General features: G+C 45.3%; 2 protein-coding genes across 3 annotated transcripts in view; one reads left to right on the top strand and one right to left on the bottom strand.

Moving 5' to 3' along the window:
- Nucleotides 1-4,928, top strand: part of SAXO4 (stabilizer of axonemal microtubules 4) — a 12,613-nt gene extending 7,685 nt beyond the window's left edge. The window contains 6 exon segments of the mRNA XM_073657998.1: nucleotides 151-219; nucleotides 3,770-3,856; nucleotides 4,208-4,282; nucleotides 4,358-4,446; nucleotides 4,612-4,743; nucleotides 4,840-4,928. Coding sequence (XP_073514099.1) covers nucleotides 151-219; nucleotides 3,770-3,856; nucleotides 4,208-4,282; nucleotides 4,358-4,446; nucleotides 4,612-4,729 — 438 coding nt within the window. The 3' untranslated portion in view covers nucleotides 4,730-4,743; nucleotides 4,840-4,928.
- Nucleotides 4,929-20,124: 15,196 nt separating this feature from the next.
- INCENP (inner centromere protein) lies at nucleotides 20,125-46,380 on the bottom strand. Of its 2 annotated transcripts, none has more exons than XM_073657996.1 (18): nucleotides 46,219-46,380; nucleotides 42,212-42,356; nucleotides 41,615-41,725; nucleotides 40,729-41,498; nucleotides 40,599-40,647; nucleotides 38,447-38,471; nucleotides 36,627-36,747; nucleotides 36,193-36,226; nucleotides 35,501-35,618; nucleotides 34,775-34,921; nucleotides 33,653-33,762; nucleotides 33,424-33,544; nucleotides 33,134-33,256; nucleotides 32,848-33,023; nucleotides 32,631-32,760; nucleotides 32,384-32,551; nucleotides 20,617-20,773; nucleotides 20,125-20,516 (listed from the first exon to the last, which is right to left on the bottom strand). In XM_073657996.1, exons 2-18 carry the CDS (start codon nucleotides 42,346-42,348, stop codon nucleotides 20,302-20,304), a joined length of 2,712 nt encoding a protein of 903 aa, XP_073514097.1. In that variant the 5' UTR covers nucleotides 42,349-42,356; nucleotides 46,219-46,380; the 3' UTR covers nucleotides 20,125-20,301. The 2 variants fall into 2 exon arrangements, with proteins under 2 accessions (XP_073514097.1, XP_073514098.1); XM_073657997.1 differs by having other exon boundaries at nucleotides 32,631-32,742; nucleotides 46,219-46,377.
- Nucleotides 46,381-72,089: the final 25,709 nt, after the last annotated feature.

Raw genomic sequence — 72,089 nt, 5'->3', positions numbered from 1 at the left:
AGAGAAATTAGACCAGTGCGAGAGTTTACTGACGGAACCTCTTCCCTTTTGTCCAATTGACTACCTTTGATATGAGAAAACTAATCACCCTGTTCTCTGCTAAAAATATTATTTTACTGATTGACGTTCCAATCTGCTTATATGTCATAGAAAGGATACCACCGTCTGATGGGACACAGTATTACCAAGACAGACTTTCTGCCATCTTCTACCTTGCAGGTAACCACTCAACTGCGCTCATAGAAAAAAGGGAGTCCCGCAAAGATCAGAATGGGCGTCCTGTTACACTGCAATGTTTTAGTACCCAGAATAGAGCAGCATGGTATTTGTTTTCCCCTCTCCTCATATGACTCTTAGGCCATTTCCTAATACTAATAATAGGGGGAAGAGCTGCACAAGTGGCAAACCAGACTATAATCCATAGCTCTCAGAAGCCACATGGCTTTCCAGCCTCTATACAATGCATGGTATTTCAATTGTTGTACTGTGATGCCATACTATATTCACTGCTCAAAAAATAAAGGGAACACTTAAATAACACATTCTAGATCTGAATGAATGAAATATTCTCATTGAATACTTTGTTCTGTACAAAGTTGAATGTGCTGACAACAAAATCACACAAAAATCATCAATGGAAATCAAATTTATTAACCAATGGAGGCCTGGATTTAGAGTCATCCCCAAAATTAAAGTGGAAAAACACACTACAGGCTGATCCAACTTTGATGTAATGTCCTTAAAACAAGTCAAAATGAGGCTCAGTATTGTGTGTGGCCTCCACGTGCCTGTATGACCTCCCTGCAACGCCTGGGCATGCTCCTGATGAGGTTGCGGATGGTCTCCTGTGGGATCTCCTCCCAGACCTGGACTAAAGCATCCGCCAACTCCTGGACAGTCTGTGGTGCAACGTGACGTTGGTGGATGGAGCGAGACATGATGTCCCAGATGTGCTCAATCGGATTCAGGTCTGGGGAACGGGCGGGCCAGTCCATAGCTTCAATGCCTTCATCTTGCAGGAACTGCTGACACACTCCAGCCACATGAGGTCTGACATTGTCCTGCATTAGGAGGAACCCATGGCCAACTGCACCAGCATACGGTCTCACAAGGGGTCTGAGGATCTCATCTCGGTACCTAATGGCAGTCAGGCTACCTCTGGTGAGCACATGGAGGGCTGTGTGGCCCTCCAAATAAATGCCACCCCACACCATTACTGACCCACTGCCAAACCGGTCATGCTGAAGGATGTTGCAGGCAGCAGATCGCTCTCCACGGCGTCTCCAGACTCTGTCACGTCTGTCACATGTGCTCAGTGTGAACCCGCTTTCATCTGTGAAGAGCACAGGTTGCCAGTGGCGACTTTGCCAATCCTGGTGTTCTGTGGCAAACGCCAAGCATCCTGCACGGTGTTGGACTGTGAGTACAACCCCCATCTGTGGATGTCGGGTCCTCATGCCACCCTCATGGACTCAGTTTCTAACCGTTTGTGCAGACACATGCACATTTGTGGCCTGCTGGATGTCATTTTGCAGGGCTCTGGCAGTGCTCTTCCTTGCACAAAGGCGGAGGTAGCGGTCCTGCTGCTGGGTTGTTGCCCTCCTACGGCCCCCTCCACATCTCCTGGTAGCATCTCCAGCCTCTAGACACTACGCTGACAGACACAGCAAACCTTCTTGCCACAGCTCGCATTGATGTGCCATCCTGGATGAGCTGCACTACCTGAATAACTTCTGTGGGTTGTAGAGTCTGTCTCATGCTACCACGAGTGTGAAAGCACAACCAACATTCAAAAGTGACCAAAACATCAGCCAGAAAGCATTGGTACTGAGATGTGGTCTGTGGTCCCCACCTGCAGAACCACTCCTTTATTGAGGGTGTCTTGATAATTGCCAATAATTTCCATCTATTGTCTATTCCATTTGCACAACAGCATGTGAAATTGATTGTCAATCAGTGTTGCTTCCTAAGTGGACAGTTTGATTTCACAGAAGTTTGATTTACTTGGAGTTATATTCTGTTGTTTACAGTGGTAGCCAAAAGTATTGGCACCCCTGCAATTCTGTCAGATAATACTCAGTTTCTTCCTGAAAATGATTGCAATCACAAATTCTTTGGTATTATTATCTTCATTTAATTTGCTTGCAAGGAAAAAACACAAAGAGAATGAAGCAAAAATCAAATCATTGATCATTTCACACAAAACTCCAAAAATGGGCCAGACAAAAGTATTGGCACCCTCAGCCTAATACTTGGTTGCACAACCTTTAGCCAAAATAACTGCGAACAACCGCTTCCGGTAACCATCAATGAGTTTCTTACAATGCTCTGCTGGAATTGTAGACCATTCTTCTTTGGCAAACTGCTCCAGGTCCCTGATATTTGAAGGATGCCTTCTCCAAACTGCCATTTTGAGATCTCTCCACAGGTGTTCTATGGGATTCAGGTCTGGACTCATTGCTGGCCACCTTAGAAGTCTCCAGTGCTTTCTCTCAAACCATTTTATAGTGCTTTTGGAAATGTGTTTTGGGTCATTGTCCTGCTGGAAGACCCATGACCTCTGAGGGAGACCAAGCTTTCTCACACTGGGCCCTACATTATGCTGCAAAATTTGTTGGTAGTCTTCAGACTTCATAATGCCATGCACACGGTCAAGCAGTCCAGTGCCAGAGGCAGCAAAGCAACCCCAAAACATCAGGGAACCTCCGCCATGTTTGACTGTAGGGACCGTGTTCTTTTCTTTGAATGCCTCTTTTTTTTCCCTGTACACTCTATGTTGATGCTTTTTCCCAAAAAGCTCTATTCTTGTCTCATCTGACCAGAGAACATTCTTCCAAAACGTTTTAGGCTTTCTCAGGTAAGTTTTGGCAAACTCCAGCCTGGCTTTTTTATGTCTCGGGGTAAGAAGTGGGGTCTTCCTGGGTATCCTACTATACAGTCCCTTTTCATTCACACGCCAACGGATAGTTGACACTGTTGTACCCTCGAACTGCAGGGAAGCTTGAACTTGTTTGGATGTCAGTCGAGGTTCTATATCCACCATCCGCACAATCTTGCGTTGAAATCTCTCGTCAATTTTTCTTTTCCGCCCTCATCTAGGGAGGTTAGCCACAGTGCCATGGGCTTTAAACTTCTTGATGACACTGCGCACGGAAGACACAGGATCATTCAGGTCTTTGGAGATGGACTTGTAGCCTTGAGATTGCTCATGCTTCCTCACAATTTGGTTTCTCAAGTCCTCAGACAGTTCTTTGGTCTTCTTTCTTTTCTCCATGCTCAATGTGGTACACACAAGGACACAGGACAGAGGTTGAGTCAACTTTAATCCATGTTAACTGGCTGCAAATGTAATTTAGTTATTGCCAACACCTGTTAGGTGCCACAGGTAAGTTACAGGTGCTGTTAATTACACGAATTAGAGAAGCAACACATGATTTTTCAAACAGTCCCAATACTTTTGTCCACCCCCTTTTTTAGGTTTGGTGTGGAATTATATCCAATTTGGCTTTAGGACAAATCTTTTTGTGTTTTTTCATTGAAGACAAATTAAATGAAGATAATAATACCAAAGAATTTGTGATTGCAATCATTTTCAGGAAGAAACTGAGTATTATCTGACAGAATTGCAGGGGTGCCAATACTTTTGGCCACCACTGTAAGTGTTTTTTGAGCAGTGTACAATACTAATGGCTATTTCTGCTTATTGCTGCTTATGAGTGCTACATCAGTGCAACAGAGGGGAACAAATCTAATTAACGATTCATTACAGGGCAGAGAGCCATTACCAGCTCTGGCCGGGAACTCTGATCGAGACAGTGGTTTCTCCAGGGAATCAGATCACATTCTTTGTACGAACGTAAGTCTCATTAATTGCATTCTGTTGCTTCTTTTCATTCTCTGTCATAATTTAAGATCCCATATACATTAGATTAATGCCGACCGAACCTGCTGATATTGACAGGTTTGGCCAAAGTTCTGATGTATATGGGAACACCGACCAACTGATTGACATCTTCCTGACCATCGTACGTATCCAATTTCTGTTCTGTTGGACATAAGCAGGAGTGAGCACTCTTGTGTACGGGATTGTTAGCTGAAATGGCTGTCAGCCAAACGAGCACTTGTTGCAGCACTCAGTCAAAAGCTATCTAATGTATATGGCCAGCTTAAGATTTTCTCATTAATTCTGTTGACAATTAACCCACAGGCTCCATTCAACGATTTCCAACCCAAAGATAAGAACAAAGATGAACTTTTGGGAAGGATGTCCATTGGTAAGAAGGTGAGTAGTCGGCCATTTGGTAGATAGGTAAATAGCATCTTTTGGATTTTAGGTTACAATATTTTTTTCTTTTAGGAGACATCTGGATTTAGTAAGAATAATCTCATCTACATGCAATCAGGGAAGGAGCCCCCACAACAGTATCTCACCAACTACAACCTAAGGTGATGGATCTAGACCAGCTTCACTATTAATCACATTTGTATTAGTTAAAAACACCCTTTAAAGTAGTGGACAACCCCATTAATCTTGGAAACCAAGTAATAAACAAAGAAAGATTCCTGTTACTCAACAGGTGTCTGTTATACTCTATGTGTAACCAATTCCAGGTACTACAATCCCGTGCTCCGCGGTGGAGATAGAGAAGGTTGGACACGTGGTGGGATCCAGAAACAACTGCACACTGGCTTCTCTGTGAATAATGAACGGCATATAACTGGCATCTAAAATGATCTTAGCAGGTAAGAAGGTGAAATGGACGTCAGTGACAGGAAAGTCAATGCTCTCGAATTACCATATTCAACATATTTATAGTCAAATATATCTCTAATTTGCAGGGTGTGAAAAAGATTCCAACAATTCAACAACTTTAAGAACTGAAGATGTCTGCACACAACACTAATGACCAATAAATATCCCAGCACCATTCTTTTTATATTTCTTTAGAATGTACATAACCTCAGATAAAAACAAAATGAGCAAATATGCTGCTGTAAGTAAATAGTGATAGTACATGTAAGTAACAGAAGACACTTGATTAAAAAATAAAAGCCATCCCACCGTGATAAGCTGCACCCAATCAGGATAATTTGCTCCGCCCACCGTAGCCATTGAACCTCTTAAAAGACTGATCCTTCCTGTTCTGTAGATTGACTACTGAAAAGTTAAGTGCAGGATTACAATTACTGGCACCATCTATAAAGGCCTTTTTCACGTGTCTGGATATTTTCGGTACTGGAAATATCAGTACCAGAGATGTCAGTGCGTAGCTGTGTGGCATATGTGTGAAGCATCAGTATCACATTTACCAGCAACTGGGAATCAGCGGTACAGTTAGCCCTGTCCTCAAGTGCCAGGTGCTGAAGGAATCACTCACTCATTGTCCCCTGCTTGTGCTGCAATCAGTGCTAGCAATGTACAATGTTGAGAGTAGTATTCTGCTCCCGATGTCTCAAACCTGTAAAAAAAAAAAAAAGAGTCATAAACTACTTACCGGTAAAGGGATTTTTCAGAGACCATGACAGCACCACGAGAGAGGGGATCCGCCCACCAAGGACAGGAAACCTACAAGCTTAAAAAGGGCGGCCCACTCTCTCGCCTCAGTTTGGATTACAGAGCATTGAGAGGACCACCAGGTTATAGTAGACATAATACACAACCATAAAAATAATATTTTATACACCAACTAAGTGTGAAATCTTTAATTAATAAATAAGGAGTGCTCCCATAATGTGAAGGGAGGGAATATAAGGGTGCTGTCATGGTCTCCGAAAAATCCCGTTACCGGTAAGTAACTTATGACTTTATCGGTCGACCATGACAGCACCACGAGAGAATTGCAGAGATGAGGAAGTCTAGGGAGGGACCACAGCCTGGAGCACCCTTCTCCCAAAAGTGAGGTCAGATGAAACACCCAAATCCAGTCTATAGTGCCTATAGAAGGTAGATGGAGAAGACCAGGTAGCAGCCTTACATATGTCTTCCATCGAGACACCCGTCTTCTCCGCCCATGAGGTCGCCACTGTCTGGGTAGAGTGAGCTTTGAAACCCTTGTGGCGCTTCCTCACCGCTGGAAGCATAAGCTAGAGTAATAGCCTCCCTGATCCACCTAGCTATGGTGGACTTAGCAACCTTAAACCCTTTTCTAACCCCTTGGTATGAGATAAAGAACTATCTTTCCTGAAAGCCTGGGTGACCGAAAGGTACCTGAACACACATCTTCTTACATCTAAGCTATGGAATTCTGCCTCTTTTTGGTTACTTGGATTAGGACAGAACGAGGATAGGATTATTTCTTGGAGCCTATGGAAACGGGAAGCTACACTGGCTCAGTTCTAACAATTATTCTATCGTCCAAGATCTGAGTGAAAGGTGAAGTTGAAGACAGAGCCTGGATGTCGCTGATCCTCCTAGCTGATGTTAGAGCTATTAGAAGCGCTGTTTTAAGGAAGATGGACTTAAGGGTTGCTGAATCTATTGGTTCAAAGGGTGAACTAGTTAGTGCTTTTAGAACTAAATTTAGATCCCAGGGTACTAAATTGCTTTTGATAACAGGCCTGGATCTAAACACGGCTTTGATAAAGCGAGAAATCCAATAATTTCCTGCCCAGTCACAGTTATATAGGGCACCCAAGGCAGAGACTTGGACTTTAAGGGTACTTGTTGCCAACCCCAACTCGAGGCCCTTCTGTAAAAACTCTAAAATTTAAGCAATTGGCGCCCCCTCACCAACTGTAGAACCAGAAAAAGATAAAAATGTCTTCCAAGTTCTAGCGTAAATTCTAGTAGTGATAGGTTTTCTACTACGCATTAGTGTGGCCACTATGTCCCGAGAGAATCCTTTGCATTCTAACAGAGACCTCTCAAGTTCCACACCGTCAAGTGGAGGCCAGGAGCTTGAGGATGGACTATTGGACCCTGGCCGAGGAGATCCAGATTCTTGGGCAGGATCCAAGGATCGGAGATGGACATGTTCCTCAGGCATGAGAACCAGGGCCTCCTGGGCCAAAAGGGCGCGACCAGAAGAACCCTTGCCTTGTCCTCTCTGATTTTAGGACCATGGGAAGAAGATTCAATGGGGGGAAGGCATAGGTCAGGCTGAAATCCCAAGTTACTTGGAGGGCGTCCACTGCTAGGGGGTTTTCTCTGGGATTTAGGGAACAAAAGAGTTCTGTCTTTCGATTTAGTCTCGTGGCAAAGATATCTACCACCGGAAGCCCCCATCTTTGGACTATTTGGGAAAAAATGTCCTGCTTTAGTTCCCATTTGCCTTGCCTCAGAGAATGGCGGCTTAAGTAGTCTGCTTTTATGTTTTATTTTCCTTTGATGTGGAGGTCTGTTAAGGAAAGGAGATGGCATTCTGAAATCTGAAAAAGATGATCCGTCACTCTCATCAGTGATCTTGAACGTGTACCCCCCCTTGATGGTTCACGTAAGCTACCGCTATCCTATTATCTGAAAGGACCTTAACGTTTTTATCATGAAGGAGAGGAAAGAAATGATTAATCGCTTTATCCACTGCTAGCAGTTCTTTAGTGTTGGAGGAAAGACCCTTTTCATTGTCTGACCAAGACCCCTGGACTACCATATCCCCCAGATGGGTTCACCACCCACGGAAGCTTGCATCGGTGGTACAGTGCTGTGCAAATTAATTGGGACAAAGCAAAAAAAACCACATATTTTTGAATATTTAATAATAAAATGTTATAATGCACTGTTACATACTCATTTTAGTAAGAAATATGTCCTCCTTTAGCAGATATGAAATTTTCAATGCGTTTTGGCATTGATTCTACCAAGTTTTTGCATAAATTCTTCAATTCTTCATCATGGAACCACACTTGTATGGCACTGTTTATCATGCGTTCTTTGGTTGTACAGTCCATTTTGCCAAGACTTCTCTTCACAATGCTCCACAAATTTTCTATAGGATTTAAGTCTGGTCAATTGCCAGGCCAGTCCAGCACTTTTGCTTTATTTTCTTCCAGGAATTTCTTCACACACTTGGAATTGTGGCATGGAGCCAAATCTTGTTGGAATGTCCCTTCAAGTTTACGCATGAATGACACAATAAAACGTTTTAAAAGACTATGTATTTGGATGAATTCATCATACCATCAACAGGAAATAAGCTCCCTGTACCATCAGCTGTAAAAAAGCCCCAAAACATCTGTTTTTGAGGGTGTTTTACAGTTTGTTGAATATGATCAACTCACAATGGTTCATTTTTGCTTCTTCTAACAACACTTTCTCTGTACCCTTGAACAAAAAGATGGGTTTCATCACTGAAAATTACCTTTTTCCACTGGTTAGTTGTCCAAGATTTATATTTTTTTGCCCATGCAAGTCGTTTTGCCTTCATTGGAGATGTTTTTTCACTGGCTTTGTTGCCCTCCGACCAACTTCCAGAAGCCTGCGCCGTACAGTCGAATCGCTAATATCAATACCTGCAGAGAACAAGTCTCTTTGGAGGTCTTTACTTGTTTTTCTTACATTAATTTTACTATTTCTGATAAGTGTTTTATCAGTTCTTGGTGTCGTTTTCCTTTTTGTTCCACAATTCCCTTTTCGTTTTGGAGAAAACGATCCAGTTTCATTGTGTCTGCGAATTATTCTTGAAACAGTAGATTTTCCAATACCAACGGTGGAAACGATTTCTATTTACAGTCACACTTGTATGTTCATTAAGAGTAATAATTCTAGACCTCTTCCGTGGAGTAACATACATTTTTACAGGCACGAATCACACTGAGAGAAAAAGTACACTAAACCACTCCTCACAGAAACAAGCTCTCAACTGACGCTGAGGGGGCAGCTAGCTGTTATTTTCTGACTAAAACCAGTCAAACCACATTTTGTTACTCAAGGTTGTACACTCACACCTGTTCAAAGCAGTTAAAACTGGTTTGAATCACTGACTGGTAACCAACTTACAATATTGCTTAAAAAATGCTTTGTCCCAATTAATTTGCACAGCACTGTAATTATCTTAGTGACTCTAAACACCCAGGGAACCCCTCGAGATAGGTTCGCTTCGTTCACCCACCACTGTAAAGACTCAACTGAATATTCGTCCTTCTAAGTGCCCATTCAACAAAACTTCATTATGTAGAACGTCCCACTGTAGAACCCTGGTGTGGTATGGTGCCCACAGAACCCCAGGAAGGCAAGATGACAGGGTACCCAACAAGGACATCGCAGCTCTAAGGGACATGACCGGGATTGCTAATGCTTTCCCTACCAGAATTTTAACCTTTTGTTTTTTGGCTTTCGGGAGGTAACATGCTGTATTTTTGAAGGCACTACCCTAGATTTTTCTAGATTCAGGATCCAGCCCAGACTTTCTAAGATGGAGATTACTAATTTTAGATGATTATTACATTGGGAGACCGAGTCTCCAACTTTCAAGAAATCATCCAAGTAAGGGATAATTAAAAGACGGATTTTGGTAAGACCTTACCTGTAAAATCCTTTTCAGCGAAGGAAGGAAGGGAGACACAGATTCATTACTAGTGGGGTAGGCGGAGCCCCACAGGATAGTTCACCTCAGATTAGAAAAAGTGACGAACGGCCCCTCCAGCTTAGGCTCCTCCTACTCCATGTCCTTCAGTCCGTACACAAGCTAAGGAAGAGCAGACAACACCAGCGGACCAACACAACCCCTTCCGAAAATTCAGAAATGCGAGAGAACAGGTTATGCATATAACAGAAAAAACACACAGTCCCAGGCACTACTCACTGGACCTGACAACTGCGATGAGCTGGCAATGCTGGAACAGAGCCCTAGCGCGCCGACCCCCGCCCAGATGACCGCCATCAGAGAGGAGTTGCGCCGCATCTGGAAAACAATAATGCACTTCTGCCATGGGAGGGTGCTGTGTCTCCCTTCCTTCCTTCGCTGAAAAGGATTTTACAGGTAAGGTCTTACAAAAATCCGTCTTTCAGCAGCAGAAGGGAAGGAAGGGAGACACAGATTCATTACTTGGGACGTCCCAAAGCAGTCCAGAACTCAAGGGTGGGAAGCAGTGGCAGAATCGCCAACACCCCAACAACATAGTCAAGCGCGCAACCAGCGCCAAAACTAGATAAAGAGAAAACCTAAACCACCGCCGCCTGCAGGACCCTGCGTCCCAAGGCCGCATCGGCGGAAGCACTCACGTCCACTTTATAAAATTTTGTAAAAGTGTGAACGGAGTGCCAGGTAGCCGCCCGGCAGAGCTGCGCTGCCGAGGCCCCCTGATGAAAAGCCCACGACGAACCAAGAGCTCTCGTGGAATGAGCTCGAACCTTAACCGGACAAGGCTCGCCCTTGAGCCGGTACGCTTCCAGGATAGCCGAACGTATCCACCGAGCTATAGTGTCCTTGGAGGCCCGCTGACCACGCCGACGACCAGCAGGAATCACAAAAAGAGAGTCCGACTTCCGAAACCCTTGCGTGATTGAAAGATAGAACTTCAAAGCCCGCACCAAATCCAACGAGTGCAAGGCTCGCTCCTTTGGACTTTTCGGATTCGGACAGAGGGAGGGCAACACGATGTCCTGATTGACGTGGAAATGCGACACCACTTTAGGCAGAAAATCGCTACGGGTACGAAGCACTTCGCGGGGCAGTGCCGCCAACTCAGAAACCCTTCTCAAGGAGGTGACCGCCACCAGGAAGGCCACCTTCCAAGAAAGCAAGTAAAGCGTAGCTGAATCCATAGGCTCAAACGGCCCATGCTGAAGAGCCTCCAAGACTAGATTGAGCCGCCAAGGAGCCACAAACGCCCTCCGAGGCGGAAACTGACGTGCAACCCCGCGAAAAAACGAGCGCACATCTCTGCGCGAGGCAATAGCCTTCCGAAAAAGCACGGATAGTGCAGATACCTGACCCCGCAAGGTACCAACCGCCAGACCCTTGGCCACACCACATTGCAGAAAAGCCAAGAAGTTGGGAATGGAAAAAACCCTCGGGTTCCTTGACGATCCAGAACACCAAGAATAGAAGGCCTCCCAAGTTCTGTGATAAATCTTAGTCGTAGCTGGACCTCTGGCCGCCCGCAAGGTGGCAATGACCTCGGCCGAAAACCCACGACGGGTCAATATCTCGGTCTCAAGAGCCACGCCGTCAAACGAAGCGACTTCAGGTCCGGATGACGAATGGGCCCTTGGGTTAACAGGTCCGGGCGAAGAGGCAGTGGAAACGGAGGCGCCACCAGAAGAGACACCATCTTTGAATACCACGCCCTCCGCGGCCAATCCGGCGCCACCAAAATTGCCGGAATTCGTTCGAGTTTGATCCGCCGGACCACCAGAGGAAGTAAGGATACCGGCGGAAACACGTAGATCAGCTTGAACTGGTCCCACGGGGCCACTAGAGCATCTACCGCCACAGCCTCTGGGTCCCTGTACCTGGACATGAACGTCGGAATCCTGGCGTTCAGCCTGGATGCCATCAAGTCCACCTGGGGAGTCCCCCAACGGGAGCACAGCAGTGCAAAAACATCCGGATGAAGACTCCATTCTCCGGGATCCACCTGCTCGCGACTGAGGAAGTCCGCCGTGATATTCAGCACTCCTGGGATGTGAATCGCGGAGATGGCTGGAACCCTGGACTCGGCCCATACCAGGATCCGCGAGACCTCCATCATGAGTCTGGAACTCCTCGTCCCGCCCTGATGGTTGATATAGGCGACCGCTGTCGCATTGTCCGTCTGAATCCGGACCGGCGGACCGCTAAAGGGGACCGTCCAATGTCGGAGGCAGAGAAAAATCGCTCTCAACTCCAGGATGTTGATCGGCAGAGACGACTCCTCTGACGACCAGACCCCCTGAACCCAGAGATTGTTCCAAACCCCCCCCCCAGCCAGTCAGGCTGGCATCGGTGGTAATGACCGACCACCGTGGGAGGAGGAAGGATTTCCCCAGGGATAAAGCCTCCGGACGTAACCACCATCCAAGAGACTCTCGCACCCTGCGGGAGATACTGACACAGCGATCTAGCGAAGCCGGCGATTGATCCCAACAGGTCAGAATATGATTTTGGAGTCCCCGGGAATTAAATTGTGCAAACGGTACTGCTTCCATTGCCGTCACCATCAGACCCAGAAGGCGCATACACTTCCGAAGGGACATCGCCATCGCCGACCTCATATCCTGGACATGGTGACGAAGGTTCGCTTGTTTGTCCGGAGGCAGGGACACCACTGCCCGTACCGTGTCGAAATGCATCCCCAAGAACAGAATTGACTGCAACGGCTCCAATGACGACTTCTTCCAATTGACCAGCCACCCGAAGTCCTCCAGGTGCTGAAGGGAGAGATCGCGAGCTGTCACCGCCTCCTCCGCTGTGGGTGACACAATTAACAGGTCGTCCAGGTAGGGGAGAATCGTAACTCCTTGCCTTCAAAGGAGCGCCATGAGTGGCGCCAGAATTTTTGTAAAGACCCTGGGCGCCGAGGCCAACCCGAATGGTAGGGCCACAAACTGGTAATGGGCCTGACCTATGGCGAAACGCAGGAAGCGCTGGTGAGCCCTGCCGATAGGGACATGCAAATAGGCGTCGCGGATGTCGATCGACACCAAGAAATCGTACTGCGACAGGGCCGCCACAACAGAGCGAAGAGACTCCATTCGGAATTTCCGGGTCCGAACATGAACATTCATTCTTTGAGGTCCAGAATGGGGCGAAACTTGTCCTCCTTTTTGGGGACCACAAAAAGGTTGGAGTAAAACCCCCTTCCCCGGTCCTCCGGCGGAACCGGAACCACCACACCCTGCTGCAGAAGAGAGTCGACCTCCCGCAGCAGTGCAGCAGCCACCTTGGGCTCGGACGGGAAGCGAGACTGACGAAACCTGTCCCGGGGTCGAGAATGAAACTCTATGAAATAGCCTGCCGACATAACCCGCGTTACCCAGGCGTCCGATACGTGGGACGCCCAAATCGACCCGAACTGAAGCAGACGACCTCCCACCCGAGAGCCCTCGAGAGGGTTCCTGGCGTCAGTCTGCCTTAGCGGGCTTTTTGTCAACCTCCCGTTTGTCCTGACGGAAATGTTGTTTCCAGGGTGTACGGGATTTCTGGGTGGTCTTCTTTCCGGAAGACGAGGGACGATCTGATCTCCAAGAGGGCTGACCGAACCATCCCCTGGGCCGAAAGGGCTGACGACCACTACCGGCACTTGACTTGCCAGACGTAGAAGCCGCTGCTTTTCGCTGCGGCAAAGCCGAATCCTTGGCCTTGGCCTTAGCAATCAGCTCCGTGAGGTCCGAACCAAAAAGCTGACCGCCCTTGTATGCCAGACTCAACAAACCTTGTTTGGATACAGCGTCTCCAGTCCACTGTTTAAGCCACAGTGCTCTTCTGACTGTGACGGCCGAGGATTGAGCTCTGGACAGAACCGAAGTAGTATCCAGCACTGCATCCCTGCCATATCGGGCTGCCTCTTCCAACAGCTGGAAGAGCCTTTCCACCTAAGACAGCGGAGGCCCATCTTGCCACGCCATCCGCAGCTGATCCAACCACCGCAGAGAAGCCTCACCAGCCCACATGGCCCCCAAGGCCGCTCGGAATCCATGACCCGCGGCCTCGTAGATGGACTTCGCCGCTAACTCCGTCCTTCTGTCCAGCGGGTCCTGTAGACTCGCCTTCCCTTTAACAGGAAGCAAAGAGGATTTGCTCAGCTGAAACAATGGCACGTCCACTTCAGGAGAGGGGACCCAATTAGCGATCGTCTCCGAGGAGCAGGGGCACAGGGCATCAAAAAACCGCATCCCCTGGAAGCGTTTATCCGGACACAGGCGTTCTTTCTCCACCGCCTCGTTAAGTTCATCGTGCGCCGGCAGCGTCGAACGAGCCCGACGCGAGTCCTGATACAGCCGGGCCGACTTGCCAGGGCGCCTCGTCACCTCTTCAGACAGCTGTAACGCTTCCCGCATAGCCCCAATAAAAGCGTCCACGCGGCCCGAAAGCGAAGCGGAGCGACCCTGACGATCCTCTTCATCAGAATCGGAAATCTCACCATCAGAGTCTGTCGGTGATTCCGAAACCTCCGACGCACTGCTCAGAGGAGACGGCGCCACCACAGGCCGGTGGCGCTTCTTGCCTCGTGACGTCATTTGGGACTTAGCTGATACCCAATGACCCAGGAGGTCCGACAGACTGTCAATGGAGCGAGTGAGCGCTTCCACTTTAACATCACTGAGACCCCCGACCAGTGTCGAGCCTGATGCCGTCGAAGACCCCGGCGTATCAGATACACGTGACCGATCCTGAAGCGGACCGGGAGAGAGGTCCGCGCCCCCTGATCCGAAATGCCCCCACACAGTTGCGAGCGTTGTGGATAAGGCGGTAATAACCCCTTACAATCGGTACAGTAACCGAGGAAGTGTGATCCCGCTACCACAGCCTGTTCCTCGCAAAAAAATCACCAAGCACTAAAGGGTTAAAGCTCCTCCAGAGGGAGAGAGCTACCCCAGCTGCCTGCAGAGCAAAAGCTAACCTAACAGACTAGGGAGATGCGCGCTCTGATCCCAGAAGCGTGCACTCCAGAACAGGTTAACTGCCTTGATGAGCCCAGACCCCTCAGAAGGGGTTAATGCTGCTGACCACACAATACCCCTTTGCCTTAAAAGGACAGAGGTGTGCGGGTCCCAGGGCCTCCACAGCAGGGAGATAGCAGCGCCGGATATAGCACACCCTGTCTGCCTTAACAGGCCAGCAGTAAGGTGCTCTGCGCTGCAATAGTGAGCAAACGGAACCTTCTGCTTTAAAAGGCAGAAGTGACTCACCAGCTGGCCGCGATGACTGCTCTTCTCTGGGGAGGTGTAGAGAGCGGGGAGCAGGGAGCAGGAGGCGCTGCACGTGGAAATGGACGCCGGCCGAAGGACCCAGGAGAAGAAGACGGGGCTGGGTCAGCTCCAGCGCGCGCTTTCCGAGCGCTTCCTGTCTGAGGATAAGTGAAAGGGAGCAGAGAAGCACGAAGCCAAGCCCCCCCACCGTCACACACTAACGGAGCCCGCGCTTCCCCGTCCCTGCTCCCCTGCTAGCAGAGACATCTCCAAACGCCGAATGCAGCGGTGATATCCTGTAACGGACAAAACTGCAGTCACCACATGTACATAAAGAGCGGCTGCCGCAGCATCCGCTGAAGCACTCAGAACTGATGAGCACTTACCCAGCTGAGCGCCACAGGGACCCCCAGGGATGTGTGGCGCCGTGGCCCTTTGCTCCCCCTCACGGCAGAGCGCGCAGGGACCCCAAGAAGCGGTGTGCGTCTCCGCCAGGGAGCGCCCTGTATCCCCCGGGGCCGGCAGGCTTCTGCGGGGACCTCCTTAGGGGGTACGCAGATCCGCCAGGGGAGGGTCAGGGGTCCCAGCAGCGCCGAGACCCCCTGAGACCTCTAGACCACGGAGGGTCCAGGTCTCCGGGAATGTAAAATAAAATTTTTTTCTGAGGAGCTGCAAAGGCAGAGACTATCCTCTGTGACCTCAAATTTAAAACTGAAGGACATGGAGTAGGAGGAGCCTAAGCTGGAGGGGCCGGTCGTCACTTTTTCTAATCAGAGGTGAACTATCCTGTGGGGCTCCGCCTACCCCACTAGTAATGAATCTGTGTCTCCCTTCCTTCCCTTCTGCTGCTGAAATATCATGTTCCCTAACATGAGCCATGACCTCCGCTATAACCTTAGTAAATACACGGGGGGGCTATGGCCAGACCGAACGGCAGGGCTGTAAACTGTAAATGTTTCATTTCTCTATCTATGATCAAAGCTAACCTAAGGTATTTCTGGAAATCCATATGTACATGGTAATAGGCGTCTTTTAAATCTAACACTACCATGTAACAGCCTGAAGAAAGTAACTTTATTGTTGATTTTATGGATTCCATCTTAAAGGTGGGGACTATCAAAAACTTATTAAGGGCTTTCAAGTTAATGATACACCTAAATGAACCATCAGGCTTAGAAACCAGAAAGAGGGGCGAGTAGAATCCTAGCCCCTTTTCTGCTGCTGGGACTTCCACTAGGACCATTTTACGAACCAAGTCCAGCACTTCCCCTTGAAGGGCCATCTGTTCTAATACTGAGGAACAGATTGGGGTCAAGATGAATGTCGCACGAGGAATCTGCCGAAACTCGGACCCGAACCTACCAGATCAAGGATCCAGTTACAAGCAGAAATTTTTGTCCAGGCAGGTAAGAAGCCCAACAGCCTCCCCCCTACCTGGGCTGCGAGTCATTGACTCGGTTTCTGGGGCCCTCGGTTAGAAGAGCCGAATAGGAGCCCTCTACCTTTCGGTCTGCGGTCTTCCCATTTCTCCTGACCCTTCTGCAGTCTTTTTCGTAGAAATCTTCTTCTATGGAAAGGACGTTTATAAGCGGGAACAGGCAAGCTAGGGTACCCTTTCTTTTTGTCACTAGCTTTATCCAGAATCTCGTCCAGAACAGGCCCCAAAAGATGCTCCCCTTCACATGGTATAGTACAGAGTCTCGTTCTTGCCTGAATATCACCTGGCCAATATTTTATCCACAGGGCTCTACGGGCTGCGGTGGACATGGCGGCTGACCTTGTCGCCAATCTGACTGAATCCGCAGAGGCATCCGCCAGGAAGGCTGCTGCCCCCTGTAAGAGTGACATATCAGATAATATCTCCTTTCTGGGTGTGTTATTATTCAGATGGGATTCAAGCTGGTCCAGCCATATCATTAGGGACCTGGCTGTACAAGTAGCGGCAACCGCCTGCTTTAAAGCCCCTGCAGTCGTTTCCCAGGTCCCTTTGAGAAAGGTGTCAGCTTTCCTATCCAAAGGGTCCTTAAGAGCCCCCATATCGCCAAAGGGGAGACGGTCGTCTAGATGCCTTAGCTGTAGCCACATCTATTTTTGGGGCTTTCTCCCAGGAGGAAGAAGCTGATTGTTAAAAGGGGTATTTCCTCTTAAAGAACTGAGGGAGAACACCCTTTCTCTCTGGTCTTTTCCATTCTTTACGTATCAAATCCTAGTTTATCATCAAAAGGAAAACTTCTTTTCCTTTGCCCCAGCCCCCTGAACATTACATCCTGGACTGATTTCTCTGGTCTGGGATCTGTAATACCCATGGTTGAGCGAACCGCTTTAATCAAACCATCAACCCCATTAAGTGGGAAACCATGCTGACCGGCACCACTGTCTGAGTTGTCAGAGTCCAACTCATAAGTCGACGACAAGGAGTCATTAGGGGCTGAGGAGATCTCACAGTCTGTATCCACCTTTCCCTTAGCCTTTTTAGAGAGGATTTTACTAATTTCAGACTTGACTAAGGTTTTCAATCCCGAGGCCAAACTAGGGGTCTCATCTGCTAGCGTCTGATTAATACAGGTTTGACAAAAATTTTTGGCATACGAGTCTGGAAGGACGGTGTTACACAATGCACATTGAAAATGCTTGGTCTTGGAGGCACACTTCTTCCCCTATTAAAAAATAGAAGGGGAGGAGGGATACTCCATTACTGAGAGAACTTTCTCAAAGATGACTTACCCAGGCGGTTCAACGGTCTGGTACCGGTTTGGAGGAAAGACCTTTCTCAGCCGGGGGGGGGGGATCTTCCCTGGAGGCTGCAGATTCGTCCATCCTGCTGGAGCCGTGATGACTGGACCTGGACGCCGAACCTCACTTTCCTGAGGACCGGGCATTATCAGTAGCTCGAGGGCAATGCACCTTTTGAAGCTCCCCAAGCAGCCGCTGAGATGGTGAAGGAGGCTGCTGAACTTGCTGTTGCTACTCACTATCAGTCTCTATGATAAGAAAAAAGTGAAGCTGGGAAGCCCTGAACAGCGGTGCCTGGGCCAGTTAAATACTTGCACCTGTTCCACCCTCAATCACCTGCCTATATATATATATATATATATATATATATATATATATATATATATATATATTATACACTGCTCAAAAAAAATAAAGGGAACACTCAAATAACACATCCTAGATCTGAATGAATGAAATACTCATTTAATACTTTGTTCTGTAGGAAGTGGAATGCGCTGACAACAAAATCACACAAAAATCATCAATGGAAATCAAATTTATTGACCAATGGAGGTCTGGATTTGGAGTCACCCCCCAAAATTAAAGTGGAAAAAACACACTACAGGCTGATCCAACTTTGATGTAATGTCCTTAAAACAAGTCAAAATGAGGCTCAGTATTGTGTGTGGCCTCCACGTGCCTGTATGACCTCCCTACAACGCCTGGGCATGCTCCTGATGAGGTTGCGGATGGTCTCCTGTGGGATCTCCTCCCAGACCTGGACTAAAGCATCCGTCAACTCCTGGACAGTCTGTGGTGCAACGTGACGTTGGTGCATTCTCCTCAACGTGTATGGAGATTTTTTTTTTATTTTTTTTTTACAGGTTTTGTAGATATCAGGAGGTGAACACTAATACAGGAGGAGCGAGGACCCTGCCCGTGAGGGCTCACAATCTACAAGGGATGGGTGAGGATACATTAGGTGAGGGTAGAGCTGGTCATGCAGCGGTGGTTACTGCAGGTTGTAGGCTTGTCGGAAGAGGTGGGTCTTCAGGCTCCTTTTGAAGGTTTCCACAGTCGACGAGAGTCTGATGTATTGGGGTAGAGAGTTCCAGAGTAGGGGGGGGGGGGGGGGGGGGGGAGCACGGGAGAAATCTTGTATGCGATTGTGGGAGGAGGAGATAAGAGGGGAGTAGAGAAGGAGATCTTGTGAGGATCGAAGTGTGTTAGGTACGAGTGAAAACTGTCACCACTCGTACCAGAGATACTGATGTGTGAAAGAGGCTTAACACTGGGTCATACTATGCAGACATATAATTTTCATGTAAATGTCTTTTTTCTTCCATAGACTATAATGTGTACATATTCTATGGGGGCTTTTCATATGTCCATGTTTCTTGTTGACCGATTGGTCCGCAAAATATAAGACACGTCAATTTTTGATCCAAGTCCTGAATCAAAAGTTAACCCTACAATTTTATGGGTGTGTGAAAAGCAAGATTTAATCAATGCACTGTCTGTAATTAACATTGCAATGACTAGGAGAAGCTCTGCAATTTATTTATTTATTTCAATCTGTGAACATTACGGATGAAACACAGATCCAACATACTAACGAATAATGGTCTGTGATACTGCACAGCACAAAATTCACAGACACGAAAACACCTGAAGAGATGAACTGGAATAGAAATAAATAAACAGCAATATTGCATGAAAATATAGGGTGCTTAGTTAACATACCTTTTATAAAAAAATAAATAAATAAATGCCATCCCATCACCGTGACCATACTTGGGACAGTCCTATCCTCTAAATAATAAAACCTTACCATTTGTCAACTGACGAACATGTCGATAAGGGCCGAGAAGGACTGAGCCCAGATAATAGACACTTCTGGGTGCACTGGTTATAGAGTAGGTTTCCCATATAAACCTGTAGGCTGGAGAGGACTTGTTGACTTCTAGGGTTGTAGTTGCAATAAAGTATCTCTCTGAAAGCAGTTAACAGCAGCTGAGGATAAATGACAGCTGCTACAAAACATGTGCACAATGGGAAAATGTATACATATAGCCATAAAATAAAGATAAAAATGAATTAGTATCAGTCTTTTAGCTTAATATACATATATATTTTTAAACTAAAAAAAAAAAAAAAAAAAATTCAAACAGTTTGAACTTGGCTTGCGTCATTGCAGTCTATGGCTCCGTCTGAATCCAGCTTTTCAGGGACTCAGACGGGATCCGCATAAATCTACATGGCAATATGCAATGTAACAGAGGGTCGCACAGACCTGGCAGAAAGACTTGCAAGCAATCCATTTTTATACAGCTTGACTTTTATGGATTTATTTAAATAAAAGGAATACATACCACTGATTTAACTACTAAACCAAAGGCAAAGGTTTAAACATAATGAAAGTTGCATGACTGAAATTTTCAACAGTGCCAGAGCCACGTGACCAGCACCCAATACATGGAATATGTACAAGATTTAATACTTTTTCTTACAGATCTGCACAAAATTATTTTTTTCTTAATGCACAGTGAAGAGTAGGTCTGCCATACACTAGCAATCTGAACATTGCCCAAGATAAAAAAAAAAAAATAAATCAACCTATCATTCATTAAATGCAGAAATTGTACTAATCCTTAAAGAATCTTTATTTTTAAAACGAGACGTCTCTACCATACACATATAAGATAGCCAGTTACAAAAAATATATAAAACAGATAAAATTGACATTCGGCCAGACAAGTTCAAGAGCAGCGTGGAGTAGTTTGGGTTGTGGGCCTGTAAGCCTGCAGTTCCCTAGCTCAGTATTTCTTTAGTCCGTAGCCCACAGCTAGATGGTGCCTGTTGCTGCTTAATGGAGGAGAGTGCCATACTGCCGAACTAGTGCGCTTGTAATATCTCGGCTTGCTCTTATAAAACAGGTCTTCTAATTTTGGGCTGTCAATGATGCCATAGAATTTGTCCACATCTGTAGGATTGTAGTACTGCTGACACATTGCTTGAGCAAGTTGGGTTCCTGTGGGTGGTTAAAAAAAAAAAAAAAAAAAAGTGTAAGATTAAAACACAATAGGTACACTACACACGCTCTAGACCTACTGTGACCAAACCACACTCACCAGAAGCCCAGGATGGAATAGGCTTGCGAGGTTTACTTTCATCATCTGTGGAATCATCACTATTCAAGTCCATGCCATAGTCGTCAGTGCAGGCTTTAACAGAGGGAGGTTTGTAGCTCTTTGGAGTCATTTCATACGATTCACAGGCAGGAGAGTTCTGTGAGGATACAAATGTGTTACAGGAACTAATATTGCTATAGATTTACCTACTTTTGCTGCAGTGCTATTAAATGCTGATCAGCCATATGGACGATGTGCTTTGTCCAAAACAATTGTAACCCCTTAGTGACAGCTAAATTTTACAATTCTGACCACGGTCACTTTATGAGGTAATAACTCTGGAACGCTTCAACGGATCCCACCGATTCGGAGACTTTTCTCTAATCCCCTCCACGACAGCACCAAACAGGAGGTTGCCTCCCCATCCCAATTGGGGACAGGAAACACAAGAGGTTAAATAGTCCTCCCCTTCCCTCCATCCTCAGTGTTTTCCTGTCCCTAATGGGATGAAGAGGTTTCCTTCTTGGGGGCCGTGGCCGGCGAGCAGTTTCCCATACCTTAGCCGGGCAGCCGTGGAATGATCACCCTGTGTCTTCCTCCATGCTGCTCTCGCTTACCGGCGGGACCGCACCATCCTCCGGCGCCTTTGGCAACGCTGGATGGTGATTGTGACGCGAGACGGCAAATGTCTCTCTACTCAGCCCCCACCCACCCCTTATCTCCCTGCTACCGCGCTCCTCTAGAGCCTCTCCAGCAGCATAGAGCGCATACAGGAAGTGCCGCGCACTGGCATTGCAATGGGGTTGCGTTCCACGGTGGAACAAACCGCCATTTTAGCGGGAAATTTGAAAATTTACAAAAGAAAAAAAAAAAAAAAAGAATGGCTAGACCTGATGTCAGGAGAGCGGGGGCCTCATCCTATTGGATAAGAAAGGCACTGGATTTCGGTTTCCTGTACAAATAGGACCCAGATGGAAGGCTCCATAAGGTAGGACTGAGGTTCTAATGATGGATGTGTGTGCCCCTAAAGCTTCTGCAGAGCCCAGCGCAAACCCTAACCCAGTGAGTATGTCTGGTAAGGGTAGGTCCGTCTTGGTGCAGGATCCATCCTTATGTCTTCCCCTAGCTTTTTTTTAGGGTGACAAAGATCCTGCACCAAAATCAAAAGAAAAACCTGCAAGTTGTATATGTGCCATTTGCAATAAAAAAAACCTCCCACCCGCCCACAAAAAGGGCCCTATGTCAGCCGTGTACAGAGAAAATGATCCCTGAGGAACAACCCTCCTTAATGGATGAAGTCAGAGGAATGGTGCGTCAGGAGATCCAATCTTTTTTGGGGGTCCCTCAGTATCCAAAAAGAGGAAGTACACCCCAGAAGATTCCTCAGACTCAGAAAATTCAGCCCCGAAGGAATGGTTGGAGGAAGGCAAAGCCACTCCATCAATACTGATCAGGAAGATAGGAAATTCTTCTCTTCTGATGACATAGAAGAACTTTTACTTGCCGTCAGAAACGCAATGGGTGTTGAAGAGAAAATGCCATGTACAATCCAAGATGAGATGAGATGTTTGGGGGATTAAGATCAAAGAAAAAGATGGTGTTCTCCATTCATGACAACGTCCAGAATTTAATTCTGGATGAATGGGAATTTCCAGAAAAGAAGCTGAACATCCCATCTGACCTAAAGGATCGTTTTTAGTGATGAGCGAGTATGTTTTGTTAACCCTTCCGCCGAGTATGCTCGGCCGAGCACAGAGTATTTACAGCGTGCTCGGGCTTTAAGTTTTAATCACTCCGTGAACATGATTTGTGACTGTTTGACAGATTTAATACATGTGAGGAATGCCTTTTTTTCCCCAGCATTCCTCACATGTATTAAATCTGTCAGTCGCAAATCATGTTCATGGAGTGACGAAAACTTAAAGCCCGAGCACGCTGTAAATACTTGGTGCACGGCCGAGTATACTCGGCGAAAGGGTTAACAAATCATACTCGCTCATCACTAATAGTTTTCCCTTAGACGAGGACATCTCTAAATGCTGGACAGAGATACCTAAAGTAGACATTCAGGTGGCCAGGGTAGCGAAAAAGACTACCCTACCCTTTGAAGACTCCTCTCAGCTTAAGGATCCACTTGAACGAAAAATGGACAGTTTACTGAGGAAGTCATGGGAGACATCGGCTGCTGCCCTGAGAGCGAACGTCGCCTCCACCTGTGTCACAAGAACCTTGTTCCGCTGGTTACATCAATTAAAAGATCATATCCAGAGTGGTACCTCCAGAGAAGATCTTCTGGCCTCACTACCCCTCTTACAGAAAGCAGCAGGATTCCTGGCAGACGCCTCTGCTGAATCTGTCCGGATTGCAGCAAGAACTTCGGTTCTCTTTAATACGGCAAGAAGGGCACTATGGTTAAAGATGTGGAGTGGTGACATCCTATCGAAGACCAAGTTATGCTCCATACCCTTCAAAAAGGCAAATACGCATTTGGTCCAGCACTGGAAAATTTATTGGAGAAAGTATAAAAAGAAATCCCTTCCAGAACCAAAACACACCCAAAAAGAGGCCATTTCATCCCCATCAAAACACAAAATCCATCTTACAGAGGAAGGGGTAAATCGGGTCGCTGGAGCTATCCCAAAAGGTGGAAGGGCAAAAAAACATTTTTCCAGTCCCAATGACACCAGACAGGTGGGAGACAATCTCAGGATTCTTCAGGCAATGGGAAAAAATAACGCCAAACTGCAAGATCCTAGACTGGGTCAGGTCAGGAATAAAAGTAAATTTTTCCTCCTTTCCTCCTCAAAGACTGGAAATAACATCACTCCCGTCAGCAAAACTCCACAGTTCTAACGTCGGAACTTCAACTGATGCTATCTTCAGCGGTAATTGCTCCTGTCGCAGAAGCAGAACAGCGCAAGGGCCATTACTCGAGGTTGTTCCTGGTAAAAAAAAAAAAAAAAAAAAAAAAAAAAAAAAAAAAAAGGGAACCCACCAGGCTATTATCAACCTGAATCAATACATTCTCTACCAAAGGTTCAAAATGGAGTCCGTAAAATCCACGGTTCCTCTGATCGGGAAAAACTTTGTCATGGCCTAAGAGACGCATATTACCAGCGTTATCTGGGGTTTTGCTGTCTCACTAAATCATTCAGTATGCCATTTTCAGTTCAGGGTCCTTCCACTCGGCATCTCCTCAGCCCCCCGAACCTTTACAAAAATTATGGCAGAAGTAGTGGAACTTATCAGGAAAGAAAATATCTGCACGATTTCCTTCTGCTCCCGTTCTGAGAGACCAACTTCAGTCAGTCCTACAGACCCTGGAATTCTTGGGCTGGATCGTAAAATCGAGAAAAATCAGACCTTACGCCATCATCTCAAAAAGGTCTTCTTAGGAATCCTCTTCGATTCCCAAAATCAGAGGTCCTTACTACCAGCATCCAAACAGTTAAATGTGAGATCAAGGTCCCAGATACTAAAGAGCCAGAAGATTGTATCCATAAAGGTTCGCCATGTCAGTCGTGGGGTCAATGACAGCATGCATTCAGGCAGTTCCCTGGGCCCAGGCTCATACAAGAGCCCTTCAAAATTTTATCCTTCTCTGCTGGGACAGGTCTCCAGAGATTCTCAAATAAAAAAAAAAATCTCTTTCCCACCATGTGAAGGCATCTCTCAACTGGTGGCACAACCCAGGAAATTTGACCAAGGGGATTGCTTGGATTCAGCACCCGATCTTCTCTAACAACGGACGCCAGCAAAAGAGGTTGGGGAGCAGTCATATCCCAAAAAACCTTCCAAGGCATGTGGCCCAAAGAGATGGATGGCCAATCCTCAAATTTCTGAGAACTGAAAGCAGTAGAGGAGGCCCTGAAGGCAGCAGATCCTATTCTCCAGGGAACTCGCGTCAACGGTGGCCCATCTTTGTCATCAGGGTAGTACTAGGTTCAGAAGCCTACGAGAAGTCTCAACAAGAATTTTTTTGCTGGGCAGAACATCACCTCCTGTCTATCAGCCCTTCATTTGAAAAGAGCCGACAACATTCAGGCAGACTTCCTGAGCAGGGCAGAAATAAATCCTGGGGAATGGAGCCTCAGTTCAAGGATGTTTCAACTAATAACCAGGAAATGGGGGGGGACGGGGGGGGACTTCCAGATGTAGACCTGTTTGCAAATCGACAGAATACAAAGGTGAATCGATATTTCTCCATAGACCCCAGGGAAACACATACAAGGGTAAATGCGTTTTCTCACCCATGGAACTTCAGGTTGGCCTACGCGCATTCCCCCCAATTCCATTACTGTAGAGTACCTTGCAAAAAAAAATAAAAAAATCAGAGTCGAAAAGGTCAGGACCAGTCTGATCGCCCCTCTATGGCCAAAGAGAAGTTGGTTTGAGGCTCTGAACCCAGAAGGCCCATTTATCCTGCCTCCGGACCAAAATCTACTCCATCAAGGTCCGATATTTCATCAGGCTCTCCACAGCTTATGCCTGGCTTCTGAGGCCCTAATCCTGAAAGCAAAAGGTCTTTCTGATGTAACAGACACCCTGCAGAAAAGCAGGAAACAGGTCACTAATGCCATCTATTTAAAAATATGGAAGACCTGCTCTACATGGAATGGATCTACTCCCATCGATCCTTTTCATCCTGATATTGCCAGGATATTGGACTTTTTACAGGATGGTCTATCTAAAGGGTTAAAACCCAGCACCCTGAAAGTCCAGGTCTCTGCTCTAAGCTCATTCTTTGACCAAAACCTGGCTGACCACCGGTGGATAAGGAGGTTCATGACAGCAGCCTATAGAATATGTCCAAGGCAGCCCATCATGGTTCCAACCTGGATATAGTCCTAAAGGATCTAACTATCCCGCCCTTTGAACCTATGTTGCGTGTCACTTCTTGCATCGCTCTGGCACTGCAGGTTCCCCCTTGGTGATTGACATATGCCACGGCCGTGGCATTGTCCAATTGTACTCTGATGTGAGAGGCTGCCAGTAAGTGATGGAAGGCTCTCAACGCCAGGAGGATGGCACGAATCTCCAGGATGTTGATGGGCAAGGTTGCTTCCTCTGGGGACCACTTGCCCTGTGCTCTGTGGTGTAGGTGTACTGCACCCCAACCCGTCAGGCTTGCGTCTGTGGTCAGGACCTTCCATTGACCTGGGAGAAAGCATTTCCCTTTTGTTAGAGGACCGGTTGAGCCACCAGTGAAGGGACTTCCTGGTTGACAACGTCAGCTGGAACTTCCTGTCGAGGGAAGAAGGGTTCCTGTCCCATGACTTGAGAATGTCTAATTGGAGAGGTCTGAGGTGAATTTGGGCAAATGGAACCGCTTCTATTGCCGCCACCATCCTGCCAAGGACTCTCATGGCAAACCGGAGATCGAGGGGGTTTGCTGAGAAGGGTGCGAACTCCTAAACGGAGAGGCAGAGCCTTGTCCTTGGGAAGGAGTATTAGACCACTGGAGGTATTTAGCATTCTCAGGAATGTCAGACTGGTGACGACTTTTGTAGGTTGACTAACCAGCCCAGGCGACTCAGTGTCTATCGTGATTGAGACCCTGAGCTCGCAGTCCTTCTGAAGGTGGGAGCCTTGACGAGGAGATAGTCTAGATATGGAATGACCACTATGCCTCCGGAGTGTAGGACGTGCATGGTGGCTGCCATGACTTTGGTAAACACTCTGGGGGTCGTGGCGAGTCCGAACGGGAGAGCCACGAACTGGTAGTGGCCCTGGTCGATTGCGAACCTGAGAAATCTCTGATGGGCAGGTGCAATCGGTATATGCAGGTATGCATCTTTTATGTCTATATTCTCCTTTTTCCATGGATGCGATGATGGAACGAAGAGACTCCATACGGAAGTGACGTACTCTCACATATTTGTTGAGCTGTCTTAGATCTAGTATGGGCCGTGCCCCACCCCTCCTTTCTTGGAGACTACGAATAGATTGGAGTAGAACCCCTGAGAGCGGTCGGCTGTTGGGACACATATTATGACAAGTGCTTGAAGGAGTGAGGAGACCGCTTGGTGAAAAGCTTTTTCTGGCGGTTTTGGGGGAACAGATATAAGGAATCTGTTTGGTGAGTTGGAAGTACATTTTATTAAGTATTCTGAAGATACTAGTTCCCTGACCCACCTGTCTTCTGTAATAGGTAGCCAAACTTAATGAAAGAGTAAAAGTCGGCCGCCTACAGGTGGAGTGTCTTTTTGAGTCCGTGAGTCATGATGAGGAGAAATTTTTGGATTTCCCTCTTTTTGATTGGCCTGCATTTGACTGCCAGGTCTTGTCCGACTTTTGTGTCCATCTCGAGTCTGCCCTGCGTGTGAAGCGGCTGTTATTTTGTGCTGGCCGAGACGGACCAGCCGGAAGAGTTCCGAAAGGATCGGAATCTAGCTTGGTTACACTTGTTATAATTGCGTTTGGGTTTCAGTTGGGGAAGAGAGGTACTCTTACCCCCAGTGGCGTTGGATATCATTGTGTCCAACCTTTCACCAAAAAGCCGACCGCTGAGCTATGGAAGCTGCGTGAGGGACTTCTTAGAGGCTGCGTCCGCTTTCCATTCACGCAGCCAAAGGATACGCCGAATAGTGATGGCGTGAGATATTGCCCCCGCTGCACCTCTTGCAGAATCCAGAGCTGCATGAAGCATGTAATCTGCCACAATTTGCATTTGAACGGCTTGTTCCGACAGTTCAGGGGCAGAAGCTTGGAGGTCAGTTTGTAGATTTTTTGCCCAAGCCAGTATGGTCTTGGCTGCCCAGACTGAAGCGAACACGGGAGCTAGGGAGGCTCCTGTGATTTCGCAAAGTGAACGAGCCATACTTTCTACCTGCCGGTCTGCTGCATCCCTGAGGGTTGAGCTATCTGGCAGTGAAAGAAGTGTCTGTGCTGCCAGCCAGGAGACTGGGGGGGTCCACTGCTGGTGGGTCTGTCCATTCTTTGAGGATAGATTTTAAACTCTGAATGATTCAAGAAAAACTTAGGCAGCTTCAGGGCTCCTTCAAATAAAATGTTATCTTGTGGTGCGTCCAGGGTCGGATCAGAGATATCCAGCACCCGATGTATGGACGAGATTATGTCCTCAACTAGCGCTGTATTGTTAGGTGGGCTTAGAGTTAGGGATCCATCAGTTTCTTTGTCTGAGTCGGAATCTTCTGACTCCTGTGTGTCACAAAGGTGTCTCCTAGGTGAATCAGAATGGAGTATTTCTCTGGACGGGGAACGGTGCGGAGAAATATAATCCCTGTCCCTGGTAGGGGACTGTCTAGATGACCTGGGACTCCGGTATCTGTCCCTAGACAGGGATGACCGTGTGCTGTGTGATGACGCAGATGAGCGTGACCTATGGGTGCGCTTGCGTCCTGACCCTGACCTGGATCAGTATGTGGCTGAGTCAGACTTTTCCTTTGCTGGGTAGTCTAGCAGAGGTATGACTTTGCAGAGCCTGAATCAATTGTCGGTCATGTTATCTATGAACTGTGTCATAGATTGTGACATTTGAGTGGCCCATTCCACTGAAGGGTAGAAGGGGCTGCTTGGGACTCTGGCACAGTAGTCTGCGTACAATCCTTGCAATGCGGATATGCCGCTGGGAAGAGCATTACTGCAGGCTTCTCACCACTGTGGAAAAGCAGTCCTGCCTGGTTTTCTTAGACTTTGAGCCCGGCATAGTGCACCTGGAGTGGCTATGCAGGGGGGCTAACTGTGCAGAGGATGATACAGAGTATTAAAAAATTCACAGCTGTGGGGTAACTCAAGCTGAGAACTTACCCCACCAATGTGCCCCTGTGAGCAGCGCTGAAAAAGCCTGGTCCTGTGCCTCCCCGGAGACCTGGCTGGCCTGTGAATGTCCTGCAGCAGTAATGGCCGCCTTAACTCTTCTCCTGTATCCTGAGGTGAAGGAGAAGGGGGGCGGAGCACTGCAAGGGCGGCAGTTTCTATGGAGATGCGCGCCCTGCAGCCTAGATCAGCCCCCTGTGTGACACCGCAGAGTGTCAAAATAGTCATCCGGGGGGCGGGCCGGAGAATGGGCGGTAGCTTCGGCTAGGCCGAAGCCGCGGTCTACATTTATTTTCTATGCCCAAAAGGGCTCCAGGCCGGCGCGGTAGTCCGGGGAACCTGTATTGCTGCTGGTCCTCGGCTGCGGTGTGCTGGCTGGTAACAGCTGCAGATGCTGAAGTCCAGGCCCTACCTGATGGTGTCTCAATCTAATACCCCCAGGGGGAGATTAGGGAGGGTGCTGCTGTCACCGTCAGAGGGCTTTTTTCCTCGCCTCAACTTTGAACCAAGACCGAGGGAATTGGGGAAGGAGGGGGGTTCTCAACTTCGAGCCTGACCTGAGGGGCCGGAGAAGGAGCAGCATGGTGGCTACGCCATCTCAACTTCAACTGTGCACCCCATAGTAGGGGGCAGAGGAAGGAGCCATGCCGGGGGTCTCTTAAGAGACCCTCTTTTCTTCATCTGTAATCCCGTGCTGAAGCGAGGGACGAGTGAAGGTCTGAGGTGTGCCTCCTTGCAACACTAAGCAAAAACTGAAGATGGCTGATGCCGTCCAGGGGTGTATACTGCAGGGGAGGAGCCACAGTTAATCTTTTTCAGATTATGCATAGTGTCGCCTCCTAGTGGACAGCAGCATAACACCCAAGGTCTTGAGTCCCCCAATGAGGCGACAGAGTAAATGGAAATTTGGAGAAAATTTTAAATAGCGCAATTTTTAAAGTTTGAATTCTTATGCCCTTAAAATCAGAGATATGTCACATCACATTTGAAGTGACGGAGGGGTCTATGAAAGAAAATACCCCAAAGTGACTCCATTCTAAAAACTGCACCCCTCAAGGTGCTCAAAACCACATGCAAAAAGTTTATTAAAACTTCAGGTGCGTCACAGGAACTGAAGCAACGTGGAAGAAAAGAATGAACTTTAAGTTTTTCCTTAAAATTTTACTTCAGACCCCAATTTTATTTTCACATGGGTAACGAGAGAAAAGGGACCACAAAATTTGTAGTGCAATTTCTCCTGAGAACGCCGATACTCCATTGTGTTGAACAGGCAATCTCTGCATGTGTCATAGCTGTCCAACAGCCGTGACACTTGCAGGCGCAGCGACAATGAATGAAATGATGATCACTGAAAAATACTCGGCGAGCACCCGAGCATGCTCGCCAAAAGGGTTAAAGAGGCTCATAGCCAAGATCTAACTAAGGAGAAGACAAAGGAAAATTTGATTTCCTTATTTTTTTCCCCCAGGAGGATGACGGGGGGGGGGGGGGGGGGGTTGGGCGGATCAGGAGATCCAGGGTGGCTTGAGGGCTTCATATGTCAAAGGAGAAGTAATTGTAACCACAGGCACACTTTTCGTGATAGTCGTTATTCACTGAACAACGGCGATCACGTGATCGGGGACCAGAAAAAACGCTTCACTGTTATTCCTCAGAACTGCTAAACATTGGCACTGAGGAATAAGTACCCTTACCCCCTTTCCGACATGTGCCGTACACGTACGGCACATGTCTGGTCTGCCACTTGGTGTGGCCTCAGGCGATGAGCCATCACCTTTCCGGTGACATGACAGCTGATCTGATCAGCTGTCATGTGCCCCTAACAGCCGTGGGTGAAATTGCGATCCACCCACAGCTGTTAACATGTTAAATGCTGCTGTCAAACTTTGACAGCGGCATTTAACATGGCCACGGCGGAAGGATGCACAAGTCCTGCCTGTCAGCACCCGTGTCACATGACCACAGGTTGCCATCACAACCCGGGGTCTACAGGAGACCCCTGCGGTTGTCATTGCAGGGATGCCATGAGCGCCGCCCAGCGGCTGGCGCTCATAACAAATGAGCATGGAGACTATTGAAGCAAGTGAAAAGTAAAAAAAAAAAAATAAATAAAAGTTTAAAAGTCACCCTCCTTCGCCCCATTCAAGATAAAACAAACAAAATATACACATATTTGGTATTGCCGCCTTCAGAACCGCCCGATCTACCAATATATAGAAAGAATTAACCGGATCGGTAAAAGACGATGATCAAAGAAAACCGCTAGAATTTCATTTTTTTGGTCGCTGCAACATTGCAATAACATGGGATCAAAAACATCGTATTTAGCCCAAAATGGTATCAATGAAAAAGTCATTTTGTCGCGCAAAAGATAAGCCCTCACCCGTCCCCAGATCCTGAAAAATAGAGACACTGCAAGTCTCGGAAAATGGTGACTTTAACAAACTTTGGATTTTTTTCACCACTTAAAAAAAGAACCTATACATTTTTGGCATCTACGAACTCTTATTGACCTGAACAATCAGAATGGCAGGTGAGTTTTACCATATAATGAACGTGGTAAAAACACCCCAAAAAACTAAAAAAACTGGAATTGCACTTTTTTTGCAATTTCACCACACTTGGAATTTTTTCCCCTCTGTTTTCCAGTACACGATATGGTAAAACTAATCGTGTCATTCAAAAGTACAACTTGTCTCGCAAAAAATAAGCCCTCACACGGCCGTATTGACCCAAAAAAAAAAAAAAAAAAGTTATGGCTCTGGGAAGGAGAAGGAAAAAAAAACGAACACTGAAAAAGGCCTGGGGGTGAAGGGGTTAATGATCGTTGTGAAAAGGCATATCGGCGGTCGTTAATGGTTTAAAAGGGATCCCAACATCCGCACTTGCCACCTCCCCCTCTCCCCAAACCACGACTGTATCGCGCCTTTTTCCAGCATTCTAATCAGCCACTTTTTGTTGCTTAGCAATTGCTAAATAAACAAAATTAAAATTACCCCCCCTCCAACACACTTTCAATTGGGGAAGCACACCCCCTGTGGGTGAGAGTGACAATTTGCAAGAACGATGTTACCGCTGGCTCCTAGCAAACCTCACATGTACACGACATTCTGCCCCCTTGGAGATGTGCAATTAAAGGGACCCTGTCATGTCCTGTGTATTATCTAAACTGCCCCCATTGCGTTGTGCAATGTGCATCACTAACAAGCTTTTGTTTCATTAAAAATCGGTGCCAATGCCAGAAAACCAACTCATGAATTAACTAACAGAGGTTGTGACCTCAGGAAAAAAAAATCTGAATAGAGAGAGTTTTTGGATTTTTAAATTACAAACCCGTATCCCTTATGGCTTAAACACTCGCCAGGATTTAATTCTACAGTACAATTGATGTTAGTTAATTCATGAGTTGGTTTTCTGAGGATTGTTTTTATCAGTTTTCTTTTCTTATGGAGCTCACATTCCTCACATTGCCTGCTAGCTGTGTTGCTGATTTTAACCCTTTTCCTCCCATTTAGACAGCTTGTTATTTCATTCACTAATGAGTGCACCTGTTTCTGGATGGTGGCCTACTAACCCTATATATGCAAGTTGCCTCTTTTTGACTATAGATCACGAATAAGACTCGTCTGAGTTGAAAAGCATCCATTTGACTGATGTAGTTCCTCACTGGAGCAGATTGATGTGATGCTGAAATTTCTCGGATGACCACTTTTTTTTTTTTTTTTTTTTTATCTTGGACTCAATAAATTACTATGTTTTAACTTTATCCTATGCTGGAGATTTTCCTCTTTTCTCTTCATTGCACCGACCCATGCCAGGGCGACTCCCTGAGAGGATCTCTGGACAGAGGATTTACAGACTGGATTCCGGTGAGCCGACTCAATTAAATAAAAGTAGCGGAGTTTAATCTCATTTGAAAGCCAACTGCAGATTTACCACTTGACAAGTTTATTAGAGGACAGAAGGCACCATTATATTCAACCCATACCTGTATATCCACAGTGACATTCAGCGGAGGGGCAACAGCCTGTTTCCCCTTTGCAATTTTCTCCTGCTCTTCACGCAGTCTCTGAGCTTCCAGGTCTTTAACTTTTTTGGCCTCTACTTCTTTACGTAATCTTTCTTTGCGCTCTTGCTCCAACCGTTCTTGCTGCTCCTTAAATCAAAAACAATTACTTTAGGTTTGGAGACATAAGAGGAAAAAGTGGAAAAGGCTGTCTCAATAGTATGCACACCTTCTTCTTACGTTCCTCTGCTTCTCTGCGCTGTTGCTCCTTCTCCTGTGCAGCTCGCTCTAGTTCCCTCTGTAACTGAAGTGCTCGCTCTCTTTCTAAGCGTTCCCTTTCTCTGTACAAAAACCCCCCCCGGAACAAACAGAAAAAACGTTATGTTACTAAGCAAAAATCGTCTCAGCTGTGACAGGAACTGGGAGGTGGCAGAGCTGCCACTCACTTTTCAGCCCTTAGACGCTCTTGCTCCTTTTCAACTGCAAGTTGTTTTTCACGTTCCAATTCTGCTTGTCGCATATCAGCAAGTTTTTTGGCCTCTGCAAGCTTTCTTTGTCTTTCCTGTTCCTCCTCTTCCCTCTTTTTCTGCACTTGTTCCTGGTGTCTACGTTCTTCTTCCTCCTACAACACGAGTAACAGTAAGTATACAGATCAATTGCTGCTACAAAGATTATAAACATCAGGAAAATCTGTTTTCAATGATCGGCTATTATTTTTACAATCAAACACACCAGCAGTTTAGCTTTGTTTTTCCGGACTTCCTCGTCCTGGCGCCTCCTGCTCTCTACCTCCTCCACTTTTTTTGCTGTTAGTTTCTTTTTAGCCTTCTCCTCAGCCAAACGGTCCTCTTTCACCTGTAAGTTAGAATAAATTAAGGCACTGAACACTTAATGTGCAGATTGAAATATATTTCAGACTGGGGAGAAATGTTAATACATTTATGAACAGATAGAAACATTTTTTGTTGGCTTTTCTATAAGACTTGAAGATTAGATTGGATGACTTTTTAAATAACATTTACCTTTTCACTCTTCTCGTCTATTTGAGCAAATTTCTGCTCTATTTTCTTCTTTTTCTCTTCCTCTAACAGTTCCACTCTCTCCCGAGCCTGCAGGACCTTACGCTGACGCTCTTCTCTCCTCCTATAAAGTATATATTTAAAAAGAGGATTTTAACCAAAGTAACAGAGGGGTTCCATTATACTAGAAATACTAGTGTACTAAAACAATAAGTTGCTTAGAATTACTCACAGTTTTAGTTCCTCCTGTTTACGTTTCTTGCCCTCCTCAATTTTCTGCTTGCGCTGAAGCTCAGCCTCCTCTTTCTTGCGGAGTGCTTCCAGGCGTTGGCGCTCCTTTTCCTAGGAATATGCAAGAGGGATGTCATTACTTACACCTTAAACATGCCTCAAAATAAAGTCATAACACCTGCACCAGGCCTTGTGAGTCATCAGCACACCCCCTTCACCCTGAAACAAAACTAATCTCACACCGGTGACCACCTTTAAGAACTTAAGCACTTACTTCTGTCTGAATATGGCAAAGGGGGAGAGGCGGGGGGAAAAAAAAAAAAAAAAAAAAAAAGGGTGTTATATGGTAATTTGCTATGTCAAACAAAAACAGGGCCAATCACCTAATAAAAGAAACAACCCCTCAACCCAAAAAAAAACCACAACATACACACTCTAAATGGGTGAGGCACTTTATAGGACCAAAAGTACTAGTTTTTGGAGGGAACCTGTCACCTTCAGAAACAACAACTTGCAGATATGTGACTAAGTTTTACTCGCTCCACAGCCACTTGCACCAAGTCATCAGGGTGGTGCAGTAACGATCAGCGCTTTCTATGTAGTGAGCGTTCCCTGGCACAGTGACAGCCTGCACTGTAGGCTTATAATGCAGAGCTAACTGTCCGTTCAGGTGGAAGGTGAGTGATCACAGCCACTTAGTACAGTGACCAAGAGCTCCCTGCACCTCTGCAGTTACAGAAGTGAGCAGCTCCAGGCAGAACACTTCATTTGTGGCCACTGCTCTAGTGATTTGACCAGAGACAAAGTTTTCACAAACCCATCACTGCTTGAGAAACAATGCAATGAAATGAGGGAGCTTGTCACCATTTCATGTCTAGCATGAGTCTGCTAACAGATACTGATGGGCTAATATGCTTTCTACAATCTTTTCCTAAATATTACAGCACAATTTTCCTACAGACCAACTCAATTTCAGGGGACACAGACTCCTGAACACTGTGGGTGCTTGACAAGACTTTGCCCTGGCTCCTCTTTTTGTATTATATGAGAAGCATACATCACATTGTTGATGGTTTTAAGTGCAAGTCAACAATTTTTCAACGCAATGTGAAATCCCACATACCTTGGAGTCCACTTTGAGGGGAGTGTTGCGCTTTATAAAAGTTTTTGCGATTAAACTTTTCCCAATAGATCCTGGAGTCATCATTAGCAGTTGATTTTTTTGTACTGTATGCAGGAAAGTCCTCATATGAGGAGGCGGTTTTATAACCTAAAACATAAGAAACTGAGTAAAAGGAGGGTTTTTTTTTTTCCATTACTCAAATTAAGCTTAAAAGACTAAGTCCCCTTAAATATTTTGTAAAAAAATAAATAATCGTAGGACGCTTTATTAAACAGTTTTTATATAAAATTTTACATCCCGCCGTCAAAAAAAATTGTACTTCAATATTACTATGTAGAATAGAAGGAGGGCTGTGCAATGTGCTGATGCAAACCACAATTCCACAGCATCATCTCCAGTACCCAATAAACAGATACCCAGAGTGCTCGTCGATTTCCAGAGACTATATGGGCAATTTAATAAGTTAGCCTGCACATGAGTAGAAGCACCAAATTTAGCAAGCCTGGTTTTGAAACAGGACTGCCATCCCATTGCTGCAGATGGACATTAACCACAGCAACCATATTTATAAGTAATGTGGACAATATTGAGTAAAAGTATATGGATAAAAAGTGGACTATATTGCAACCATATTCTTTACTTGAAGGATCAATTTAGCCCCATTATACTGAACGGGAAAACCCCTTTAACTACAACCCAACAACTTGTAATGGGCGGTCTACTTACTTTGCTAGGAGGACATGGGGGAGAAGGAGTTTTCTTCCTTGGAGGTGAATTCACTGGCTCATCAATAGATTGGTCATCATCAGACAGCTCATCCACAGCACGTTTATAGCTCTTGCGTCTGCAACAAGAATATACAATTATTACCCTTTATCAAAATTACAGTACACCAGATTTTTTTTTTTGCCAACTTGCAAACATCCAGAAGGTTTAAGAGGGATCTTGGCAAATAAATTAGATATTTGCACAACAATACACAATTTTTCCCACCGCTCGCAAATTTTGTATTTTTTTAAATTATAACACAGCATAGCTTAAATGAGTCGTCTGGTCTAAAATGACAAGTCTACAATCACTCTGTGTGACTGTAGACTTGCCAATCCTCACAGTGCCCTAATGTCAGTGCCGGGAATAGCAGTCACATGACAGCAGGTATGTGATATGCATACTCCCGGCCAGATTCCAACTAGACTGTTTATGGCCTCATGCAATACTCTTGCATTGAGAGCCAGAAACAGTCTAGCCAGATTCTGGCCAGGAGTATGCATATCACATACCTGCTGTCATGTGGCTGCTATTCCCGGCACTGACACCGGACAATCCTCACAGCGCGCTGCATGTATACATTCATCCTTACCATAGCAACTTTTAAGCAGTCAATATCTCATTCTACTAGAATGTCATTATTTTATTACCTTAAAGTTTGATCATCCACATCAGGATCAGTCTCTGTAGATGTCAGAAAGAAATGTTATTCAAGTTTATGATAAACATCCTCTGGGCTGGGATAACTACGTTTATAAATCAGTTTGTTTCATTGGATTAAAAAAAAAAAAAAAAAAAGTAATTTCTGAATTCTATAAATTGGCCAAAAACTTAATTATAGGAATGCTCAGCCAAGTGTGCTTAACTCTTCTGCAGTAGCATACGTTGCATTGTTTGTTTTTTACTTTTGTTGAATCTCCTTAATAAAAGATTTTCTGCTTGTAACAAACATTTTATAGCACTACACTACTAACAGGATGCAGGAGTGCTTACATATAAGCAAACTGAATCTTCCATGGAAGTGATTTAGAACAATTATTGTCCACTATAGTCATTTAGATAACTGGAGGTACATAAAACTAACCAGTACTCAAGGTCATCGACTGTCCAGTCACCATCCGTTCTGACTCAGTGTCAGGCTGGTTGCTGATGGTAATCTTGTTAAAAGCCCTTGTACGCAGAGAATGTCTAGGGTCTTCAGGAGCCTGGAAAGCAACAATATTGTACTTGGTAAGGTAAAAAATCTGGAAAATAATTAAAACAATGCTCAGGTTTACAGCACAGGTGACGAGGAAAAAAATTTTCAAATCTGATGTGTCACTACGTGGGACCAACTCTGGAATATTAAAAGATATCCCAGTGATTGAGATTTTGTGTGACACATACTTTGTTAATGGGAAATTTAGGGCAATATGTTTTGGTGTTTACCAAAGTCTTGGGCTTTTTGCACAAAACTGAGCTGTGGAAACATTTTGCCTCTATTCAAAGCATTTATGCCAAAATTCTTTGAAGAATCTGGGCCTTAAATGATTAACTATGGCTATTACTCCGTACCATTATATAAGTCGACTCAGTTCACAGTTGCATAAGGAGGAATCTACAATGTTGTGAAGACTCAGTCACACATCCTTTGTGCAACCAATTTGGCAAAGTGTTGTGGTTTCCAGTGTAAACCACATATCATATAGGTCCACTGACCTAAACACCCAAGCATATCTTACTATATAAAGAGCTTAATGTTGAGGCGAGTCCGATTTACCATATATACTCAAGTATAAGCAGACATTTTTCAGCACATTTTTTGCGCTGAAAGCACGTGGAGAGGGGTGAATATTCATTTATTTAATAGCAGGCACACACTGTCAGCAGCGCCACAGCTCAGCGATCCTCCGTGCCCGCTATTAGAGTGCATGAATTTTCACTCTTCTCCACTCCCATGGGTGTGGAGAAGAGTGAATATTCACTTTAATAGCGGGTACACAATGTCAGCAGCTGCACTGTGCCCGCTACTAAAGAACATGGATATTCACTCCTCTCCACGCCCATAGTCCAGGCGTGGAGAGGAGTGAACATCCCCACAGCTCACCTCGGTGTCTGAGGGTGCATAACAGTGATATCATGCGCCGCTCAGATGCTGGCATAAGCTGCTGACAGAACAAGATGCAGCGCTGGAGCAGAGGTGAGTAGGAGTGTTTATTTTTTTTTTCATGTGTGGAGTGATTGGGGGATGATGAGTGCCATGCATACCAGGATGGGGAAATTTACAAGTAGCTGCTGCATTTCCCACCCTAGGCTTATACTAAAGTCAATAAGTGCTCAGTTTTTTGTAGTAAAATTAGGTGCCTTGGCTTATACTCGAGTATATAAGGTACTCTGACTCTGCCGTTACCAACACAGCTTCTACTGATCTGTTCTTTTCTGATTAACTCAAAATTTAATGCTACAACAGAGAATCAACCTGCTTATGAAATACATATTTAAATGCGGGGAATCCAGAAATGTAGTTTGTTTGTTTTTTAATTGGAAGTGGTTCCAGAAATGTGAAGTTTTATTAAGGGATTTCCATCTTACAATAATGCATGTGCTAGAAAGCAAAGCAGCCAAATTAATTCTTTAGCATAAAACACAGAAATTTTTTTCATTCGCATGTGGCCAGGGTGCTTTGTATATTATACACTGCACCTATTTGCCCTTGCTTTTATTAAAGCCAGAGCAAATAAACACTTCCGTAATGCCATTTACTAATTTATTAATTAGTTGTTGTTTATCGTGTAAAAAGTCTGAAAGTGAACAGACATGGGTAATTTGAGTTTGTTTTTATGTAGAGCACACTTTTCTAGCTTCTGAAACGCATTTGTTTCTGAACTCGGGCTGCTAGTGCTACATAAACAGCTTCTTCCTTACCTTAACAGGTTCAGTAGTCTTTGATCTGTGAAAGAATTAATTAAAATAAGAAAAGTCAGGAAAAAATAATTCTGTAATATATGCAAAGTGTAAATTAAACTACAGAGTCCATTATACCCCCTAGTAGGACCAGTGTGATTGTTTGTAGGGTTAACTTCTTTTAAAAACAAGTATTTTTTTTCTTTTTAAAATCACTGCTAACTGAGCAATATATACCACAGTAATAAAGATTAGTTTTGTTACACAAGTGTCACTTCAACAGAAATTTCTCTTTATGTCAAGGTGTTAAAATAGCCTAATAATGATCAGATGCTGTTATGTTCACACATTGCGTTTTTTATGCAAATTTTCAGCTGCATTTTACAGCTTTATGTACATGCATTAAGAGACAAAAAGGACAGTTAAAAAAAAAAAAAAAATAGCAGCTAAAAAAAGCAAGAAAAATCCTGCACAAACCTCCAGGCAAGAGATCAGGTTTTGCAGCAGAAAAAAACAAAAACAAACGCTGAATAAAATACAATGTGTGAACATAGGTTACTTGTTTATAAATGCCAAGTTTAAGGCTTTCAACAGCAGGGTATGCGCACAGGGCGTCTTCTAGATGCAGGTGTATCCGAGTTTTCCAAGGTGATGACACTTAAGACGCCGGTGGTGTTTCTTTTGTCACCTTTGCAGCAGCATTTTTGTGAATTAAACTTTAAAACAGCAAGCAGCTACCAAGTGGAAGGCGCCCAAGCAATGAATACACTATTTTTAACTGCATTCGAAATCTGAACCAGTTAAAAAGTAGTGATAAAAGATGGAACATGAACATCAAGTCATTTTGACATTGCTCTGCATTATGTCTATTCTTTGTAGCTTTTTACGGCAGTGCTTGGAAACATAGCATCATAATTTAGAAGAAGTACACTACACTGTAGAGAACATTTTTGTCTTGTGGTATTTGTTGAAGTTCTTTTCTATCAAGATCTTCAAAATAGTTCAAGAATTTTGCATAAAGTCAAGAATGGTGTTTATTGTTGTCTCCAACCTATTATGCAACTTTTTAGCACAAAACATTGCACCTTTCGTTAAATGGTGAATAAATTGCAGCAAGAACCTGACTCAAAGTCACTCAGGTGAGCAGACTGGAGCACAGTTCAAGAAAGAAAAAGAAATACATTTGATGAATTAGGCCCAAGTGGGTGGGTGGGGATATGCAGTATTGAGTCAGGCCCTTCATGTCACATTACAGGATATGTTGTCTCGTCACTAGAGAACTGTTAGGCTGAGTTCACACGATGCGTATTTCATGCGTTTCCGCGGCGTTTTTGCAGTTGCGTAAACGCCGCGGAAACGCATGAAAAACGCATGGTAGAAGGGAAGCAATGTTCCCCAATGGAAATCCGCATGTGCTGTGCACAAAAATCCGCAGCATGTCAATTAATTCTGCGGAAACGCGGCGATTTCGCCGCCATTGACTTGCATTAGAACGCGCCAATTCCGCAAGACAGCATTTGTACTTGCGTAATTGGTGCGTTCTAATGTGCGGATGGTACCCGGGTGTGGAGGAGAGGAGAGTCTCATCCACACCCAGGTACCATTAAAAAAGCTGTAAAAAAAGAATAAAATAAAAAATAAATGTATTCTTACCTTCTGTCGGCCCGCGCAGCGCTCCCGCTTGGTTCCCGGCACTTGCAGTGAGTTGTAGGACCTGCGGTGACGTCAGAGTCATGTGACGGGTCACGTGACGCTGACGTCGGCAGGTCTTTCAATTCAAAGTTGCCGGCAGCCGGGAACTTTGTAAAGCAGGACAGCGCGGGCCATCAGAGGTAAGTATATACACTCTCTCGGGTCACACTATATAAATCCATGCTGTTTGCATGGATTTATATAGTGTGACCTAGTTGTCAAGCACTTTCCAGGTGATGCTAAAATCGCCTGGAAAGCGCTTGTCAATCTGCATGCGGAAACGCATGTCAATCTGCATGTGGATCCGCATGTATTCTGCAGGAAAAACGCATGCACAATCTGCATGCGTTTTTTCTGCCAGGGAGATGCAGAAATGATGCAGAAATTTTCGGCTTCATTTCTGCATCGTGTGCACATACCCTTATGCTTCATAATCTAGAAATGTAAATAAATGAAAGGAGTTAAGAGGAATTGCTCCTACCCAAGTTTCACAGTGACTTCTTCATCCACTACTTCAATAGAACTCTGATCTGGAAGAGCAAAACAAAATTATGTAACTAACAACCTACAGGGTAATTAACGGTAAATGTATCAGCACATGGGGCACTTACAGCTCTTATAGCTAGAAGACGATGACATCTCTGAAGCCTTCTTCTGTGAAATCGATCGGCGGATGGATTTGCGCACAGCTGCTCTGGTCATATTTTCACGCTTGCTAGCGAGAGAGTACTGGTTAGCCAGAGATGCTTGGCAGCTGGTCGATTTCCGTCCAACAATACTGCGGCGGACAGACCGGCGGTCAGATTTTGACCCTGTGGGTGTCACACTGTAGTTTGACAATTCCAATGATAGCTCCTTGGCAGCTTGTGAGACAGGCTGAGCACATTCAAGTTTGAGATCCATCGACTCTATAACAGCCACTTGTGTTTTAGGTGTAGAGCTGTCGGCAATCTTTAATTTGGCTGCAGTGCGACTATTCTTCTCAGGAGTGGCAGGCACTGAAGGCTCATCAGCAATGGCTGGGTGAGCTATTGGAATAAGTGGTGCAGATGAGGTCGGGACCACAGTTTCTAAGGCAAGATTTTTCTCCACAGAGTCTGACTCTGTCAACGCTGAGAGCTGCATCTCTGCACTACGACGTTCCTCAGCACTAATCTGCACTTGCAAAAATCTGTTCGGTACATTTGATGACAGTTGTTCTAGTGGTTGCTCAGCTCCCGGCACACACATCATGCTAGCTTGTGCCTTGGCTCTTGTCATTCTCTTGGGCTGCTGTTCAGTCTCTTCCTGAATGGATGCATCAAGTGGTTTAATAATTTGTCGAGAAGACATTCTGCGTATGGATGTGCTCCAGCTGACACCGCTTTTTCTCCTGGATATCCTGAAGAAGGAAAAAGTATTAAAAATACAAAAATAAATTGCTCATGAAACACAAAGATCTCTATACTATAATGATTCATTATGTAAATCTGCTTCCTGTGACATTGCTGACATTACCTGCGACCATTAGAGTCTCTAGTTTCATCTGGCACAACTGACGTTCTCTTCTTTCTACGTCTCTTCTGAGATGGCGTTTTTGGCATTAGCTCTGGTTCAGCAGTGAAATCACTGATGGAGGAAATGGCAAACATTTAGAAAACATCTACCACTTGTTTTCCATTTTTAATTACAGCAGTGAGAAAAGTAGAGAACGTAAACCATACGCATAAAATCACTGATCTAACATTGAAAATAATCACCATGCAAGATTACACCAATTTTAGGGCTTTGCTCCAGTAAACCTGGGAAACTATCTCTCTATGGTCACTTATTAATACATGGCATTAGTCATTAATTGGTAGTGTTGCCGCCATCTATAAGCCTACTGCAGGTTTTTGGGCCTGTAAAGAAGCAAATTTAGAACATCTGTGCACAAAGTGGTGGTCGACTGTATGCTCAAATCATTCGCATGGTGAAATGTGCATAGAAAAACAGCAATGACAAGGAAACTGTGTGTAATATGCTACCACTAGGTGTATGAGCACCCCAATATTTGCTCTAAACGAGGTTCACAAACTAGTCTGAGTTACTTTGATTCCACACAGTAAAACTCACCTGCTGAACATCCTTTTAGCTGCCTCTTCTATTTCCACGAGCCATACCATGTGCTTTGTGTCTATAAGACGTACAAAGTCTTCTGTTTTGCGGGCACAAACCTGCAGAAGCTGTGACAAGCTCTCCGGATCGTTCATGGTGGCACCTGTACAGAGAGAATATAGCTGTATTAAACATTACTATAGCATTCTACAGGCCAACGTTATGCCTAATGGGAAAAGAAAACCATCACTAAAAGGGACTGTCAACCCAGAGTGACCTTCACAGGCACAGCCAATCATTTATATACACCTTCCTTCTATCTCCACCCTTCTCTAGCACTATGAAGCCAGAGCTGTCAAAGAAGAGGAGGTGGAGATTGAGGGGAAAACAAGAAGGTGGGAAGGTGTATATAAAATGATGTGGCTTCACAGCACGGCCAAAGGCTTAGTTTGAACAGTCATTCAGTGCTGAAAGTCCCTTTAAGATAGGTTGACAATATTAGATCGTTGGAGGTTTTGCTCTCCGTTAAATCTACCAAATAAGATGTTTTAAGAGGCTATGATGCCCCAGGATTACAAGTCCACTTTATTATCAGGCACAGATCCATACTTTTAGTAATGCCAGTGCCTTGCATCACAAATTACTACAGCTTTGTCCCATTCAAGTTAACAGAACTGAGCCCTAAAGCCCTAATACCCTGCAGCCACTGCTAAAAAGTACAGAGCTGTACAAGGAAGAGGACTGGGATCTTACTGTACTGCTATGGCCACTTTGACAGTTTTTCCAATGAGAATGAGGTAAAAAAAAACAAAACAAAACTCACAACCTGTCAAATCAGGAAATGCTGAAGTCAACCAGAGTACGCAGTTCTCTTCTGTTCGCACAGTTAGTGCAAGTATAGTGAAACAGACATAGGGACACATGAACCGTTCATAAATAACCACGGGCTAATTTCAGGAGGTTTGTAAAACAATAGTAGGTAATAGAAAATAATCTTATACTCCAATAGTCACTTGTGTGGCTTTACTAAACAAGTATCAGCACAAAAAGGAAAAAGTCTACCATAGACCTGTAAAACAATCTGAATGATGTTCTGATATTTAAAGGGGTTGTTCATTACTAGGACAACCCCTTCTTGATCTGAATGTTTGATGCTGATAAAATGAAAACACCTATACTCGCCTACCTTGCCGGCGCAGTTCCAGCAGCTCTCATGTGGTTATGACAAGTGAGCACTGCTCACCGCTCCGTCATCTTGTGACTGACGGTTACAAGCTCTCAATGCAAGTCTACGAGGCCCTCGTTCTAGCTCTCATAGACTTGCATTGAGTTGTGACTTACGAATTGCCCAGCAGGTCATAAACTGCTGGGGACTAACTGGAGCAGAGCCAGGAACAGATGAAGACGGCAGCTGGTAAGTAAGTATAAGGTCGGTTTCACACATCCGGATATTTCCGGTACCGAAGAAAAAAAACGGTTCTGGAGATATCCTTGCCCCGTACGTGTGGCATCCGTGTACCGCATCTGGATCACACAGATGGGCGACTGGGAATCAGCTCTGGGTGCTGAACGATGCCCTCATCATGGTTCCCTGCCGGCGCTGTGATGAGCACCAGCAGGGACCATGATGAGGGTAATAGTAGTGTACTCTGTGTCCACACCTGTAAAATTAAGAAAATAAAATCCTTATACTCAACTCTCCTAGGTGTCCCCGGCTGTCATACATGCGATCGCTGCTGCAGAGAAGCCGGGGAGAATGACCCGCTCCGGAGTGGCTCATTCTCCGGAGCGGTGTCCTGTCACTCACTGAGCGCATCTCCGGAACAGCTCATTCTCCCCGGCTTCTCTGCAACAGCGGTCGCATGGATGACAACGGGTGACACCTAGGAGAGGTGAGTATAATGATTTCATTATTTTATTCTTAATTTTACAGGTGGGAACACAGTACACTACTACCCTCATCATGATCCATGCTGGTGCTGATCACAGAGCTGGCAGGGAACCTTGAGGGCACCGGTACGTGTCACATGGACGTTTTGTGGACCGTGTGTATAACAATAAATTATGTAAACCAAACAAAGAAGAACATATACCCAATAAGAGTTAACTTTTAATAATTACCCTTAAAAGTGTACTCAGTAGTACAAATGGGACAAAACATAACTACACATATCAATAGAAGCACCATATGAGGGATAGTAAGGGTAGTAAATTATGCAGTCAGCCTTGCCCCAAACGGCCCTAATAAAGTGACTCTCCCTACCTGACAGAGGAGTGTTTTCACCCTAACAATGCGGATTGGTGTCCCCGCTCCTCGGAGGCTGTCCCTCACCTATCCCTAAACAAACACACAAAGGATAACATACATAATGGCCAGCAACAAATACTAGTCATGTCATAATTGACATGCTAAACATCACACAACATTTATGTCAGTGGGGGAAACAAAACAAAAAAAAAAAAATATAATATACACACACAGAGGAGTAAATCCCATGAATGCGTTATCAATAGAGTAGGATCTCACCCCCCCTTTGCTCATATAAATAAATAAGAGAAACTCAGATGCAGCCTACTATGTCTGAGTGTCCGCCTTCTCTAGGTGTACACTCCCAAAAATGATGCTTGTCAGAGTGCACGGTTGCTCTTTCTGCATCTTTACAGTCTATGGCCCCGTCGGCACATACACCCGGACCCCATTTTGAGGGGGATTTCGGTAGTATGCCCAGACAGCGACACAGACCAAAATGTAAAAGCACCCTAAGGAGCTGGTTCACGCTGCTCCATGTGTGGCAGATGCCAGCTGTGTTACACAACCGGCATCTGCTCCTAACTGCAGTGCCAGAATCAACACGATTTCTGCTGTTTAACAGTGTTACCGTTTTGATAATCAGCTGATAAAATCACTTATCACTAGAAGACTAATAAACCTGCTGCCAGGCAGTCCTCCATATTCCAGGACAGCTTTCTGCCTATGCACAGTGTACACAGAAAGGTGTACAACGCTCAACATTCACAGAACCGCTGCAGATAAAACAGGGCTGTGGAGTTGGTAAGCCAAACCTCCAACTGCTCAATTTCCATGACACGGACTCCGACTCCCTCATACATGGCTCATGTTTAAGTAATAAATTTACTGTAGTACAGATTCATCTCAGATAAAAGTCTAGACCCTTAGATCAGGAATAGGTCAGACATTTATAGGACATTTCATAACTTTCCCGAATTCTTATGAAAAAAATATTCCCCACAAACTGCATTGAACTACTGTACCCAATTTATTATATATTTTAGGAGTCGGAGTATTTTTACAGATTCCACAGCCCTGGATTATCAAAAGTGCAACAATCAACTCAGTAAGTGACATCGCTGGAATCAGGGTCTCTACACCATGCTGCTCTCAGAGGAGGTAGCAAAAACATGGCGAGGTTCCCTTTAAATGGTTTGGCAGCTTTTGTGCCTGTACCCCAGCGTTCACGCCTCAGGATGGAAGGGCAGCACCTGTGATCATGGGCGCCAGGACTAGTGGCCTCATAGGAGAACCTCAACTTCACTTCATGTCTACAGTACAGCAGTACATAGTGCAACAACTGCAGGATCAGGGGTCCAAGAAGTACAACAAAAAATATTTCTGAATCTAAATATATTGTTTACATCTCCCACCGTTCACAGAGAAACATTTGATTGTCACATCCATGGTATAAACATACTGAGGAGATGGAAGATTTAAAGGGGACGTGTTACACTGCAGAGGGATTATGTCACCGAGACATATAGATGATAAACACCACAGAAACGCACGGTGTGCGCTGCACCCAGTCTCACAGCGGTATACGACGGTGCCCATGCCTCCTCGTACACACACAGCGGCACACTGGCACCTCACCTCAGACACGGAGCGTTATACGAGTCGCACTCGTCCGAGCACCGCGGCTCTGCGCAGAATAAACACTACGGAAAGAAACTTTCTACTTTCCGCCACATGAGGCGATAACAGAACTGCCGCCGCCGCCGCCGCCGCTCACCTCTCCCGGGCCCGGTGTCCCGCGTCACACGCTTATCTCTTCCCGTGTCCCTGCCTCCCCGGCGCTGCAAACGCTCCCTCCTCTCCCGCTCAAACCGTTCAAATAGTTCAAATCCTAACGGCTGTGGTCGGAGGTGCCGTGACGTCAGTAGGAGGAGCTAGGGAGCCATAGAGTCGCGCAGTGTGGAGTTAGAACGTCGTAAGAGGAATGCGCGCCAGTCACGTGATCATGGAGCGTCACTCAACGTTTTGCTCGTGTTGTGCGCAGGCGTGCGGAATTGTTCTAGTCAGCGCCTGTCCCAAGGGGGCGCACGTCCACAGCACAGCTTCCTGCAGGTTATGGCATGTACATAGCTGAGGCTGAGCTCTGTATGGGCTGTAGGCTATTATACAGTGTGACTGCCCGGTCTGCAGCACTGAGCAGCTGCAGACACAATGGTCAGGACAGTAGTAGTCTAAGGCCATGTTCACACATTCAGTTTATTACCGTAGTATTTGTAAGCCAAAACCAGGGGAGGAACAACCAGAGGAAAAGTACAATAGAAACAAGTCACCACTTCTGTATTTATCACCCACTCCTGGTTTTGTCTTACACATACTGAGATAAAATACTGACCGAATACTGCACATGTGAACGTGGCCTAATATTCATAGCGGCTTGTAGGACTGTTATGTGCTGCTGTAGTGTCTGGGATTTGGGGCCTTATCAGACCTGAACCTTCCCCTCTCAGCAGGTCTGGTGGGTTATACACTCCTCATTGTGATTGCACCAAGAAGGAAAAGTGGAATTCTGGAATCACAGGATGTCGGCCATGTTACTGATGTGCAAATGCTGAAAAATGGAATCAAAATTGTCAAAACATCTTTATTTGACACTACATGAGGCCGCACAATGCTTGTGCTACTGTGAGCAGGCTGTGTGGCCTAAACATGCTACCATGGCTGCAGCGTCTCCAGACTTGTCACAGTCTGGGAAATTGCACAGAGAGCTGCCAGCAGCGGATCTTGATGATTTGCCCAAGTGCATTCAGCGCGTGAGAACAGTCCCCAGACATCCATTAATAATCGCACAGCTGAGGATGTAAGTGCGGGGATTTCTGCACATGACACTTGTACTGATACTGAATAAATCAAGATGTTTTGAAAATGTTTCCATCCAGTGATTTACATAATTCAATGACTTTTCCTTCTTGGTGTTGTAATTTCCATACAAAAAAATAGAAAAGCAGTTGGATAGTGTAGTTAGGGAAGGACATGGATTTTTTTTTTATTTGAGTATATTAGACAATAGTTTAGATTATGGCACTAAATAGATAAGGATTTAGGATGAAAATCACCTTGTCTTCAGACTGCCCCTTTAATCACATAGGGTAAAAAAACGTAGCAGAATGTGCACATATAAAAAAAAAACATAGTGCTTACGCATTTTGGCAAAAAAAACAGCTATGATTAAGGGTTTTTCTACCCAAAACGCGTAAGCATTATGTTTATTTAATATGTGCACATTCTGCCAAGTTTTTTACCCTATGTGATTAAAGGCTAAGTTTTAACTACTTTGGTGCTGGAGAACATCCCCTTTTAGACCGTTGTAATTTCAATGTTGAGGTTTATCCGAGCAGGTAAATCTCCCGGGGATCCTGCTTTCTCTTTAGGGCTGTAGTAATACACAGTCTTTTTTTGGCAGTTTTCATGGTGCTTATATCGGCTTTTTTAATGGGGAAAAGGGGATGCTGCAGTTAGATTTAAAGGGTTATTTAAAAAATCATGAGTAATCTGAGATAGAAGAGCGCTTTATTCAGCTTTCACCACCACCAGTCCCATAGACAATGAGTGGAGGGGAGGTCGAGCATGTGCACCCCCGTGCCATTCATGACAGAAGTTCCTGGCATCTAGAGCTCTGTTCTTGGGATTGTTAGGGCTCACAGCAGTTGGACCCCTAGAGATCAGTAAGTTATCCTATATTCTATGAATATGGGATAACTTATGTTTTGGAAATTGAGTTGTCCTGCCCTGGAGGAAAAATAAAACAGTATAGAATGGTGTAAATTAAAGATAAGGCATTTTCATCTTACCTATCCAGTTCAATGGGCTATATGGGTAATATACACCATGCCCATAACTTCCAATTGGTGGCAATTCCAAGGTAGGTTAAACACATTTCCATACACCAAATATAGATTGGCGGTTTACATGTTCAGTGGGGAAAAAAAGTATTTGATACACTGCCAATTTTGCAAGTTTTCCCACCTACAAAGAATGGAGAGGTCTGTAATTTTATCGTAGGTACACTTCACCTGTGAGAGACAGAATCTAAAAATATATACCAGAAAATCACATTGTATGATTGTTACATAATTTTCATTTTATTGCATGAAATAAGTATTTGATACAATAGAAAAACAGAACTTAAAGTTGTTGTCCACTACTTTATATGATCCCCCAATGTATTCCCCCAGGGCCCATAAGTGTTTCTCTAAATACCTTGTGGTGCCTTTTCTGCCTGTGAGCGGCGCTATCACTGGCCGCTCACAGGCATCACGTGACCCCCTACTGCAGCCGGCTCTGACATCCACTAACGTCACGACAAGTCCAGGCTGAATCCGAGGGTCCCTCTTCCGTGTTCCACCGGTGGCTGCTGGGTTGCGGGCGGGGTTACACTGCGCGTCACCCTTCATCCACCGCGCGCTCTCCGTCTCCTCATTCACTGTGAAAACGCGCGGTGGATGCTGGGTGTGACGCACAGGGTAACCCACCCACAACCCAGTAGCCTCTGCGGGGAGCGCGTCACTGATGTCACGCCTCACTTGACGTGACATCAGTGACGGGTCACGTGATGCCCCTGAGCGGCCACCGATAGCGCCGCTCAGAGGCAGAAAAGATACAAAAACACTTCTGGGCCCCGGGGGGATACATTGTGGGGTTCATATAAAGTAGGAACCAGGAAGATCCAGCTGAACAAATCTTCTAAAATCCATATTTTATTGGGTCATGCAAAAAATATTAAAAGTCCACCTTGGAGAGGAACAGCAAACGCGTTTCGAACTATAAGTTCTTAATCATTGCAATGATTTCAATGATTAAGAACTTATAGTTCGAGACGCGTTTGCTGTTCCTCTCCAAGGTGGACTTTTAATATTTTTTGCATGACCCAATAAAATATGGATTTTAGAAGATTTGTTCAGCTGGATCTTCCTGGTTCCTCATTGTTCGTCTGGTAGCACTCCTGACTCCGTGCTGTTGATCTTCTAGGTGGGTGAGCTGATTTTTCCCTTTCTTTTTCTTCATATAAAGTAGTGGACAACTTCTTTAACCCCTTTACAGCCCAAGGTGGTTTGCACGTTAATGACCAAGCCGCCAATTTTTACAATTCTGACCACTGTCACATTATGAGGTAATTACTCTGGAACGCTCCAACGGATCCCACTGATTCTGAGACAGTTTTTTCGTGACATATTGTACTTCATGATTGTGGTAAAATTTCTTCGATATCACTTGCACTTATTTGTGAAAAAAATGGAAAACTTTGAAAATTTTGCAATTTTCCAAATTTTAATATTTATGCCCTTAAATCAGAGAGATATGTCACACAAAATTGTTAATAAATAACATTTCCCACATGTCTACTTTGCATCAGCACAATTTTGCAACCAAATTTTTTTTTCATTAGGGAGCTATAAGGGTTAAAAGTTGACCAGCGATTTCTCATTTTTCCAACAAAATTTACAAAACCATTTTTTTAGGGACCACTTTTTGATTGTAAAATTTGCTTGAATAATTAGCGGACGCCATGTTGCGTTTGGAGAGCCCCTGATGTGCCTAAACAGTGGAAACCCCCCACAAGTGACACCATTTTGGGAACTTATCTAGATGTATGGGGAGCACGTTGAACCCTCAGGTGCTTCACAGAAGTTTATAACATTGAGCCGTAAAAATAAAATTTTCACATTTTTCCCACAAAAATGTTTTTCAGCCCCAAATTTTGCATTTTCATAAGGCTAACAGGAGAAATTGCACCATGCGATTTGTTGTGCAATTTCTCCTGAGTAAGCAGATACCCCATATGTAGGGGAAAACCACTGTTTGGGCGCACGGCAGGGTTCGGAAGGGAAGGAGCACCATTTGACTTTTTGAATGTAAAATTTGCTTGAATAATTAGCGGATGCGCCCCTGATGTGCCTAAACAGTGGAAACCCCTCACAAGTGACACCATTTTGGAAACTAGACCCCTCAGGGTGAGCACCCTGAACCCCCAAGTCCTCTACAGAAGTTTATAACATGGAGCCGTGAAAATAAAAAAAATCTAACTTTTTCAAAAAAAATGATGTTTTAGCCCCAATATTTTTATTGTCACAAGGGTAAGAGGAGAAAATGGACCCCAAAAACTTTTGTGCAATTTCTCCTGAATATGCCAGTACCCCATATGTGGGGAAAATACCGTGTTTGGGCGCACGGCAGAGTTCAGAAGGGAAGGAGCATTGTGTGACTTTTTGAACGCAAAATTGGCTGGAATTGAGAGCGGACGTCATGTCACGTTTGGAGAGCCCCTGATGTGCCTAAATAGTGGAAACCTCCCACAAGTGACCTCATTTTGGAAACTACACCCCTCAAGGATTTTATCAACGTGTATAGTGAACATTTTGAACCCAGAGGTACAACACAGAATTTGATAACATTAGGTCATCATATTGAATAAGTTGTCATTAGTCTTGAGCGCAAGTGCTCGCTACTTGAGTTTGCATCAGGTACTCAGGTATGCACCATGTATCAAGGTGACATGCTCGAGTGACATGCTCAAGTCCCCGCCTGCATGTTTCACGGTTATTAGACACCCAAAAAAAACATGCGGGGATCGCTCGTGCATGGCAGGCAATCCCCGCAAGTTTTTTTTTGGCCGCGAAGCATATGGGGCGGAGACTCGAGCATGTCACTCGAGCACCCGCGATACTCAATGCATACCCAAGCACCCGATGCAAACTGAAATAGCGAGCACTTGCGCTCAACACCAGTTGCCATATCGTCATCTTTTCTTTTTTTTTACTTTTGAAAAAAATCGCAACCCTAACCCTAGTCCAGCCCTAGCCCAACGCCAACCCTAACCCCAACCCTAACCCCAACCCTAACCCTAACCCTACCCAAACCCTAACCCCAACCCCAACCCTAACCCTAGCCCAACCCTAACCCCAACCCCAAGCCTAACCCTAGCACAACTCTAACCCGAGAGTTTATTTTTTACGCCGTTTCTCGTGCGGTATAAGTGATTAGATGACTTTATTCTTCGGGTCGGTGCGATTACAGAGATACCAGAATCATATCGGGTTTTTATGATTGACAGCTGTCACACACTAAAAGACGCATTTTTTTTATAAAATCTAGTTTTTGCATCACCATATTTTGAGAGCTGTAATTGTTCCATATTTTGGCCGACAGAGTCATGTGACAGCTTGTTTTTTGCGGGATCAGTTGATGTTTTTATTGGTGCCATTTTCAGGCACATGACTTTTTTTATCGCTTTTTATTCCGATTTTTGGGAGGCAGAATAAACAAAAAAACAACAATTCAGGAATTGTTTTTTTTTTTTTTAATTCTGTTCCACTTGTGGTAAAATTGATAAGGTAGCTTTGTTTTTCAGGTCAGTACGTTTACAGCGGTACCACATTTATATCGTTTTTCTATGTTTTGGCGCTTTTACATAATAAAAGCAATTTTATAGAAAAAAATAATTTTTTTGCATCGCTTTATTCTGAGAGCTATAACTTTTATTTTTCAGCTGATGGAGCTGTATGGTGGCTTGTTTTTTTGCGGGATGAGATGATATTTTCAGCGGTACCATTTTTATTTATATTCGTCTTTTTGATCGCGTGTTATTCCATTTTTTGTTTGGCGGTATGATGATAAAGCATTGTTTTTTGCTTCATTTTTTTATTTTTATCTTTTACCGTGTTCACTGGAGGGGTTAACTAGTGGGACAATTTTATAGGTCAGGTCGTTCCAGATGTGGCGATACCAAATATGTGTACTTTTATTGTTTTTTTCATAATAATATTTATTGATGGGTACATTATATTTTTATTTTTGGTGGATTATTATTTTATTTTTTTAAAATATTTTTACACTTTTTTTACTTTTATACTTTGTCCCACTATGGCACTTTCACATTTTTTATTCTGATTGCCTGCATAGCACAGGAATGGAGCACCATCCCTGTGCTATGCAGGCAGTCAGCGCTGCACAGGGAGAAGATAGTTTGGTCATTCACTGCGCATGACCAAAATATCTTCCTGCTGTCTGGTGACCCGGATGTTGTCATGACGACATCGGGTCATCATGGCAACATCCGGCAAGCCATGGCAGACAGCGCTGGAGGCCGGAAGAGGAGGTGAGTATTGCGATCACCTCCCCTTGCCACCGCGATGCTGCGATCGACTTCGATCGCAGCATTGCGGGGGTTAATGTGTCGGGAGCGGTGCGGGACCACTCCCTGCACATAGTACCAGGTTTCAGCTGTGACAATCAGCTGATACCCGGCGGCGATCGCGCCCGCACAGCCTGTGTGCGGGTGCAATCGCAAAGACGTACTAATACGTATCAGGCTCTTAAAGCCCAGGGCGCAGATACGTATTAGTACGTCCTGGGCTTTAAAGGGGTTAATATTTGGTACAGAAACCTTTGTTTGCAATTACAGAGGTCATACGTTTCCAAGTTTGCACACACTGCAGCAGGGATTTTGGCCCACTCCCCCATACAGATCTTCTCCAGATCTTTCAGGTTTTGGGGCTGTCTCTGGGCAACATTGAGTTTCAGCTCCCTCCAAAGATTTTCTATTGGGTTCAGGTCTGGAGACTGGCTAGGCCACTCCAGGACCTTGAAATGCTTCTTATGGAGCCACTCCTTAGTTGCCCTGGCTGTATGTTTCGGGTCATTGTAATGCTGAAAGACCCAGCCATGACCCATCTTCAATGCTCTTACTGAGGGAAGGAGGTTATTGGTCAAAATCTTGCGATACATGACCCGATCCATCCTCCCTTCAATACGGTGCAGTTGGCCTTTCCCTTTTGCAGAAAAGCAACCCCAAAGTATGACGTTTGCCCCATTAAGCTCATCCTTCTTCTTCCTCCAAACATAACAAGTGGAGTTGATTCCAAAGAGTTCTATTTTGGTCTCATCTGACCACATGACCTTCTCCCATGCTTCGTCTGGATCATCGAGATGTTCATTAGCAAACTTCAGACGGGCCTGGACATGTGCTGGCGTGAGCAGGGAGACCTTACGTGTCCTGCAGGATTTTAATCTATGACGGTGTACTGTGTTACTAACGGTAAAGTTTGAGACTGTGATCCCAGCTGTCTTCAGGTCATTGACCAGGTCCTCCTGTGTAGTTCTGGGCTGATTCCTGACATTTTTCAGAATCATCCTTACCCCACGAGGCGAGATCTGGCATGGAGCCCCAGACCAAGGAAGATTGACAGTCATCTTGTGTTTCTTCCATTTTCTAATATTTGTGCCAACAGTTGTTGCCTTCTCACCAAGCTGCTTGCCTATTGTCCTGTAGCCTATCCCAGTCTTGTGCAGGTCTACAATTTTTTCCCTGGTGTCCTTAGACAGCTCTTTGGTCTTGGCCATGGGTGGAGAGGTTGGAGTGTGATTGAGTGTGTGGACAGGTGTCTTTTATACAGATAACGAGTTGAAACAAGTGCAATTAATACAGGCAATGAGTGCAGAGTAGGAGGGCTTCTTAAAGAAAAACTAACAGATCTGCGAGAGCCAGAATTTTGCTGGTTGGTAGGTGATCAAATACTTATTTCATGCAATAAAATGCAATGTAATCATGTGAAAATCATACAATGTGATTTTCTGGATTTTATCTTTCAGTTCTGTCTCACAGTTGAAGTGTACCTACAATAAAAATTACAGACCTCTCCATTCTTTGTAGGTGGAAATACTTGCAAAATCGGCAGTATATTTTCCCCACTGTACACTAGTAATTTACACATTTTCATTTCTTTACTAAATGCATTTTTTGACTCCTAGCTACAACCATAAGCGGATTATAATGAGAGCAATCTGGGCTACCGCCCGGGGCCTCGGGCCTCCATGGGGCCCGGGGCTCTGGGGTATCTATGGCCAGATTGCCCTCATTATATGTGCGGCGCCGCGACACATACTGGCAGACAGTGGTGGGGGGCCGCCGGACCACTCCCCCAGCAGCGGCGCACAGACGCTGCTTCTTCTCTGGCCGGGCCAGCACTGCAGCTGTTAACTTCCCTGTGCTGGCCCGGCCGCGTCACTGCTAGGAGACACGGCCCTGTGCGCGGCCGTGTCTCCTAGCTGTGGCGTCACGCAGTGTGCGCCTGGCCTGCAGTGCTGCACCGGAAAGGAGCAGGAGGACTGGAGCCGAGCTGGGGGATGGTGAGTCTGTGCGTGTCTGTGTGTGTCTGTGTGTGAGAGTGTGTGTGTATGTGAGAGTGTGTGTGTATGTGAGAGTGTGTGTGTGTGTGAGAGAGTGAGTGTGTGAGAGAGTGTGTGTGTGAGAGAGTGTGTGTGTGAGAGCGAGTATGTGTGTGAGAGTGTGTGTATGTGAGTGTGTGTATGTGATTGACTGAGTGTGTGTGTGCAGGCAGATATCATTGTGTGATGTCTGTTTATATGTATTTTTGTGTTTCAAATGTGTTTATGCGTGTATGTATATGTCTGTATATGTTTGTGTGTGTTTGACTGCGTGTGACCTCCCGCTGTCTCTGGGGGGTGCGCCGTGCGGCCTCCTGCTGTGTATAGATGGCTACGTGCGGCCTCCTGCTGTGTATAGATGGCTACGTGCGGCCTCCTGCTGTGTATAGATGGCTACGTGCAGCCTCCTGCTGTGTATAGATGGCTACGTGTGGCCTCCTGCTGTGTATAGATGGCTACGTGCGACCTCCCGCTGTGTATAGATGGCTACATGCCGCCTCCCACTGTGTATAGATGGCTACATGTGGCCTCCTGCTGTGTGTAGATGGCGCCGTGCGGCCTCCCGCTGTGTATAGATGGCTACGTGCGGCCTCCCTCTGTGTATAGATGGCTACATGTGGCCTCCTGCTGTGTGTAGATGGTGCCGTGTGGCCTCCCGCTGTGTATAGATGGCTACGTGAGGCCACCTTTATGTATAGATGGCTACATGTGGCCTCCTGCTGTGTGTAGATGGTGCCGTGTGGCCTCCCACTGTGTTTAGATGGCTACGTGCGGCCTCCCTCTGTATATAGATGGCTACGTGAGGCCTCCCGCTGTGTATAGATAGCGCCGTGCGGCCTCCCGCTGTGTATAGATGGCTACGTGCGGCCTCCCGCTGTGTATAGATGGCTACATGCGGCCTCCTGCTGTGTATAGATGGCTACATGCAGCCTCCTGCTGTGTATAGATGGCTACGTGCGGCCTCCTGCTATGTATAGATGGCTACATGCGGCCTCCCGCTGTGTATAGATGGCTACGTGTGGCCTCCCGCTGTGTATAGATGGCTACGTGCGGCCTCCCGCTGTATATAGTTGGCTACGTGCAGCCTCCCGCTGTATATAGATGGCTACGTGCGGCCTCCCGCTGTGTATAGATGGTGTCTTACGGCCTCCCACTGTGTATAGATGGCTACGTGCGGCCTCCCGCTGTGTATAGATGGCTACGTGCGGCCTCCCGCTGTGTATAGATGGCTACGTGCGGCCTCGCGCTGTGTATAGATGGCTACATGCGGCCTCCTGCTGTGTATAGATGGCTACATGCGGCCTCCCACTGTGTATAGATGGCTACGTGCAGCCCCCTGCTGTGTATTGATGGCTACGTGTGGCCTCCCGCTGTGTATAGATGGCTACGTGTGGCCTCCCGCTGTGTATAGATGGCTACGTGTGGCCTCCCGCTGTATATAGTTGGCTACATGCGGCCTCCCGCTGTATATAGATGGCTACGTGCGGCCTCCCCCTGTGTATAGATGGTGTTGTACGGCCTCCCGCTGTGTATAGATGGCTACTTGCGGCCTCCCGCTGTGTATAGATAGCTACGTGCGGCCTCCCACTGTGTATAGATGGCTACGTGCGGCCTCCCGCTGTGTATAGATGGCTACGTGTGGCCTCCTGCTGTGTATAGATGGCTACGTGCGGCCTCCTGCTGTGTATAGATGGCTACGTGCGGCCTCCTGCTGTGTATAGATGGCTACGTGCAGCCCCCTGCTGTGCATTGATGGCTACGTGTGGCCTCCCACTGTGTATAGATGGCTACGTGCGGCCTCCCGCTGTGTATAGATGGCTACGTGCGGCCTCCTGCTGTGTATTGATGGCACCGTGCGGCCTCCCGCTGTGTATAGATGGCGCCGTGCAGCCTCCCGCTGTGTATAGATGGCTACGTGCGGCCTCCTGCTGTGTATAGATGGCTACGTGCGGCCTCCTGCTGTGTATAGATGGCTACGTGCGGCCTCCCGCTGTGTATAGATGGCTACGTGCGACCCCCTGCTGTGTATTGATGGCTACGTGTGGCCTCCCGCTGTGTATAGATGGCTACGTGCGGCCTCCTGCTGTGTATAAATGGCTACGTGCGGCCCTCTGCTGTGTATTGATGGCACCGTGTGGCCTCCCGCTGTGTATAGATGGCGCCGTGCGGCCTCCCGCTGTGTATAGATGGCGCCGTGCGGCCTCCCGCCGTGTATAGATGGCTACTTGTGCTCAATATTGAGTCATACAATTAATGTAAGGCTATGTGCCGACGATGCAGAAATGCTCTGGATTTTTTTTGAGCGTTTCTGCATCTCCCTGGCAGAAAAAACGCATGCGGATTGTACATGCAGATTTTACATGCGTTTTTCCTGCCAGGGACAAGCGGAAGTGAAGCGTTCTTCACATGCATTTCTGCATGCGGGTTATCAAGCACTTTTCCAAGCGATTTTAGCATCACTTGGAAAGTGCTTGACAACTTGGTCACACTATATAAATCCATGCAACCAGCATGTATTTATTTATATAGTGTGACCATAAAAGAATGGTAAAAAATAAATATATACTTACCTTCTGATGGCCTGCCGATGTCAGCGGTCGCGTGATCCGTCACATGACTAAATTACGTCACGGCAGGTCCTTTTCAGACCATCGTGAGCTGCCGGCAAGCCAGGACACATCGGATAAAGACACTGGGGGCCATCAGAAGGTAAGTATAATATTTATTTTTTATTTTATTCTTTTTTTTACAGGAGAGTCTCCTCTTCTCCAAACCCGGGTACCATCCGCACATTGAAACGCATGGATTCTGCATGTACAGATGCAGTGATGCGGATTCCATGCGTTCCAATGCATGTCACTGGCGGCAAAACCGCCGAGCTTCCGCAAAATAATTGGTAATGCTGTGGATTTTTCCGCAATGATAATCCGCAGCGGAAATTTCTGCTGCATGTGCACAGCACATGCGGATTATCATTGGGGAACATGGCAGACCTTCTACCAAGCGTTTTTTAAGCGTTTCTGCAGCGGAATTGCTTAAAAAACGCATAGTGGGCACACAGCCTAAAAAAAAATTATTATAATTAATATTTTGCCAAATTAATTTATACGTGAACTATCACATGAGCTATCACACGGGATCATGTGACATGTGATACATCAGGTGTGTGTGTGGGGGGGGGGGCGCGCCTTCTAAACTGCCCGGGGCCCTTGTTACTCTTAATCCACCCCTGGCTACAACCTTTTATCTCAAATGTATTTTTCAGGGAATCAATCCTCAGAATTCAGTAATAAATATGGTACATGTTACAAACAGCATATTCTTTATTAATTTTTTAAATTTTTACAACAAAAACAAAACAAAAATAAAATTACATACATCAGTCTTAGAGGTATACATTTAACATAAGACATTGACGTAATCATAAAAAAAAGTGCAACATTTAACATAACATCACCTTAAGAAACAGCATAAATTTACTTAAGACATCATGTGTTAATAAGAATGGCCCACGGGGATAGAGTCCTCGACTTCCATCTATCCATAATTTTGTTTCTATTTCACCGCGAAGATGCTAGCATATATTCATAATGATAGTAGGTATTCATTTTCCCTATCAGATCTTCCATCGTGGGAATAAAGGGAGATTTCCATTTCAGTGCTGTGCATTGTCTAGCAGAAATTAATATATGGATTACTATCCATCTAAATTTATATGGGATTACATCTATTCCAATGTTCAGCGCTGCTAGAACTGGATTCGGTACTAATTGGACCCCTATTAAACTAGAGATTAACCCAAAGACCAAGGAACAAAAAGGTCCTATCTTAGGGCAAAACAACCATACATGACACAATGTGCAAAATTGAAGACATTCCTTACTACATACAGTACAGACCAAAAGTTTGGACACACCTTCTCATTGAAAGATTTTTCTGTATTTTCATGACTATGAAAATTGTACATTCACACTGAAGGCATCAAAACTATGAATTAACTCATGTGGAATTATATACTTAACAAAAAAGTGTGAAACAACTGAAAATATGTCTTATATTCTAGGTTCTTCAAAGTAGCCACCTTTTGCTTTGATGACTGCTTTGCAAACTCTTGGCATTCTCTTGATGAGCTTCAAGAGGTAGTCACCGGAAATGGTCTTCCAACAATCTTGAAGGAGTTCCCAGAGATGCTTAGCACTTGTTGGCCCTTTTGCCTTCACTCTGCGGTCCAGCTCACCCCAAACCATCTCGATTGGGTTCAGGTCTGGTGACTGTGGAGGCCAGGTCATCTGGCGCAGCACCCCATCACTCTCCCTCTTAGTCAAATAGCCCTTACACAGCCTGGAGGTGTGTTTGGGGTCATTGTCCTGTTGAAAAATAAATGATGATCCAACTAAACGCAAACCGGATGGAATAGCATGCCGCTGCAAGATGCTGTGGTAGCCATGCTGTTTCAGTATGCCTTCAATTTTGAATAAATCCCCAACAGTGTCACCAGAAAAGCACCCCCACACCATCACACCTCCTCCTCCATGCTTCACGGTGGGAACCTGGCATGTAGAGTCCATCCGTTCACCTTTTCTGCGTCGCACAAAGACACGGTGGTTGGAGCCAAAGATCTCAAATTTGGACTCATCAGACCAAAGCACAGATTTCCACTGGTCTAATGTCCATTCCTTGTGTTCTTTAGCCTAAACAAGTCTCTTCTGCTTGTTGCCTATCCTTAGCAGTGGTTTCCTTGCAGCTATTTTACCATGAAGGCCTTCTGCACAAAGTCTCCTCTTAACAGTTGTTGAAGAGATGTGTCTGCTGTTAGAACTCTGTGGCATTGACCTGGTCTCTAATCTGAGCTGCTGTTAACCTGCGATTTCTGAGGCTGGTGACTCGGATAAACTTATCCTCAGAAGCAAAGGTGACTCTTGGTCTTCTTTTCCTGGGGCGGTCCTTATGTGAGCCAGTTTCTTTGTAGCGCTTGATGGTTTTTGCAACTGCACTTGGGGACACTTTCAAAGTTTTCTCAATTTTTCGCACTGACTGACCTTCATTTCTTAAAGTAATGATGGCCACTCATTTTTCTTTACTTAGCTGCTTTTTTCTTGCCATAATACAAATTCTAACAGTCTATACAGCAGGACTATCAGCTGTGTATCCACCAAACTTCTGCACAACACAACTGATGCTCCCAACCCCATTTATAAGCCAAGAAATCCCACTTATTAAACCTGACAGGGCACACCTGTGAAGTGAAAACCATTTCCGGTGACTACCTCTTGAAGCTCATCAAGAGAATGCCAAGAGTGTGCAAAGCAGTCATCAAAGCAAAAGGTGGCTACTTTGAAGAACCTAGAATATAAGACATATTTTCAGTTGTTTCACACTTTTTTGTTAAGTATATAATTCCACATGTGTTTATTCATAGTTTTGATGCCTTCAGTGTGAATGTACAATTTTCATAGTCATGAAAATACAGAAAAATCTTTAAATGAGAAGGTGTGTCCAAACTCTTGGTCTGTACTGTATATTCAAATAATTTGGACTACAATGTGCCAATTTAGATGGATAAAGATAACATCTCATATGCATCTTCTTCAGTTGCTCAAGATGATTAATACATCTTGATGTTTTTTGTACCCAAGCTATTGCATTATGGCAATTCTGAACATTTGCTAAAAGAAATTATCAAAGAACATACTGAACACATAGTTTAAAATCCTAATGTCACGGTTTCATCACTGATGGTGGCCTAGGGACGATGTGAGTGACAGCTCAGCCGCCCTATGTGATCTGGAGTGTGCTGGGCTGTTGGTTTTGTGAGTGACAGTCCAGTCATCCAATCTGATCCTAAGGCGTGTTGGGCTGTCAGTGTTTGATTGACAGCCCTGCTGCTCTATCTGGTTTAGTCTGTGGGCGTTTCCCCAGGTGCCTCCTGTCCTTAATCATTTGCAAGGTATTTAGCTGGTTAGCTGTTAGTGTTCAGTTTCAGTTGTAGCTCTGCTTAAGCTAGATGTGTGTGCTTAGCTCTGTGTCTCTTTCTTCTGACCCTGTTGCCGGACCTAGGATTTGTCGTGACAATTCTTGTGGATTCTCCCTTCTGCTTTGACACTCTCTGACTCCAGGTATCTGACCCCGAACTTGGCCTGTGACTATTTGTTTGTTGTACTCCCTGGTTTCGACGTACCCTCCTGGCATTTGACCCCGGACTGTTTCCTGACCACGCCTTTGACTTATGGTACTCCTCTGTACTACCAGCACTCCTGGTATGTGACCTCGGACCTCCTGACTACCCTTTCTCTCGGCTTGGCGTGAGTAGTGACTCAGCGTCACACCTAATGCATTCATGAGGGAAGGTATCATATTTTGTGTGGATATTGCTTGTGAGTCCATCATGCTGTGTCAAGGTGCATTGTGGGGGCACCATAATGTGTAAGGAGCAGTATTGTTCATTATACTGTGGGGGCACTGTAGTGGCATTATACTGTGTGGTGCATCATACTGTGTGGATGACACTGTGGTGACATCATACTCAGTTTGTGTAGAGGACACTGTAGGGGTGTTATTCTATGTGGGGGGCATCATACATTGTGAGTGCTCACTGTGGGGGCACAATACTGTGTGTGAGGCCCTGCTGGGGCATTATACTGTGTGAGGGGTGGGAATTCTTTGCAGCATCATACTATGTAGGGGGCACTGTGGGACAGCCTACTGCTTCTATGTGTGTGGCATCATACTGTATTGGGGGGAGCATCATGAGTGTGACATACTGCATGGTGGCCATGAAAGGGGCATTATAGTGGGTTGGAACGCTAATGGGCTTCACTGGGGGCATTATTCCTGTGTGGGTGCACAAAAAGGACTGTGTGAGCTGAGGGGCACTGTAGTATGTCTCTCTTTCTTTTCTCAAAATTGGCAGGTATGTGATTAGGACTCGGAATAACAATTGCACAGACCCTAAAGCCCCCGTCACACTAAGCGAGATCGCTAGCGAGATCGCTGCTGAGTCACAAGTTTTGTGACGCAACAGCGACCTCAGCAGCGATCTCGCTACGTTTGACATGTAGCAGCGACCAGGCTCCTGCTGTGAGATCGCTGGTCGTGTCGAAATGGCCTGGACCATCTTTTGATCGTTGAGGTCCCGCTGGGTAGCATGTATCGGTGTGTTTGACACCTTACCAACGACCTCGTTGGCGACTCAGAACTGAGAAGTCGTCCCTCATTGAGGTCTGAATCGTCAGAGTAGCTGCTATGTGACAGGGTCCCAACGACCGCCGACATCGTTATACAGGTCGCTACAGGTCGCCGTATCGTTGCTGCGTCGTTGGGAAGATCTGACTGTTTGACATCTCACCAGCGACCACATAGCGACGCAGCAACGATCCCTGACAGGTCGTATCGTTGTCGGGATCGCTGTAGCGTCGCTTAGTGTGACGGGGCTTTAAGTATTAGGTTTACTTTTCCTAGAATGGCAATACACCTTCTCTTCTCTGCCCCTTCCTGACAGCATGGTGGCAAAGATTATCAATGTCACCACACTCTGTTTCTATCCTGCACTGGGCTGTTCCTGGGACTAGCCAGTCCTTCTTACCGCCCCCATAACTGTCATCAAGAAGACTCTTTGCTTTGACCAGTCACAGTATCACACATACAGTGGCACCGCAGGGCACCATGATCTATTCTCCAGCAGACCAGCAAAATTAAAAAGTGCATACAGTGCAGCACAAGGTACAGTATATTCATGATATCACTACTATCATCTAAGTAAGCTCTCAGTAATCTTGTAGTCCCCGAAAGTAATAGGAAACAATAAGGACATATGAGCAGTTAGTAGAATGCAATTGGGAGTCACACAGTTCCTTCGCTTTACCAACACCAACTTTCTTTATATATGTGTACATGCATTTCCAGGAGGAACACCTGAGAAATGGCACAATGTGGAAATCAAAGAGAAGATGCTCCACAATTGTGTCATAAGAAGCTCATGTATCGACTTGAACTATCGCTGATAGGTCCTGCACAGATGCGCTGCAGGTAGAGCTGTCAATCAAAGTGCCAGGGCGTGCCGATACTATCATTCTGTTTACTGATTGTGCCAATGGTGACATCTATAGAGAAACATTCATCTGATATGTAAAAGCTGAGACTAGCAACAGAACAGAGATCAGGCAGAAGGATTATATGCCAATGCCCTTGACTTTTCGCTGAAGTGGCAACTTTTATAATTGCTGATTTGCTGAGCGCAGCGATGGTGGTGGAAGTAGGGGGATTGTAAAGGGACCAAATGTGAGTTGGATGACAAGTATGCTGTCGGTAAAGGGCATACTAAGTGTGCCAGAAAATTGTTACTTTGTCACTTGGAACACTTGCATGTGGGAGTCTGTAGTAGACACAATGAGGCTTTTGTGCATCATACTATGTGTTATAATTATAACAGTATCCGCATTATTCAGTCTCTTGTAACCTGCTGTATAATAACGATATAAAGGGTGTAGTGGTCTAATTCGGGAAAACACCTTTAAGGGCTTATAGTTGCTGTACTAGATTGGTTTAGCTTTCTAAAGATTGAATTTATCATGGAAGAGTGTACCAATGAGTACTAATGTACCAACCAGTGGAATGGGAGTCACACATGTCCAAGGGAAAATATGCCATCGCTGGTTGATTAGTCAATCAAGCTGGCCTGCTTATGTTGCAGCGGGAATGTACTAAAAATGCATTTGATCGCACATGACTTTATCAATGCAAATATATGAATCCATGAAAAAATGGGACAGCCCTCATATGCCATCCATGTGCTTTCCACTTTTCAAGAACAGTTTGATAAGAGAAACTTGAGAAACGTACATCAATTTTTTTTCATCCAATGATGAAAAAAAACTAATGGAGGTTCCTCAAGTTTCGACTATCAGTGTATGAAAAGTGATGAAAGATGAAACTCGTCCCAAACTCTGATGGTAAAAACTTACTCTGACTAAACTCTCATGACATTGACTAAACTCTGATGACTCTGACTAAACTCTGATGACTCTGACTGAACTCTGATGACACTGACTAAACTCTGATGACTCTGACTAAACTCTGATGACACTGACTAAACTCTGATGACTCTGACTGAACTCTGATGACACTGATCAAAAATACTGATGAAACTTGGACTGTTTTTTGCATATGAGAAAAATCACTGTCATGTGAATAACCCCTCAGTTATACGCATTATTTTTGTATCTACCTTGCTGTTCTATTTTTTCTATCTGTCATTTTCACTATACCACGTTTTTTTTACCGTGTAGTTTTTACTTCGGAAAGAAATTGCCTTTTTTCCCTATGATACATCATTTCCATCTATTCTATCTTAATTACTAATCAGTATAATTCATTGTTTAATTAATTACATACCAGTGGGGCGTGCCTGACTATGGAATTTATAATTTAGGTGCAATTACCAGGCGTAAGAACGTTCAATAAATGTGAAAAACATTGGTTATTTTTGTTGCATTATGTTTTTAAACGTAATCCTAATAAAGCATATTAGATTTTAATTCTAAGGGCAGAGACAGACAGCCATATTTCTCATGCGAGGATCACATCTTAAACCACATGTACTGGCCGGCACCTTTCCTGACCTGAATTTGGAACCAACCATAATGTCTATGTGGAGAGGAGAATGGTGAACATGGAGCATCCACCACAATAGGCGTTCGGGTCAGATTTCTGAAGATGGATAGTCGTCGCAGGTGGTATGCAGTCTATGTGGTCTGTGAAGGACGGGGCCTTGCCGGACCATGGTAGGGAGTGGAGAGACGCTGGGTGAGGGCCTGCCATTCCAGAGCCCCAGCCACAGAATACTAGAGATTGCCTTCACAGTCTCCTGGGTTGATTGTCATTCAGGTTGTGACCGGGGCATTTGTCAACCTCCACACGGCTGGAAACCCACCAGTGACTGGGGATGAACCCCACCCAGGACAGGTACTTGTGGGGAGGGGATCGCCTCCAGGTTATCCAGAAGAATGGGAAGGAATCTTTCCAAAACAATTGGAGACGGATGCTGAAGTTTGTACAGTGCTGTCACGCAAGGTGTGGGAAAAACTTAGTGCAACACAAAGGGAAGAGGAAAAGGGAGCCCAGACTCTAGGGAAAGGGGGGAAGTGGAGACCTCCTGGGTTTATCTAGCGTCACCCTGTCTGCCCTAACGTCCCTGTATTGGCTCTTCACCAATTGGCGCACGCGTGCCTCGCCCTGTCTTTCCCTGGCGTATGACTAAGGCTAGGGAAGGGAGGAGATGAGCACTAGTCGATCTCCACTAAACACTATAGACAACAAGGGGGAACAAACAGGGGGAAATTGCTTAGCTTTAGATGAAATCCAGACAAATGCGCACACATCCTCAAGCTCCAGAGAGGGCAAAGTACTGCTCTTGCTAAAGCTTTCACAGGTAGTAATGAATATCAACGGCACCTCCCTCTGAAACACAGCAGGTATTTATACATCCAGGCAGGGTGTTAATTAGCCAGAGGGAGGTAGCCACTGGGTCCTAGAGACAGCCTCTAAGAAGATGTCTGTAATGCCAAACATGGAGATCTCCTGCAACCAACTGCAGGGCGACTGTCTGTCACCTCTGAGACACCCGTGACAGGTGCTTATTGTACATTTGCCTGGGACTCCTTGCCATAGGCCCCGGATGGCCAAAGGTTTGATTGGCCCCCTTCTGTATCTCCCTGCTGGTTTGAGGAACTTTAAGCTGTGAGAGGGTTTTATACCTTTCGTCATAGACTTTGCACCAACCAGTTGTGGACTTTACCCCAAATGGATTGTATTCTGGTCATGAGGACCAAAGTTTGGGGGGAGAGGGGATGGACAACCCGAAGTCCCAACTGCGTTGAAGAAAGGTGGATTGTGCCCCTGGACTGTTGGGACTACTTTTGTGTTGGCCTGAGGGCCGTTGGTCTAAAAAGAACTTGAACTCTCTGTTTCAGGGTCCCAACCTAGTGGGACCAGGATCATGCTGACCCACCAAAGAGAAGGACCTTGCTTGCCCCAGAGAAGAGACTGTTATATATGTGGTATTGTGCTTTGTCTTGGTGTCTTCCAGGTACCCGAATGGTCAAGGACAACCATTATTAAAGAGGGGAGGAATGTAAGGATGGTGGATTGTGTTGTCATGTTCTTGCCCCTGAAGACACTAATCGCGTTGTGTTGTATTGTAATGTGTATTATGTTATGTGTTTTTGTATACATTGTGCATTGTGAAGTAATGTTAGTAATGTAATGTATAGGTTGTGATAATATAACGCATAGTGTAAAGTATAGGTAGTGTAAGATGTAGTTAGTTGACTGTAGTATAGGTAGTGACGATAGGGTAAGTTAGGATGGAGTTAATGTTTTGGACTAGCCCACAGGGGGTGGAGTTAGTGTTAGGGAAAGTGACTAAGTTCATGTTACTTGGTGAGATAGAGTTTGGAGTGCAACTTGAACAGAGCTTCAAAACTGTTGCTCACAGTTGAAGGAGACTAAGAAGAGGGATAGTGTGATCCTGAAGAGAAGTGACTGACGAGACAGAGTGGCCTTCTAGAGAGGGGTCCTTAGATAGGATACCGAGTCACGAACCCCAGAGCTTGTAACGCAGAAGGTAATGGACGTAAGCAAGACTGAGTACGATGGACTAGTGAGGTCCTGAGTGCGAGGGTTTCAGGGCGCCAGTAGTGGAAGAAATAGGACGTAGAACTGCTGAGCAAGTAAGGAGACTTGCTAATCAGGACTGTAGCATTAAAGCTGGGTTGTGGCAGAGTAGAGTGAAACACTGTGCCTCACTAGTCCTGGAGTAAACTACGGAGGAGGAGATTGAAAGTGGTAAAATGCTCTATACTGTAAAGGAAACATCCATAACACTTTGTACCCGCTATCTCTTGTATATAACATTAACATTGTCAAGTTAGCAGACGCTTGGATTTTTTATTTTGCATTCAAGAAAAGCGGATGCTACACTGATGGTAAAAATAGATATACTGACCAAAAATGAATGTAAACCAGATTCAGCACACATTCACGTTAGCAAAAAAATGGCATGTAAATAAGACTTAATTTCAAAAGTATCTAGGACGTGTCCACCCATATAAACTGGTAAGGAAAGCAGGACTTCATACGTCTGCCTACTACAGCTTTCTTAGGTGTGGTTGCCTGCATGAAGCAACACGTATTCACTGACAGCAGCAGGAGTCTCATTCATTTATAGCAGCTTGAGTACACAGTCATATACAGTAATAAATGTGCTGAAGTTTTCTTGTGGATTCTTTGGAAACTGCTTAATAAAATGTAAAATGCTTGTGCAGTAAAGAGAGTTACAATTTTTAGAAATATACGAAAAATAGGGATATCACAATAAAGATAATGCACAATATTAGTGCACTAATAAACTCTGACATGCACAGAGATATAATTTGACATGAAAATAGAAATAGTTACCAACAAATATAAATCCACTTAATTATATATATTTTTTACGAATATCACTGAATAAAGAATTTCATACCAATAAAAACACCATGGGCCCTTGTGGAAGAAAATAATATGAATAATTATTGAGTAAATATAGATGTGGAAGATGCTATAAAGATAAAACAATATAAAACTACGGTATATTGCCAATAACTTGGGAAAGTTATGTGACTGCAGACTTCTGAATTGTGACTGCATGTGGTGCGCACACTGTCATGATTTTTCAGTATTGCTGGTGCGAGCGATCACATCTTGCTTCCATGCGGTTGTGTGCTGACTAGTCTCATCCGGCATCTCTCAATAAATGTAAATTGAAAGAAGCTGAGCTTGTCTAGTTTGCATGTGACTGCATATATGCAAATCACATACATGCGGTCATGTGGCTGCTCGCATCCGCAATACCGATGACAGTGAGCGAATCATGACAGTGAGCGCACCTGATGCTGGTGATGCTGGCACGATTCAGAAGTGTGCAGTCACGTAGAGTGACTGCAGACTTTCCTCTTGAATCTGGACAAACCCTTTAATTACGGTCAGCGCAATGAAGGTGAATCAAAAACTCCTGTTATAAATCTTTCCCTAAGGCCTCATTCACATGTCCGTGTTTAAACACGTACATAAAAAATGGTACCGATGTCATCAGTGTTGTGCATCAGTGTGTCTGTTTTTACCATCAGTGTTTTTCATGGTTGGATAAAGAAATAAATACATTACAAAGCTTCTCCTATACTTTGTGATGTTAAACATGGAAAGCACATGGACTGTACTCTGATGCCATCCATGTGCTGTACGTATTTTTCCCCATTCCCATAGACTTGTATTGACCCTTTTCATCCGTGCTGCCCGAAAAAGATGGACGTCTCTGTTTGTTTTGTGAAAAAAATGCACACAGCATTTATGTGCAACACAAAAGTTTGAATGGGACCTAAATGGGGGGCTCCGCTTCTCACACTCACTCTTCCACTCAACTACTGCAATAGGCTGACAATGAGCTAGGTGCGCCCCACAGCCAGTTCACACATCCACACCACACTTCTTGTTGCCATCACTCACCATTTTGATAGGCCAGCGAGACACCTGCCGTGGGCTACACACTAGTGCACATGCACACCCAACTTTCCCAAGCACCTGATAGGTATTCTTTTTGCACTCTGGCATACAAAGGGTAACTCAGCCAGGCAATATTTTCCATCTTCGAGGTTGTGGGTACAGTTAGAGCAGCAAAGAACAATCATTCAATTTTAGATTTATTATGCAAAAAAAATTACAGTGCTAACAAATATGACAAAACATTACAAAAATAAAAGGGATTAATAAAGAAGGCTTTTACTGTTAGGTACGTGTGTGATTCTTTGCAGAGGAGTCACTGCAGAGATTAGGGGAGATCTACAATTCACACTGTCTCTCCTGGATGTGACAATGAGGTTTTCTGGATGAGATGTTATATCGGGCCTCATCAACACCGATCACCCCTCCTCCCGGTCAGGTGAGAGGAGAATGACTATCTATATGTGTGGAAAGATGGGACAAGGACATCATTCTTATTTGTTATATTTTCCCACAGGAATCTCGTAGTGCAGTAATATGACCGCCATATTTTCCAGCATACTTTCACCATCATAGACACACCAAACACAACTCACCATCTGCCTTAGGGGCGATTATTCCCACCTTTGATGTAGCACTTATTTGCTAACAAGGGAGTACACAGTAACAGTTTGCTCTTCCACAAACTGTCAGCTACTCACTGATTATTATATCTACACACAGAAGAGGCAGCTTCAATGATGGTGAATTTTGATTTATCTGACCCATAACTCAATCCATAACAGGGGGCTAAAAACTTCTTTCCCCTGACAATTACACAAATTAGGCAAGTACCTGATAAAGCTCGGTTAACACTTTATTATTTGCCTAATTTATCCACAGGGCACCATTAATTTTTGTGGGTATTTTTTTTTACTATAGGGGTTTGCCACATAGAAAAAAGTAAAATAATTAAGTATCACATATGTTACATACCCATAGAAGGGCTCAGTCAGGATAGTGACCAGAACAGTGTTTGCAGGCTTGGACTGGCCCACTGGAGAACAGGGGAATCCTCCGGTGGGCCCCCACCCTCTTATATGTTAGGTATTGGCACTATATACTTGAATCACTGTGTACAGACAAATGCAGCATCTTATTCATTTAACAATCTACACAGCTCATTGTTGCATACATTTGTGATTGAGGATAGCTGATGTCATAGCTGAAAATTGGGGCTCTGGAGTCGGTTACAGGTGGGCCCTTGGCACCGCAGTCCGACACTGAGTGTTTGCCAGCACTGATTTATTTATGTGCTGTGTGTGACGCTACTGTGTTCTCCTCCGAGGCGAATCACTGGAGGAAGCACTGTATATTAACTCTCATCTTCTCATTGTGGTTGGATTTCAAATCCTGGACCTGTGGTGTTATAGGCAGAAACTATAGAAGTGATCCACAGGCTGCACTGTTGTATATCAGACTTTTTCTTCTGCCTTTTTTTTACGTAAATACAGATAATATATATTTATTTTAGCTCATTATAGGTAAAATAAAAAGCTGATCATTTGCTACTTTTTTTATAAAGTTATTAAAATATAATGGTGCAAAAACAATTATGTTAATCACATTTTTATAATACCTTTTAAAAAAATAAAATAAAATAACACAAAAACATCACAAACCAGTATAAAACGTGGTCATATTTTGTATCCCTGTATTTATAACTAACCTACAATAAATGTATTGTTTTATGGTGACTGATTTCTCAATGAAAATTGTTACGGATTCAATTACAAACTTATTGAAATACAGCTTAAGACTTAAGTCACGTGAAGCATTGTTGGTGTGCGTCGTGTGTCAGATTCAGCACAGTATTTTTTCCATATAATGGAATAAAAAAACAAATACAATTGTAAGTATGAACAGGGCCTATACGCATAGAAGTTTTTTTGTTTGACTAGATGTACAATACAAAGTTATACTGTGGTACAAGTTTGACTAGAAATGAATCATCACTATAGTTGGTAGTTTTGACCAGCAGGTGGCGATAAATAGTTACATAGTTTATGTAGCGTCGGCGTCCCTGCCCTCTGCTAGGCAAGGACGCTGTTCCCCTCACCTCTCTGCTCCGAGCCCGGCGTCCTCCTCCCGCTCTGCTGGCAGCGCGCGCTCCTTCCCGGCCACTGTGCTTAGGGCGCGCGCGCGCGCGCTCCCTCCCTCTTAAAGGGGCCGCGCGCGCCGTCCTAAGGAGTCCCCGGCCAATGGCCAGAGGACTTCACCATATATAAGACACCTCCACCACCTGCTATTCCAGAGACTCCTGCCCGCTCACCTGGGAGCGCACATCTGCTACCTGCCTGCTAGCCTTCCTGGAGGCTCCGCCGTCACGTGCTGTGACCACCTGCTATTCCAGAGACTCCTGCCCGCTCACCTGGGAGCGCTCCTCCGCTACCTGCCTGCTTGCCTACCTGGAGGCTCCGCCGTCACGTGCTGTGACCACCTGCTATTCCAGAGACTCTTGCCCGCTCACCTGGGAGCGCTCATCTGCTACCTGTCTGTTGGTCTTCCTAGAGGCTCCGCCGTCACATGCTGTGACCACCCGATTATCCAGAGACTCTCGCCTGCTTACCTGGGAGCTCACGTCTATCATCTGCCGCCACAGGTCGTACCAATCCTTTACCCAGAGACTGCCCCGGTCACTTGCCGTGACCTCCTGCCCGTTCATCCAGAGACTGCCCCGGTCACTTGCCGTGACCTCCTGCCCGTTCATCCAGAGACTGCCCCGGTCACTTGCCGTGACCTCCTGCCCGTTCATCCAGAGACTGCCCCGGTCACTTGCCGTGACCTCCTGCCCGTTCATCCAGAGACTGCCCCGGTCACTTGCCGTGACCTCCTGCCCGTTCATCCAGAGACTGCCCCGGTCACTTGCCGTGACCTCCTGTCCGTTCATTCAGAGACTGTCCCAGTCACCTGCAGTGACTGCCTGCCCGTCTACCCTGGTCGCCACCCGCTCCCTTACAAGGACCGCCCCCTTGTATAGTAGCTCAGAGGTTCCGCCTCCCAGACCCGTTACAGTTTATAAGTTTATAAGGCCGAAAAAAGACAAGCGTCCATCCAGTTCAGCCTATTTCTTCTGCACTGCAGCTATTCCGCAGCGTTGATCCAGGGGAAGGCAACAAAAAACCATGAGGTATAGGCCAATTTACATCATTGAGGAAAAATTCACTTCCCGACACCAATCTGGCAGTCAGATTAAATCCCTGGATTAATTAACTAAGCATAAGATGTAATTTTATTGTTCTCAAGAAAGGCGTCCAGGCCTCTCTTGAACTCATTAAGTGAGTTGGACATCACCACTTCCTCTCCCAGAGAGTTCCAGAGTCTCACGGCTCTGACCGTAAAGAATCCCCTTCTATGCTGGTGCAGGAACCTCCTTTCCTCCAGACGCATAGTGTGCCCCTCGTCTTTGTCACCATTCTTGGTATAAACAGGTCATGGGAGAGATCTCTGTACTGCCCCCTGATGTATTTATACATGTTTATGAGGTCTCCCCTAAGCCTTCTCTTTTCCAATGTAAATAGGCCTAATTTTGACAACCTCTCTGGGTATTCTAGTCCCTCCATTCCCTTTATTACCTTAGTCGCCCTCCTTTGTACCCTCTCTAGCTCCAATATGTCTTTCCTGAGCACCGGAGCCCAGAACTGTGCACAATATTCTAAGTGCGGCCTTACCAGCGCTTTATACAGAGGAAGAACAATGTTCTCATCATATGCCCCTATTCCTCTTCTGATGCATGCCATGACTCTATTGGCCTTCGCAGCTGCTGCCTGACACTGGGCACTCCAATTTAATTTGCTATTAACCAAGACGCCCAGGTCCTTCTCCATGTCAGATTTCCCCAACGGTTTCCCATTT

The sequence above is a fragment of the Phyllobates terribilis genome, unplaced genomic scaffold (genome assembly GCF_046119375.1).
Source record: "Phyllobates terribilis strain yellow unplaced genomic scaffold, ASM4611937v1 Scaffold_13__5_contigs__length_258822181, whole genome shotgun sequence".
Classification (NCBI taxonomy): domain Eukaryota; kingdom Metazoa; phylum Chordata; class Amphibia; order Anura; family Dendrobatidae; genus Phyllobates; species Phyllobates terribilis.
Note: the sequence above shows the minus strand (reverse complement) of the source record. Positions and strands in the feature narration are given on the sequence as shown.

Coding starts and splice junctions, on each gene's coding strand:
- INCENP (XM_073657996.1), bottom strand. CDS start 42,348: ATGAACGATCCGGAGAGCTTGTCACAGCTTCTGCAGGTTTGTGCCCGC. Junction 36,748..38,446: donor AGACTACTGAACCTGTTAAG/GTAAGGAAGAAG, acceptor GTTGCTTTCCAG/GCTCCTGAAGACCCTAGACA. Junction 34,922..35,500: donor CCCCATGTCCTCCTAGCAAA/GTAAGTAGACCG, acceptor CTTATGTTTTAG/GTTATAAAACCGCCTCCTCA.